Source organism: Anabrus simplex, chromosome 2 (assembly GCF_040414725.1).
Source record: "Anabrus simplex isolate iqAnaSimp1 chromosome 2, ASM4041472v1, whole genome shotgun sequence".
NCBI lineage: Eukaryota > Metazoa > Arthropoda > Insecta > Orthoptera > Tettigoniidae > Anabrus > Anabrus simplex.
In genome coordinates this window covers 195,132,125-195,204,213 of record NC_090266.1, presented here as the reverse complement: position 1 = coordinate 195,204,213, position 72,089 = coordinate 195,132,125, and positions in this window count along the sequence as shown.

The following is a 72,089-nucleotide window of genomic DNA, read 5'->3' as shown; positions in this document are numbered from 1 at the left end:
TCAAGGCACGTTAAATGCCCACCGCTACGTGCAGCATGTGCTGCGGCTGGTGGCACTCCCGTACCTTCAGGGGCTGCCCAATGCTCTGTTTCAGCAGGATAATGCCCGCCCACACACTGCTCGCATCTCCCAACAGGCTCTACGAGGTGTACAGATGCTTCCGTGGCCTGCGTACTCTCCGGATCTCTCACCAATCGAACACGTGTGGGATCTCATTGGACGCCGTTTGCAAACTCTGCCCCAGCCTCGTACGGACGACCAACTGTGGCAAATGGTTGACAGAGAATGGAGAACCATCCCTCAGGACACCATCCGCACTCTTATTGACTCTGTACCTCGACGTGTTTCTGTGTGCATCGCCGCTCGCGGTGGTCCTACGTCCTACTGAGTCGATGCCGTGCGCATTGTGTAACCTGCATATCGGTTTGAAATAAACATCAATTATTCGTCCGTGCCGTCTCTGTTTTTTCCCCAACTTTCATCCCTTTCGAACCACTCCTTCTTGGTGTTGCATTTGCTCTGTCTGTCAGTCAGTGTATTTAGGGTAAAAGATCCCAGCTCACATTTTTTCTCATGGTGATTGCTCTTAGAAGATATCCACTTTCATGTACGTAGGTTATAAAGCAGGCATTAAGAACGTAAATGCTGATGCACTCAGTAGGTATCCTTTAAGTAGTATTCAAACAAGTAACCGAGAAATTTCAGAAGAAAGGAAATTAAAACTCTAACAGGAAATGCATGAATGCCCGACAGGAGAACATCAGGACATATAAAAGGCCAGTATCCATTATTCGGGAGATAGTGAGTTCGAATCCCACTGTCGGCAGCCCTGAAGATACTTTTCCGTGGTTTCCCATTTTCACACCAGGCAAATGCTGGGACTGTATTTTAATTAAGGCCACGGATGCTCCCTTTCCACTCCTGGCCCTTTTCCTGTCACTTCGCCGCCATACGATCTTTCTGTGTCGGTGTGACGTAAAGCATCCAGTAAAAAAGCATATAAACGTTTGAAATTATATGTTTCGTGACATAATGTTTTCAGAGACACTGAATCATATATTCGAAAGTTCCCAGTTAGTAAATTAAATAAACTAACACTTCCGAAATTAATGGCGGAATTACAAATAAGATACACTCAGGATAGATCACAGATGAACATGTATTTAAGTATAGTAGGCCCATTCCGAGGGTCAGAGAAAGGAAATAAATATGTTTTCACATGTCAAGATTATTTAAGCAAATATACTGTTAGCATTCCAATTGAAAACAAGACTGAAACCATATCTTACGAATCCGTGTTTGAGATGGTTTGAAAATACGAAGTACCTAATCAACCCTTAACAGAATATGGAATAGAATTCACGAGCGAAGTGTTCATGAACAGTTGTAAATATTTAAAGATTAAGTATCTTAAGACTAGTGCATATCACCCAGAAACAGATAGCAGTCTGGAACGATTACATAAAGTTTAAGTGGAGAATCTGCAATATTTTGGCAATAAAAGCAGAACGTTTGGGGTCAGTAGATTTCATTTGCTTCCACAAACATTGTTAAAAATCCACCCGCTATGAATGATTTTTGGGTAAAAAGGCAGATATACCAGGACAGTTACAGCAGAATCCTAAACCCTTATGAAATTTTTGTGCAATACTTTAAATGAAAGATCCAAGCAACATGGAAATAGGAAAAAGAACTATTACATGTGTCTAGGATAAACCAATGTGATTAGGCATATGAAAACAGAACAGGAAAACAATGTAAAGTAGTAGACTTGGTGTTGGTTTTTAATGAGCTTTCATTTCTTTGAGAGAACTCTTTTCCATTTGCACATTATTTGTTCTGTATGATTGCGAGACAATTCATGGTTAGAGAGAACCTTCTAGAGTCCTTGCCACTCTGTATATACACTTCTCGTGAGAAAATCACGATTTGAGTTGAACAATTTGCAACAAAAGAAACATAGATCACATTTTCCTTCCTTACCTTCTTTTTTCTTTACCACTTCATCATTCGAAAGTCGGCGAAATCAGTGATATACAATAAAACAACGTCAAGTTTCTTTGTCTGTAGGAAATGTCACGTTCTAGAGCATATATCTATAGGGCCTTCCTTAACTAACGTAATTTTAAAAAATCTATAACTAATAGCCGATTTTTTGGATCGCTTGAATCAAACACACTTGAAGTCCTGTACTTCTGATAGTTTTTCTTCCTTTCCGCGGAGTTGAAAATTAGACTTAGTACCATTTTCGTTACACAGCAGTAAACACTAATTTGATTCTGTTAGTTTCAGAAACATTCGCTTTCATGTTCAATACTGGTAAACGGTCTTCCACAATAACCTGCGTTGAATTTCTCACACTATCCTTTAATTTTACACTTCTCTTGTTAAAACAATAACTGACAGATTTTTGATACACTCAGTTGTACGAATTTTTATTACTCTGCACTTCTTCACTGTGTTCTTAGGTTTCGTACCACATTGTTCATTCACAGGCACCACAGCTACATTAACATTTTTGTTCTCTTTACAAATTCGTTTAACGCGCCGTGATGTTTCTTTCTTTAGCTCCTCCTTACGCTTTCTCTTTTGAGAACCTGATAATTATTTTCTATCCATTTTTTTTTAAATTATGATAAACCGCAGGGGAAAAATATGGACTTACTCGACTAACACACAATCAACAAACATTCTATGGAGACAGGAAAAGGAACTACAGGCACCGGAAATTCGTGATCGATAAATATCGAAAATTGAACTCGAATTTCAGTGGCGTGAGACTGTGTTTCGAGATGTTAGTGATCGGAAACATCGAAAATTCAAGTGGAATATTGCGGGATTTTAAAGGAAGACAGTTTCAGTAGGAATTTTCTACCTGTTTTTAATTATAACGTTTGTACAAGAAGGTGACGACGGGGCCTCTTAAGGTCGTGGCCCCTTGCAGCTGCGGAGCCCTTAATCCGGCCCTGTAGGCAGCCGTATTCGCTCAGGGACAGTGGGGAAGGGAGTGGCACAGTGTCAAAATGGGAAACCACGGAAAACCATCTTCAGAGCTGCTGAAACTGGGATTCGAACCCACTATCTCCCGAATGCAAGTTGACAGCTACGTAAACCAAACCGTGTAGCCACATGCTCGGTCGCAGTCGTCCTGACTAACAAAGGCCCTTAAGGGTTTGTACCGGTATGTGTCACAGCTGTGTTTTTGTATAAATTATAAACATGGAATTTTTTTAAATATTTAATGTTTCATCATATTAGAGGTCATGACAATTAAGGTTGTTTAAATGCGGCAAATTAGCGTTTTCGGTTTCCGCCGCGTCAAAGAAGTAGTGCTGAGTGAACTTCCGATACCCCATAGTTTGTTAAGACAGTAAACAGATAGAATGGCATTAATATTATTGTTATTCTTATTAGAATTTTTATTATTATTATTAGTATTATTATTCCGCTTTTCCTACATCATGGTGGTATCGCTGGTGAGAACTATGAAGCACATTTGGAGTTGGACCTGTTTATGGCTGAATGCCCTTTCTGACGCCAACCTTCTGAGGAGGGATGTAGTACTTTTGAGTGTTTCTGTAGTTATTGTTATTGTGCTGTGTTGCGACCGTATGAGGAAGTTTTAGTTCAGGCAAACACGATCGCCCAGTCCCCAAGTTAGATAAATTAATCAGGCGCGGCTAAAATGCCAGAGGCCGCTCTGAATCGAACCCAAAATCCTCTGAACCAAAGGACGCAACGCTTACATTCAGACAAGGAACCTCAATATTACTGCCATTCATGCTTTCACGGACGTACTTATAGAAATGATATAGCCATTTCGGCTTATGCCGTGTCAAGAAAATAAGGTGAAATTCTTTATGTTTCGCAGAGAATTATGCTCTGCGTCATCAAAAGAAAATCTGGACTGTCGTCGAGAAAGGCTTCTCTGCGAAACATAAAGAATTTCACCTACTTTTCTTGACACGGCATAAGCCCAAAAGCCTATATCATGTATTATTATTATTATTATTATTATTATTATTATTATTATTATTATTATTATTATTATATAATTCGCTGGGCCCATCAAGGACCACGTTAAGTCTTGTTGCATTTGACACTGAACTTGGCCTTCTTTAGAGCCCAAATTTCCCTCATTCTTTGTGAGTGGGCCTGCTTACGCTCCTCGGTCCAAGGGGCACCGTGTCTTCTCTTCGGTTGCTCGTCTCGGTTTAGCCCGTTCGTCAATATTTTCTTGCGGAAGAGATCTCTGTTAAAGGCGTCTTCAGCTGAGATATGTAACATTTGCAGGTCATCTTTGGTATTTCTAAACCAGGGAATTGTGGTTTTGGGGTTTGAATCAAAAAAGTGAAAGATTTCTTTAGTTAACTTTCTTCTGTCCATTCTTTTCAGATGACCGTAAAATCGTGCCCGTCTTTTTCTGATCGTGTCGGTAATTTTCTCAATTTTGCTGTAGACTTCCTTGTTGGATCTCTTTTGATGGATTCCATTTCTGTACTTTGATCCCAAGATTCCTCTCACAATTTTGCGTTCTCTTTTCTCCAGTTCTTCAAGGAGTCCTTTGTTGGCATTTAGAGACAGGGTTTCGGCTGCATATAGAACTACTGGCTTCAGAACTGTTTCATAGGGACGTATCTTGGTGTTTTGTGAAAGGCATTTTTTGTTGTAGATTGTGCGGGATGTTTGGTAGGCTATTTCCAGTTTGCGTACTCGCTCCTGAAGTGCTTCTTTGTCCAGTCCATTTTTCATGATGATCTCACCCAGGTATTTGAATTTGTCTACTCGGGTGATGTCCCCGTATTTTGTATGGAGTTTTGGTGGAGCCTCTTTGATGTTAGTCATTACTTCTGTTTTCTCAAACGATATCTGCAAACTAGTTTGTTCGGCAATTTCCTTTAAAATTTCAACTTGAGCTCTAGCGGTTTCTATGTCGGTTGAGAGAACAGCAATATCATCGGCATGTGCTAAGCAGTCTGTTGCGATCCCCTTGGATTTGGTTCCTATTCTCAATGGACTGTAGTTGGTTTCCTGTAATCTCACCCGCCAGGTTCTGATGATCTTTTCAAGAACACAGTTGAAGAGTATCGGCGATAGCTCATCCCCTTGTCGGACTCCTGTTTTGATGTCAAAGGAATGCGAGAGACATCCTTGGAACTTCACCTTGGATTTTGTATCGGTCAGGGTGGCTCTGATTAAAGCCAGCAGTTTCAAATCAACTCCAAATTCATTTAAGATGTTTAGCAGGACTTCCCGGTCAATGGAGTCGTACGCTTTCTTAAAGTCCACAAAGACAGACACATACTGCTTGGACCTTAGTGTACAATATCTGATGATCGTTTTGAGATTTTGTATCTGTTCAGCTGTTGAGCGACCTTTTCTGAACCTTCCTTGGTATTAACCTATTTGATGTTCGACTTGTGCTTCCAAACGCTCCAGGATGGCAAGTGATAGAATTTTGTAAGTCACGGGTAGCAAAGATATTCCTCAGTAGTTGTTGATGTTCTTCATACTGCCTTTTTTGTGTAATGGATGGATCAAAGCTATTTTTCCAATCTTCGGGTAGGGTCTCCTTGTTCCAAATTTCTTCTATTTGCTTTTGCAAGATATCAAGTGATTCTTCGGGGGCATATTTCCATAGTTCTGCTACTACTGAGTCTTCCCCCGGCGCTTTGTTATTTTTGAGACGGGCAATGTGGCGCTTGATTTCATCTCTGTCGGGTGGTCTGGAATCTGGGTACCTGAGTAAGGGTTCTTTGGTCTCAATGGCGCTTTGCTGTTTAGAGCAATTAAGTAAATTCTTGAAGTAATCAGCCAGAATGCTGCAATTTTCTTCATTTGACGTCGCCAGTGTGCCGTCCGTTCGCTCAAAGCATAGAGATGGTGGTTTATAGGCAGTGAGTTTGCGTTTGAAGGCTCTGTAGTACTCTCTGCTTTCATTCTTCCTAAAGTTTTGTTCTATCTTTTCAATGAGAGATTTTTCGTATTTACGTTTCTCAGTTCTGAACACCCTAGCTGCTTGGGCACGTTGGGTTTTGTAGGTTTCCCAATCATTTTCTGATTTCGTAGAGTTGTACTGTTTCCACGCATTGAGTCTTTCTTGGAAGACTGATTCGCAGGTACTATTCCACCAGGCATGCTTTTTGCTTCTCTTGATTTCTGCAACGTCTTTGCCGGCCTCAACAAGGAGACTTTTGGCGTTGTTAAAGTCACAGTCATTTGGTCTAGCCTTCTCCTGGAACTCCTCGACCCTTTGTCGAAGTTTATCATTGTCGAAGCGTGTGATCTGTTTGGTTGCCTTCCTTGTGTCTGCGGGAATTGGTTTGAATTTTATAAGAGACATATAATGATCTGAGGCCACATTGATGCCTTTCTTTACCTTGAAATTCATAATCTCAGGGCTGTTTCTCCTGGAGATCGCCACATGATCAATTTGGAACTCTCCGAGAGCTTGAACGGGAGAACGCCAAGTCATTTGCTTTCTGGGCAGATGGCGAAAGTGGGTCGACATGACCTGCAGGTTGTGATTTTCGCAAATGGTCACCAGTCTTTTGCCGTTGGGATTGGTTCTTTTGTGAGCAGGGTAATTTCCTATAACTTTCTTGTACTTCTGCTCACGACCTAGTTGGGCATTGAAGTCACCCAAAAGAAGCTTGACATGGTGTTTGGGGATTTTGTTCAATTTTTCATCTTGTAGGTCCCAGAAATTATCAACTTCGTCTGGATCAGACTTGTTCTTATCGTTTGTAGGAGCATGTGCGTTAACTAGGGCGTAGGTTTTGTTCGCGTATTTAATTGTGAGTATAGACAATCTGTCATTCACAGGTTCGAAATTTGCAACCGATTTAAGGATCTTGGTTCTAACAGCAAACGCGGTTCCAAGCATCACAGCTCCATTGAGGATTCCTCTTTGCGCTTTGCTCTTGAAAAATCGGTAGCCTTCAGATTCAAAAATCTCTTAATCTGGGTACCTTGTTTCCTGTAGGGCCACTATGGATATCTGATTTTCGTGAAGAGCTTTGATGAGGGTTTTCAGCTTGCCAGTTTGTGTAAGTGAATTTATGTTGAAAGTTGCTAGAAAGGTTTTAGATTTTGGCCTGAATTTTTGACTCTTCGGGGTACACCGAGACGCTCCAACTCGTCTCTTGCATGATGTCGAGTCTCCCCCAGAATCCGAACGAGACTCGTGCACCGTGGCGTTCACGACGAGGGATTTATCCGAAGATTTACCCCCTGGGGTATGTTTCTTGAAATGTTGTGCCATCATGCTTTTTGACTTGACTTTGCTTTGGACGGGTACCCATCCTTTTACAACTAGGGTTGTTAGCCCTAGAGGTTGCCTCAAGATGTTTTCTGGCTTCTGGTCATTTACCAGTCTTCGCCGTAACCCTGGCAAGGGACCAGTTTTTTTTCACGGTGGTATTTTATTTCCCTACTACCCTCTGTCTCTGCTGGCGGCAGAGCCAGCGAGCTTCCCCAATTCCAATGGGACGCGCCCGATGGAGGTAACCGGTAAATCCCCACACGGGTTATTATTATTATTATTATTATTATTATTATTATTATTATTATTATTATTATTATTATTATTATTATGGGAAATGAAGTTGGTTTAATAATAAATAAGAAAATACGGCAGCGGGTAAGCAACTACGACCAGCATAGTGAAAGGATTATTGCTGTCTAGATAGACACCAAGCCATCATCATAAGTCCTGTAACTCATTGCTGAGCGTCGTGACCCCATTTGACTTCACACAATATACTAGATTAAGCGGCACCAACTTTGACGATGTTCAGCCTGCTGAAGAGTCAGACCGGTGGTACGCAGAACTTGATCAATCAACCTACTCGATGTCCTTCCTCGTGGTCTTCTGCCGAAAACTTTGCCTTCCATGATACATTTCTCCAGATTTTCGCTATCACGTCTTACAATATGTCCGAAGAATTGGATGATTCTCTTTATAACATGAGAAGAGAGACGTTCGGAGATATTCAGTTCTTGAATAATAGATGCATTAATTCTTCTTTCCGTCCAAGGTACGCGGAGCATCCTTCTCCAACACCACATCTGAAAGGCGTCGATACGGTACTTATCTCTTGCCTTGAGGGTCCAGGTCTCGGAAACATAAAGGAAGACAGAGAACACAAGAGAATCAACTAGTCTAACCTTTGTACTGTTTGTGATTGCTCTGCTCTGCCATATTTTTGTGAGTTTGCTCATGGCAACGCGCCCTAAGGTGATACGTCTTCTAATCTCTTTGTCAGAACTTCCAGTGTCACATATGGTCGACCCAAGGTATATAAAGTCATTTACCATTTCCAGTTCCCTTAATCGACCTGTCAGCTGGATCTGTGCCGCTCTGTCAATTATCATTAGTTTGGACTTGCTCAGGTTGATCTCTAGCCCGTATTCTAAACTTCCATCTTTTACCCTTGCTAGTAATTCTGCAAGTTCATCTTCACTGCTGACAAGGAGAGTGGTGTCATCAGCAAAGCGCAGGTTACTTATATTTCGTCCACCAATTAATATGCCTCCAGTTCAGTCATCGAGGGCTTTCCTCATCATATATTCAGCATAGATGTTATATAGAATAGAGACACCAAGCCAATACCCACCATAATAGTGCAGGCCTGTATGCCTACTAGTTCAGAGGACGATAAAGAAATCGAAAGAATAAATAAAGAGATAGACAGAAGATTTAGTACGATATGTAAAATTACAATTGGCTTTACGTCGCACTGACACAGATAGGTTTTATGTCGACGATGGAATAGGAGTTGGAAGGAAACGGCTGTGACCTTAATAAAGGCAAAGCCCCAGCATTTCCCTGGTGTGAAAATGGGAAACCACTGCAAACCATCTTCAGGGCCGCCGACAGTGGGGTTGCGAACCCAATATCTCCCGAATGCAAGCTCACAGCTGCGTGCCCCTAACCGCAGGGCCAACTCACTCGGTACAGTATGTAAATAGAGACGAAAATGTAATGTGTCAGGAAACTGGAATGCAGTGGTAGGTCAAGGAAGAAAAGACAATAGGTAATACAGTAGGGGAATTCACAATGGGTAAAGGGAATGAAAGAGGAAGTCGGCTGGTTGAATTCTTCATCCATCATCCTTTCTAATACTTGGTTCAAACACCACAGACGACGGCTGTATACGTGGACGATTCCTGGAGACAATCAAACAGATTAGGCGGATTCAGAAACCAAGTGATCTTTCCCAGAAGCAGGACTCCGACCACAACTTGTTGGTTATGATATGCCACCTGAAGTTGAAGAGATTGAAGAAAGAAAGGAACCTAATAAGGTGGAATCTAGATAAGTTGAAAGAAAAGAGTGTGAGGGATTGTTTCAAGGAACATGTTGCACATGAACTAAAGGACTGAAGGAGACACAATAGATGACAAGTGGACATTCGTGAAGAGTGAGATCAGTAGGGCTGCTGAAGAAAGGTTAGGAAGAAAGTTAAGATCAAGTAATAATCAGTGAATAACTCGGAGATCCTTGACCCGATTGACGAACGGCGAGGTTACAAGAAAAGGCATTCGATAATGTCGATTGAACCAAGCTATTCGAAATTCTGGAGGTAATCGGGATACCGAGAAAAAAGAATTATCCACAATCTTTACAAAAATCAGTCTGCAGTGATAGAAAATATTAAATATTGGTATTATTGTTATTGATTTTACGTCCCACTAAATACTTTGACTGTTTTCAGAGACGCCAAGGTGCCGGAATTTTGTCCCACATCACTTCTTTTACAAGCCAGTAAATCTACCGAGCAGTGATATGTACCGAAGGCTATGAAATAAGAAGCAGCAATCCAGAAAGGAGTTAGGCACGGTTGCATCCCGCCCTCTTCTTTTCGATGTCTACATAGAACAGGCAGTAAAGGAGTTCAAAGAGGTATTTGGAAAGGGAATCACAATACAAGGAGAGGAAATCAAACCTCTGAGATCTGCCGATGGTATTGTTATTTTATCTGAGTCTGCAGAAGACCTTGAGAAATAGCTCAATGGTATGGACACAATCTTGGAGAAGGAGAACAAGGTGAAAACAAACAAATCCAAAACACAAGCAATGGAGTGGAGGCGAAGTCAGATGATGTAGGAAATATTAGATTAGGAAATGAAGTCAAAGAAAGTAGATGAATATTGTTACTTGGTTAGTACAATAATTAAAGATGGCAGAATTAAGGACGGCTTAAAATGCAGACTAGTACAAGCAAGGAAGACCTTTCTTAGAGAAAAAACTTGCTCACTTCGAACATTGCCGTAGGAATCTATATAAATAAAATTGTAGGGGATCCGCTGTCTGTAATTTCTTTTGTTTTGCCAATTTTTCAGATATTTATCCTTTTTAGGTCAACTCAAGACCGAATCGGTGGTTTTTACGTTTCGTGTCTGTTTGTTTGTCTGTTTGTCTGTTTGTCTGTCTGTCTGTCTGTTTGTCTGTTCGACCATCACGTCGAAACGGCTGGATAGATCTCAACCAAACTTCATATTTAGGGTATACTCATCCCGGGGAAGGTTTCTATATGCATATCATTTTAAAATCTTTGAATACATGGGGTGTTTATAGGAAAACCAGAATGGTTTTTCCACCATCACATCGAAACGGCTGGATAGATCTCAACCAAACTTCATATTTAGAGTATACTCATCCCGCGGAAGGTTTCGATATGCATATCATTTTAAAATCTTTGAATAGACGGGGGATTTATAGGAAAACCATAATGGTTTTTCAACCATCACGTCGAAACGGCTGGATAGATCTCAGCCAAACTTCATATTTAGAGAATACTCATCCCGAGGAAGGTTTCGATATGCATATCATTTTAAAATCTTTGAATAGACGGGGGTTTATAGGAAAACCAGAATGATTTTTCCACCATCACGTCGAAACGGCTGGATAGATCTCAGCCAAACTTCATATTTAGAGTATACTCATCCCGGGAAGGTATCGATATGCATATCATTTTAAAATCATTGAATACACAGGGTGTTTATAGGAAAACCAGAATGGTTTTCCTCCATTTTCTCTTATACTATTGATTTTTTGTAAACTTCGTTTACCGTACGTGAAACGTCTCTGCATAATAAATAACTTTCGTAATGTTCATAATTTGCCTTACTCTTCACATGACGGAGAAATTTACAATTTTCTGCTGGTATCATGCTCTCCATTTAGTGACCGACAGACTGACAACAAACTTACAGGTTACCATGGCAACGTCTCTGACTGCATTCCAGTAGGGAAGTAACGTATTGCCATTTTCCTCATCATGCCTTTAAATTCCTGGTTGTTCCTTTGGTAGATGGCAAGAGAGGCGTCAATCGGCCCATCTACGGGATATTGGCGGAATATCGTTGGATGTTATAACCGCCCTCGAATAGGGTAAGTAATAACACCATTAGTCATCTTCTTATTATTTGTTTACCTAAGAATCACTGGACCTAAATTTGTCCTCTGTTACAGCTTTATTATATCCATAACTCGCACTAGCATAATTTATTGAGAGGCATTTGATATTCCAATATATTCACTTGGCATTTACATATTTGTCGTTATCCGGCTGTCCTCAGTTATAACCCATTTTCTATTACTTTCAACTTTCTTAACTGTATTATTTTCTTCCTTAATTACGCCGTATGTACGCGAGTGCTACAAACTACTGGATGTATTTCCACCAAGACTCATATTTAGAATACACCTGTCCTTGATAGGTTTAAGTCAAATATTGTTTCTAAATCCCTGAACTGACTAGGGGTTTATACGAAACCGAAACAGTGATTTTGCACTTCCACAAAATATACTCAACCAAACTTAATGGAAATCTACCTACCTTGGTAGAAATTAATTTCTAAACCTTTTTTCTCATGTGCATCATTTCGATACGAGGATTAATAAGGGAGATATCATTAACGGACAGTTTTTCTGTACAAGTCCCATCGGACTTGACTCACGAGCGGGTGCGTGTAAAGCGTATTCCTTACAACTTGAAAACTACTGAAGACATTCGAACCAAAATTTATATTTAGCATCCACCTGTCCAAAGGTAGGTTTTACACGTAAATAACATTTCATGTTCCGGAATCGACTGGCGGTTTATAGGGAACACAAATGGTGATTTTACTCTTCCACAGTATATACAGAACAAGACCAACCTGACTGGAAATCGAACAAACGTGATGGAATTCCACCTCTGAACCTTTCTTTTCATGTGCAATTTTTTCGTCAGGAGGATTAATAAGGGAGATATCATGAATGGTCAGTTTTGCAGGTTAAGTCCAGCGGACATAGCCCAAAAGGTGGTTTACATGGAGCAGATTCCTTAACTATATAAATGAAATCGTAACGACTGTGTGCCTCTACACTGACTATTTTGGCGTTATTTTCGTACAGCTTTCCGTTTAAGGGGTAATAATGACCATATCCATAATTTTTGGTTTAGTTTCCAGAAAGTCCTAATTTTTACCCGCCTCGCCCAAAATCCAGATTGCGGCATAATCTGCCAGAAGAAAAAGAAGATAATTGAAATTTGACAAAATTATAAGTTTTAGCCTGTAACGAACGGAAAACATCCAAGATCATTAAATTTTTCACTTTTTATCCCCGAAGAATATCGAAATATGCAGGCAATTTTAATGATGGTGCACACCTTCGGAAATTCCAATCACATAACGGATTGCACAATCTCCGTTCAATTTGGAATGATCTACAACCTTGGTCTTATTACTTTTTGCCGTATCTGTATCCCTTTTACGTTTGATTTTTCTCTATTAATCGATGTTAAGTCAATTTGGAATTTTCACATGCATAATTCATACCTTCAATTACTTATATGAAATACAGAATCATCATACTCTTCACGAAAATTGTCCCACCCAGTAGGAATATGTGAGCCAAATGCTATGTATGTAGCTGTCACATAATTATCCGAAAAGTAATGTAATGTGAGATAATCTTACAAAACCTTTACCCTGTTCCACGTTTCTAACTCAATCTGACCCAAGGATAGATGACATATCATAGGACCAGCCATTTAGGCCACTAAATCTGGCGTGTCTTATGGTATGATCTTTTGTCGATATGACGTACGTTTAGTAGCAGTTAATCTGTAAATGAAGGTCTTCAATATTGTAAACAGGCATATACTTTTGTATGTCGATCTATATATATTCAATGATGTCGATTTTTAGCGATCGAGAAAGGGTGGGTCTGATATTGTAATCAGTACTCCCCACACCGACTTTGACTGGCAGTAGGAAAGGGTTCCTTCTCCAACTCCTGTGTAACTGTCATTAGTAAGGAACGCCTACAATTGTAATGAATAGTTCCCTTCTCGATTTGACTTGAAGAAGGCAAGTGAGCATGCAGTTTTGTTTAAAACTCCCCTACCCGATTGTGTTTGGCAGTACGCAAGGGTGCCCGCAATTAGAAACAAATGTCCTCATCTAAAATGTGACTGGCATTAGGCATAGTGGCCTGCTATATTGATGGAAACTCACCAACTTGGTGTGACTGGCAGTAAGCTGGCTGGCAGTAGGAAAATGGGCCTGGCATTATAATGATAACTGCACAACTCAATTTCGAGTGATAGTAGGGTAATTGCTTACCATTATAATAGAAACTCCTCAACTGTAATCTGTCTGGAAGTAGGAAAGGGGGCGGCCATTTTAACGAAAACTCCCCAAATCGATTGTCCGCGTAGTAGGCAATGGAGCCTGCAATTATAATATAAACTTCTCAACTCGATTGTGAATGGCAGTAGGCAAGTGAGCCTGCCGTTATATCACAATTCCGTAACAAACACTTTACACTGGAAACAACGTACGGGGACCTCCCCATGCTCTTTCTCGGATAACGCTAAGAGACATGCAATTTTAAAACAGTCTTATTTACTGCATGTACACTATTTACTTCGATATTCGAATACAATGTAGAATACCGTAGCGAAGCACGGGTACATTCGCTAGTTAGTAATACGTTTTGATGACTTTCATCGGGATTGTGGCATTGTATGGAAGTGAAACGTGGACGATAACTAGCTCTGAAAGAAAGAGAATAGAAGTTTTTGAAATGTAGTGTTACAGAAACATGCTGAAGGTGAGATGGGTACATCAAATCACGAATGAAGAGATATCGAATCTAATTGGTGAGAGGAGAACGATGTGGCGAAATTTGACTAGTAGAAGAGATACAATGATAGGACGCATCTTATGACACCCAGGACTTGTTCAGTTAGTTTTTGAGGGAAGTATATTCGGTGAGAAGGGGCTGTCTGGACGTGCCCGGTGCTCCCGGAAGGACGTGGGTTCGAATCCCGGTCAGGAAGAAGTAAAATTTAGGAAACGAGATTTTTACTTCCGGAGGTGCAATGGTCCTGAGGTTCACCCAGCCTACACCAAAAATGACTACCAGGTTAATTCCTGGGGGCAAAGGCGGCCGGGCGTAGAGCTAACCACTCTACCCCATCACGTACCGAGGTTACGAGTGGTGGAAGCCACCCCTAGAAAGGCCTTAATGGCCTGTACAGAGATGACTTTTTTTAAAATATTCGGTGAGAACAATGGCGTTAGCCTAAGGTATGAACATGTCAAGTAGATAAGAATGATGCTTTTGAAGACTTTCTTCGGGAGCGTGGCACTGTATGGAAGCCAAAATAATAATAATAATAATAATAATAATAATAATAATAATAATAATAATAATAATAATAATAATAATAATAATAATAATTTGCACTATCCGGACAACAAAAATATGACATGACTTCAGTCTCTGTTTCAAAGTAAATCCCCTTGGTATGCACTATTTAATCTCGGGTCAAGTGTTGAGATGCCGAACCATTCGTTTTGCAATTTCTACTTCCGAACCGTCTTAATAATCGACCAAAATATATTTTATTACAGTTCGTTTTTCTTAAAATGTACGTTATCTTCATTACATCACAAGCTAGATCTCGACAACAGAAGCACTGTTGTTAGTGCTCCCATATCTCTGCTTACTCCGTTTTTCCTTTTATCTGTTACTTTATGGTGCATGGTTCATGTTAGAACTTATCTTAGAATTATGCCGCAATATCATCGTAATGATATAATAGCGTTATCACCTCCTAATAAACTAACATCTACATAAAAGGAATAAATAAGTTCCAATTTTTTCTTTGAATATTTATTAACCGAGTCTTGCGATTAGTGCGCCTATAATGTTCACCATATTATATTACCCTGTAAGATTTCACAAGTCCGCCTCTGTGGCGTAGTGGTTAGTATGATTAGTTGTCACCCCCGGAGGCCCGAGTTTGATTCCCGGCTCTGCTACGAAATTTGAAAAGTGGTACGTGGGCTGGAATGGGGTCCACTCAGCCTCGGGAGGTCAACTGAGTAGAGAGGGGTTCGATTCCCACCTCGGTCGTACACCAAGTGGATTTCCGTGGTTTCCCACTTCTCCTCCAGGCAAATGTCGAGATGGTACCTAACTTGAGGATACGGCCGCTTCCTTCCCTCTTCCTTCCCTACCCCTTCCAACTCTCCCCCCCCCCACACACAAAGTCCCTGATCATCAAAACACGTGAGGCTGTCTGGAGGGGGTACTGGTCCTCCCGCCTAGGTTTATCCTCCGACCCAAAGTCTCACGCTCCAGGACACTGCCTTACAGGCGATAGAGGTGGGATCACTTCCTCAGTTCGAGGGAAAAACCAACCCTGGAGGGTAAAGTGATTAAGAAAGAAAGAATGATTTCTTAACGTGAATGCTATCCTCGTCAACTGTTTCCTGCCATACTCAGTCAGATCAGAGTTTCTGTTGTTCCAGCCCTAGTCTGATAGTGATGGTGATGATTATACACTGACTGACAGAGCAAATGCAACACCAAGAAGGAGTGGTTCGAAAGGGATGAAAGTTGGGGAAAAAACAGAGACGGCACGGACGAATAATTGATGTTTATTTCAAACCGATATGCAGGTTACACAATGCGCACGGCATCGACTCAGTAGGATGTAGGACCACCGCGAGCGGCGATGCACGCAGAAACACGTCGAGGTACAGAGTCAATAAGAGTGCGGATGGTGTCCTGAGGGATGGTTCTCCATTCTCTGTCAACCATTTGCCGCAGTTGGTCGTCCGTACGAGGCTGGGGCAGAGTTTGCAAACGGCGTCCAATGAGATCCCACACGTGTTCGATTGGTGAGAGATCCGGAGAGTACGCTGGCCACGGAAGCATCTGTACACCTCGTAGAGCCTGTTGGGAGATGCGAGCAGTGTGTGGGCGGCATTATCCTGCTGAAACAGAGCATTGGGCAGCCCCTGAAGGTACGGGAGTGCCACCGGCCGCAGCACATGCTGCACGTAGCGGTGGGCATTTAACGTGCCTTGAATACGCACTAGAGGTGACGTGGAATCATACGCAATAGCGCCCCAAACCATGATGCCGCGTTGTCTAGCGGTAGGGCGCTCAACAGTTACTGCCGGATTTGACCTTTCTCCACGCCGACGCCACACTCGTCTGCGGTGAATATCACTGACAGAACAGAAGCGTGACTCATCGGAGAACACGACGTTCCGCCATTCCCTCATCCAAGTCGCTCTAGCTCGGCACCATGCCAGGCGTGCACGTCTATGCTGTGGAGTCAATGGTAGTCTTCTGAGCGGACGCCGGGAGTGCAGGCCTCCTTCAACCAATCGACGGGAAATTGTTCTGGTCGATATTGGAACAGCCAGGGTGTCTTGCACATGCTGAAGAATGGCGGTTGACGTGGCGTGCGGGGCTGCCACCGCTTGGCGGCGGATGCGCCGATCCTCGCGTGCTGACGTCACTCGGGCTGCGCCTGGACCCCTCGCACGTGCCACATGTCCCTGCGCCAACCATCTTCGCCACAGGCGCTGCACCGTGGACACATCCCTATGGGTATCGGCTGCGATTTGACGAAGAGACCAACCTGCCCTTCTCAGCCCGATAACCATACCCCTCGTAAAGTCGTCTGTCTGCTGGAAATGCCTCCGTTGACGGCGGCCTGGCATTCTTAGCTATACACGTGTCCTGTGGCACACGATAACACGTTCTACAATGACTGTCGGCTGAGAAATCACGGTACGAAGTGGGCCATTCGCCAACGCCGTGTCCCATTTATCGTTCGCTACGTGCGCAGCACAGCGGCGCATTTCACATCATGAGCATACCTCAGTGACGTCAGTCTACCCTGCAATTGGCATAAAGTTCTGACCACTCCTTCTTGGTGTTGCATTTGCTCTGTCAGTCAGTGTAGATTAATGAGACCTGTACAGTTCTTCCTCGCACGTGTTAAAATTGCCAGACTTATGTCCTCACTATTTGTTACCCCCGTCACTTAAGCGACAATAACTTAACTTGTACATTATTATATTTTTGTTGTCTCCTCATGTCGAGGCACGGAGATGAGCATGCTTCTCCCTGTCAGCGCTTTTCGTGACCTACTCGCTTCCTGGCTCTCTGTGTCCCTTTGCAGTTTCATCTTTTTTGCATTATTGCTGATCTTGCTTTGATTTTTTCCTTCCGTTGGGAAAACCATGTATCAGGTTGATATTCAAAAGGTACAGACAGATGTACAGCGCCAGCACGTTGGCTGTATGATCTCCATAGCAACTCTGCATACAGTTAGTTGTCTGCTCGTGGACTTTAAACTTTCACACGACTGCCACTGAAGTTTCCATCATTTCTCACTGTATCAAAAAAGGTAAAAAAATCAAAATGTTTTGTAGATTATATTCTAAATACATTCCGTCGTGAGTAATTTTCGTGTAAAACGAACCGTAAAAGAGATATATCGAGTTTTAAGTTTTAGGCTCATCTGAACACTTCTCCTGCTGATTTTTTGAACAATTTATAGCTAAGATAATGCACATCTTTATACTAAATTTAAGTAGCAATTTTCATGAAAATCTACGCACTTACTTTTGCTAGTATTTCGGAATTATACTCAGCCCTCGACACAAGTTTCAAGAAAATCCACGCATCCGTTTACCCGTAATGCTGTAATAGACAAGCGAACTGTTCTATCCGATTAAAAATTAACAAGGATCAGTTTAATATTCCTAAAAGCTTTTCAGTTTGTCGAACACACTAGTTCAAATAACATAACTAAAAAAGTACGCATTATTAAACAAAATATGGCATGTTTCGTTCTAAAAGAATATCCTCAGGTTCTATCAAATAACTGTAAATCATACGAATATCTATACAATTTGGTTTACGTTGGGTAAACTAGTCAAGGATTATGATTTGCTGATGTTATGAATAAATAATTAATGTATTAATACTCTACTGTAACTTTAGTAAATTATGGGCCTTTTTCTGACGGTATATTAACTGCTGTCGTCCGTTACCTACGTTTAGACTGAAGCCAGGTCTTTATCGTAGGTCTTGGTCTTCGTAGCTAAGTAACTACTAGTGTGCTCGACAAACTGAAACGCTTTCAAGTTACATTAACTAAGTCGACACTGGAAAGTATGGTTAACTTCTTAGCAAATGAACACCGGGCGAATTGGCTGTGCGGTTAGGGGCGCGCAGCTTTGAGCTTGCATCCGGGAGATAGTGGGTTCGAAGTTCGAACCCTACTGTCGGCAACCCTGAAGATGGTTTTCCGTGGTTTCCTTTTTTCACACCAGGCAAATGCTGGGCCACGCCCGCTTCCTTCCCACTCCTAGCCCTTTCCCATCCCATCGTCGCCATAAGACCTATCTGTGTCGGTGCCAAGTAAAGCAACTAGCAAAAAAATTAACAAATGAACAGGTTAATATCCAGAAAAAAACAGACAGAGAGACGATTATATATATATGTGTGTAAAATCTCTAGGCCACCCCATTTCCCTGAATGTACCTCCCTATAACCCTTCTAAACGAATTTCCTTACTTATATGTACCACTAAGGTTAATGTTAAGGCAATATGAGCGCAGATCCCTATCTCCTACCCACCCATTAGGATCTAGAAATCTCACTCCCAGTTTCCTGCATACCCATTCCATAGTCTCATTTAAATCCCCAATCACCTTCCAGTCAGTATCCCTCCTACTGATAACAACCTCCGCTACCTTAAACTTCACCCGTGCTGCATTTACCAGGTCCCACACATCCCCAACTATGTTGGGGCTTACACCTGCTTGTCTTACGTTGTTAGTACGAACGTAAAACACTACCACCTTCTCCTTTCCCTCCTCCTTCTCTTCTACTTTCCTCAACATCTGCCTTAACCGAATTTCTGGAGAACACTCTACCCTGGTACCCTTTCCTCCACACACTTTCCCGACATGTCTAACGATAGAATCCCCTATGACCAGAGCCTCAACCCTACCCACCTCATTTGATCCCCTCCCTTCCTGGCTAACCCTATCTTTCCCGACAGTTGCAGAAGCTACTTCCTCCTCCCTTTTCTCCGTGCCGTGACCCTGTTCCACCTGACTTTTCCTATCCACTACTCCACATTCCCCTTTCCTACCTCTTCCCTTTCTCCTACTTCCACACTTCTCAGCAGCAGTTTCCCGTTCCTCATCTTCCCTCGGTTGTTTTACCTGCAGTGACTCATACCAATTTCTCGCAGGCACCTCTCCTGATTCTGATCCTGAATAGAGCCCTTAGCCTGGAATCTTCTTCCCCTTAAAACATTAGACCACCTGTCTTCTACAATTCCCCCCTTTCCTTCCCATCCCTCTATTACACCTACTGTATCCTGTACATTTTTTAGGGAGGCCTACTTTCTTCCTGTCCTTTGAGAGAATCCTAATTATCTCCCTCAAACTCTCCAACTCCTCCCTCATACTCCTTAATACCTGGCCACACCCACAGTTCCACAGTTTGTGGAATAATGGAAAGGAGAAATAAAATAACTTATTCTGTGCAAGATAAAAATGAAAGGAGAGAAATATTGTCTAGGATATTTCACAAACATCACACGACAATCAGGTAAGTAATATAGGCTACTACTACACTACAATACTATTTAGTTGTACAATTTTTTCCTACAACACCGTAACAGAACAAAAATTGCTGTTAATTACTGAAAACGGAAAGTAATACACAATAATTACACAATTCGAAACTGCAGTTAAGTCTACCCTAATTACTACAACGGAATTCTAGTAGGAGAGTTACTACAGATACCACAGATACTACAGATCCTATACTACACAAATATTTCAGAATAATAGAATAAACACATTAATTTCTAATAAGATACTATAATACACTACAATAATTTTAAACTACATTCAGATACTACAACACACTAAAATGATTTTAAACTACGTTCAGACGTATCCTAATTATAATACAACAGGTTATTACTAAGCACAAGCAGAAATGGAAATTACAATTAAAGTTTGAAATTCGCAAGGCTACAAAAACTAATAGAATAAGCAATCTAATTTCTAATAAGTTACTAGCCAATTACAAATTTAGCAACACCGCCTTACAAACCCCATATGAATTCGCCCGAGAAGCGTTCTGGTTGGCTAACTTCAGCAGATGATAAAATGACAACGGTGCGAGACATCAATTGTTTTCAAATTATGTATCTCCATGATCAACTCTCTAAGACTATGTTCATATACCTGGTTCACGTTGTTTCCGATCACCCTCTATATATTTCAACCTCCTAGTTTGGAGCGGTAATTTAATAAAGGACTCACGGCTCTGTTCAGCAACACGTGACTGTACACACGAACACTAGCAATGAACAACGACGTATATATTAGCTTGTGCGTTGCCTCAAGCGATTAACCTCAGGCATGGGTGTGTGTCCCGCTATGAGTGAGTTTCTGATGTGTGACCTAGATTTACGTGAGTAGGCCCTTAGTCTACATTCTGTAGGGCTTAATATTACACAAAAATGGACTCCGCTTCCTCCCTAAGTGTTGAATTGGAAGCTGTTCCGTACTGTGTGATTGCGACCACCTTACCACGAATATGAAACATGTGAAAGATTCAAGTTGCCGAAACATGAACACCTCTCTCTGGGCCAGAGCTTCATATTTCTCAGGAATGAGAACTGCAAGAACAGCTCGACATTTTAGAGCAAATTTCACGTAAGACAGCATTGGACATTTTGTCCGACTCATTGGTTGAATGGTCAGCATACTGCCTTTCGTTTCAGAGGGTCATGGTTTCGATTCCCGGCCGGGCAGGGGCTTTTAAGGCTTCTGATTAATTCTTATGGCTCGGGGACTGGCTGTTTGTGTCTGTACCAACGCTCTCCTCTTCATATTCAGACATCGCAACACACCAATAACAACACAGAATCACGCAATCGTTTATACATCCCTCCATGTAGGGTTGGCGTCAGGAAGGGCATCCGGCCGTAAAACAGGGTCAAATTCATATGTGCAACGCAGTTAATACCAAACAGGTGTAGGAAAAATGGTAGAAGTAGAAGCTTTGCAAATTTTAAGTCCCCCATATTACAGAAAGAAATTCCTGCAACACAGAGATTGTTCCAGTTCTTATTTTCTGTGTAGCAAAGGGAAAGCTAATCCATTTCCGTATAGGATACGAAGGCCTTTGAAGGAGTGGAGATTAAAGCCTTCCAGAATTCGTAACCTCAGCAACCTCAGCGCTAAGTGATATAAAGGTAGTTAGCTCTATGACCAGACAACTTACCTCCAGATATTAACCTTTTATACATTTCGGACGAACGTTAAGTGAATTTATTTATTTATTTATTTATTTATTTATTTATTTATTTATTTATTTATTTATTTATTTATTTGCTACTAGTTTAAATCGCACTCATACATCGAAGGCTCTCGGCGACAGAGGAATACAAAATGGCTTGGATTGGGAAGGAAGCGGCCTGGCCTTAATTAAGGTACAGCCCCAGCATTTGCCTGGTGTGAAAATGGGAGACCACGGAAAACTATTTTCAGGGCTGGCGACGGTGAGATTCGAACGGTTAAGTGAATCTCAGGGTCATGTGCCTCTTCGGAATAGGAAATTTCCTTCCGAAATTGTCAGCTTCCTGATAGAAACGGAACCGACTTCCTTCAGGGTTATTCTAGCACACTTTTACCACCTTAGCTAGGCAGCTCCTACTTCATACGTAGCCTAAAGATAAATTTAGTCGTTATCCCCAAAGGTTTGTCAGAGTGACGTCTACCTCATAAGCCCAGAATTGAGAAAGCAGCTGAGACTTCTTTTTTCTTTGCTAGTGGCTTTACGTGGCACGGACACAGATAGGTCTGATTGCGACGATGGGATAGGAAAGGCCTAGGAGTTGGAAGGAAGCGGCCGTGCCCTTAAGTAAGGTGAAGCCCAGCATTTGCCTGGTGTGAAAATGGGAAACCACGGAAAACCATCTTCAGGGCTGCCGAGAGTGGGATTCGAACCCACTATCTCCCGGATGCAAGCTCACAGCCGCGCGCCCCTAACCGCACGGCCAGTTCACCCGGTGCACCTGAGACTAAGAAAATATTACCAGTCATACACTGTTTCTGAAATGAGTGTGGAAAGGGGCAGAAAATTCTGCCTCGCCTCCGCTTTGTCCAACAGAAATCTCATGTATAGCGACCAGGATTTGAACCACGGAACCCAGCTATGAGAGGCTGAATGCTGCCACCTGAGCCACGGAGGTCCAACAGTGGCAAAATAAGTCGCTGTATAACCTGATTAAAGATTATGGTAATAATAATAATAATAATAATAATAATAATAATAATAATAATAATAATAATAATAATGGACGGATCAATTTTCCTACATGGTGTGGATCATACAGCTGTAATCTCACATACAGGCATTTCATGTCAAGTCGGACAAAAACATATTAAGCCTCTAAATCAAGACTATATAAAAATTACTTTCCTGTATAATAGCGCTAGCAGAAAATTCGTTAAAATTATTGTATAATATTATTTTTCTAAAATTCCAAGGCACATATTTCACTTATTCTTTTCTTTTCTTTCTTTCTTTCTTTCTTTCTTAAACCGTTACCCTCCAGGGTTGGTTTCTACCTCGGACTCAGCGAGAGATCCCACCTCTACCGCCTAAAGGACTGTGTAGTGGAGTGTGAGACTTTGGATCGGGGGATATGCTTGCTTGTTGTTTTAAGGGGCCTAACATCGAAGGTCATCGGCCCGTCGGGGGCATATAGCTGGGGAGGATGAACAGTACCTCGCCCAGGCGGCCTCACCTGCTATGCTGAACAGGGGCCTTGTGGGGGGATGGGAAGATTGGAAATGATAGACAAGGAAGAGGGAAGGAAGAAGCCGTGGCATTAAGTTAGGTACCACCCTGGCATTTGCTTAGAGGAAAAGTGGGGAAACCACAGAAAACCACTTCGGGGATGGCTGAGGTGAGAATACTGTAGAACCTCTCTCTGTTCAGTCGACCTCCTGAGGCTGAATGGACCCCGTTCCAGACCTCGTATCAATTCTCAAACTTCGTAGCAGAGCCGGGAACCGAACTCAGGCCTCCGGAGGTGGCAGCTAATCACACAAACCACTAGAGATAAAAAATTGAATGAGGTTTTATACACATGCTATAGGCTTCTTTTTATGCAAATTATGTGGGTTGTTCACAACATTATTCACCGAGCTCGATAGCTGCAGTCGCTTAAGCGCGGCCAGTATCCAGTATTCGGGAGATAGTAGGTTCGAACCCCACTGTCGGCAGCCCTGAAAATGGTTTTCCGTGGTTTCCCATTTTCACACCAGGCAAATGCTGGGGCTGTACATTAATGAAGGCCACGGCCGCTTCCTTCCCACTCCTAGCCCTTCCCTGTCCCATCGTCGCCATAAGACCTATCTGTGTCGGTGCGACGTAAAGCAACTAGCAAAGAAAAAAAATATTCAGGTAATCACTAACATGGTAATTTTATTTGTATTCCAAAAATGAATTCAAATATGTGAATACGTCATTGCAATTAGTTTATGCAGCTGAATAAACCCCATGGTGCAACAGCCCCGAAGTGCCATGGCCTACCAAGCGATCGCTGGTCAGCTCAAAGGTCTGCAGATGACGAGGTGTCGTGTGGTCAGCTCGACGGATCCTCTCGGCCGTTATTCTTGGCCTTCGAGACCGGGGCCGCCATCTCACTGTCAGATAGCTCCTCAATTGTAATAACCTAGACTGTGTGGACCTCGGACCAGCCCTCAGATGCTGGTAAAAATCCTTGACCTGGCCGGGAGTCGAATCCGGTACCTCTGTGTAAGAGGAAAGCACGCTACCCCTACACCGCAGGGCCGGCTTATGAATGACAAAGGAGTAAAGTGTGTTAAAGAATGGAGATTGTGATAAATTCTATATTAACTGTGTTTACTCACTTGAAAAATGTTGGATTCTCTCAGAAGCAACAGTGTTTATTATACTGTACAGGGTGACAAAAACAGACATGTTCTGTTAAATAACCGCAGATCGGAAATCAACAGTTGAAGTACATTTTGAGGTGGTTAAAAATAAAACTATTACGAGGTCCATCCAGAAATTAAGATTCCCAATTCCTTTTCTTGTTAAGTAAACGTATTTAGCCGGGAAATATGAGCATGCGCGATAGATCTATGACGCAGCAATCACAAGTCCCGCCTGGTGTCAGTAGCGCGGCAGCAGTAGCTCGAAATGGTGGCTCGTATTCTTTCTCCCGCGCCTGGGAGTTTCGGCCTGTGATCAAGTATTTGCAGAAATTGCGATGGGCCATTCAGAAGAAGAGACGTGGAATGCTCAGTGCAGATGTTGGGCTGATCCATGGCAATGCTCGCCCACATGCGGCTCGGCGCTCAGCAACTGTTGTGAAAGAGTTCGGCTGGGAGGGGTTTGATCATCCACCGTACAGGCCTGATCTTGCTCCCAGTGATTTTCATCTTTTCGTGCACCTCAAGAAATTATTGTCCTCCTGTCAGCATTTTCGCACGGACGAAGAGCTGAAGACGAACGTCACACGCTGAATCCATACCCAGGCAGCAGTCTAATACGACACCGGCATTCAAATTTGATCCCGCTATATGACAAGTGTCTCAGTTCTGGTTGTGATTATATCCGAAAACAACTCCAGTATTTCTGTATCAGGTGCCAATAAAGTTTTTCGTGTAACTGCGTTTTTTTTTAAATAGGGAAACTTAAGTTCTGGATGGAACTCGTACAAGTCAATTTAATTGTAATATTTAAAAATCATTTCAAATGTGCGTCCTCCTGCTTCAATGCACGCTCTGCTATGACGTACCATTCCCTGTCGTGCACATTCAAACACCCCAGACGAGTGCCGTGGAGATTATGCAGCTGCGAGCACCCGAGAGACGAGCTCTTCCTCGGATTCGACAGGAGTCTCATATTCACTCTACCTTGCGAGTTGGCCGTGCGGTTAGGAGCGCGCAGTTGTGAGTTTGCTTCCGGGAGTTAGTGGGTTCGAACCCCACTGTCGGCAGCCCTGAAGATGGCTTTCCATGGTTTCCCACTTTCACACCACGCAAATGCTGGGGCTGTACCTTAATTAAGGCCACGGCCGTTTTCTTCCCATTCCTAGGCCTTTCCTATTCCATCGTCGCCATCAGAGCTGTCTGTGTCGGTGCGACGTAAAGCAAATAGCAAAAAAGAAATACCACTCACCGTCACTCTGCTCAAAAAAATGAAAACGTACTACGTGTTATCACAGCATAAACATTGCATTCTGACGCCATGGCACGTTTAACAGAATATGTCATATTGATGGTTTCCCTATTTCCACACCAGGCAAATAGTGGGGCTGTATAAGGTCACGGTCACAGTCCGTCCTTCCCAATCCTGGCCCTTTCCTAACCCATCATCACCATAACACATATCTGTATCGGCGCGACGTAAAGCGAATTGAAGTACTCCGGCGAACAACGCTGTATGGCACATTGTTGGTGAAGTTGAATTTGTAATGCAACATTGATGTATGATATGCCTTACACGTGGAAAAGTCACTGGAAGGTCTAATATCCATCACTAGGTGGCAGTAAAGGTCAGATTTCTGAAGCATTTCAGTGGAATAATGCTGTTTAGCAAACAAGACGGCGGACGCTGGAAGTATACATGTTTCGCCAAGCACTATAAAATGCCTTAATAGGTCAAGGAAATGAAAAATTGACGTGTCTCAGTGGAATGGACTCCAGAATGACATACAAAAGCCGAAGAGGCAAAAAAGACGAGTTGAACAACACTGTATGTGTTACATTACCTACTGCAGAACACACAATTTCCGGTCTCCAGATTGCCATTCATGATATATTCATGTTCCTGTGCATTAATGTATGTACTATTTTTCTTTTCTTTTGAAATGTTACGACTGATATTGAATGTAGGTACCATTGAAAAAGATGGATTATAATTTTATCACGTTAGCTGCATTTGACGACATTTAGACGGAGGAGGGTTTCTTCTTATTTCCTATTTTATTGTGCTTATTTACGAATAATTAGCGATAAACGAGGCAATAATGTTAATATTCAGGAGGTGAAGGCGGCGCGACGGTCAACAGATCTTGATTTCCACGGAACGGAACGTCTAGCGAAAACATCTCCATTTAAAATACGCAGGGGCGATCTTGACCAAGACCGGATCACGGCTACTCAGCAGCTCAGTATATCGTCGCTTCACCGGTAAAAGGTTGTAATCCACAAAGCTCTTCCTATCGATTATTCTCCTTAAGACTGGTCACGCCTCCCAGCCACATATGGATATGCAGCCCATCAGAACAATGTCCGTTGTGTTCGTTTTCCTATGCCGATGAGTAACCGAAAATGAACCTAACATGCATTATACAATCTTCTTCTTTCTTCTTCTTTTCCTACCGCTTTTCCCACACCTGTGGGGTCGCGGGTGCGAACTGTGTCGCACATGTGGATCTGGCCCTGTTTTACGGCCGGATGCCCTTCCTGACGCCAACCCTATATGGAGGGATGTGGTCACTATTGCGTGTTTCTGTGGTGGTTGGTAGTGTAGTGTGTTGTCTGAATATGAAGAGGAGAGTGTTGGGACGGACACAAACACCCAGTCCCCGAGCCAGAAGAATTAATCAGAAGCGATTAAAATCCCCGACTCGGCCGGGAATCGAACCCGGGACCCTCTGAACCGAAGGCCAGTACGCTGACCATTCAGCCAACGAGTCGGACAACATGCATTATACAATAGGAGTGCGTAAATACGTAATGCAAGCATACATTCGTATAGTACGGTACAGTAAGGTTAATTTTCCTTTACACATGGGCATAGGAAAATGAACACAACAAAATTTGTTCTGATGGACTGCATAACCATATGTGGTTGGGAGGCGTGACCAGTCTTAAGGAGAATAATCGATAGGAAGAGCTTTGTGGATTACAACCTTTTACCGGTGAAGCGACGATACGTAATATGAACTGGCCCTTGCCTGCCAATTGATTTACCAATTTGTGACATTGGAAGAAAAAGTGTGTACTCTTTGAAATATGTTAAAACTGTTATATTAATTTTGAAGTGATATGCTTGTAAAATTTGGTTTTGATTAAAGAGTGTGTGCATCATTGTTCGACTGACATTCGCTTTAAAACTACTTCTATGTTGAAACGTTCGGTTATAGACAGCTGATTAGGAGTTAATACATATTGTGATGATGTAACGTGCCTCTTTCCTTGATATAAGGACTAAATTATTATTTATTTATATTATTTTTACGGTTTTTTCCTCTACTGTATAAAACGGAAAATGTGCCATACAGCGTTGTTCGGCGGCGTACTTCAATTGTAAATATACAGGGTGGTCAAAAACAACGTGAACCGGGTATATGAGGGTTAGAGGGTTGGTGATACTGATAAATAATTGGAATAAATTGTCATTTTATCAGCTGATGAAGTTAGCCAATCAGCGACGTACAGATTTAGCAACACCCATTTCAATTCGCCCGCGAAGCTATCTGATTGGTTAATTTCAGCAGCTGATAAAATGACAACGGTGTGAGATATCGACGATATTTTTTCAAATCACTCATCAGTATAATCAACACTATATACCCGGTTCACGTAGTTTCCGACCTCCCTGTATATATTTGATGCTTTTTGAAGAATTAGAGTAATAATTTTTAACCTTACAGTGTGAGACAGGAAATCAAAGAGGAATTTGGGATTTGGGAGAGTAAACGCTATCCAAGGAAAGTAAATCAAAACTACGAGACTTGCTGATGATATTGCTGTTCTGTCTCAGTCTACACAAGATCTGGAGAAATTGCTCAGTAGTTTGGACACAGCCTTGGAGTAGAAATACAATATGAAAATAAATGAATTCCAAACAAGAGTAATGGAGTGCAGTCGAATGAAGTCAGGTGATGCAGGAAATATTAGATAAGAAAATTATGTCTTAAAGGAAGTAGATGAATATTGTTACTTGGGTAGTAAAATAACTAACGATGGCAGAAGTAAGGTGGACATAAAATGCAGACTACCACAAGCAAGGAAGATCTTTCTTAAGAAAAGAAATTTGCTCACTTTAGGAATCAGAAAGACTTTTTTGAGGATTTTCGTCTGGAGCGTGACACTGTATGGAAATGAAATATTGACGATAATTAGTTCAGAAAGAAAGAGAATAGAAGCTTTTGAAAAGTGGTGTTACAGAAGAATACTGAAGGTAATATGGGTAGATCGAATCACGAATGAAGAGATACTGAATCGAATTGGTGGGAGGAGATCTACAGTAGACTGATAGAAGACATGTTAAGATACCCAGGACTTGTTCACTTAGTTTTTGAGAGAAGTGTAGACGGTAAAAACGGTGGGGTGGACCAAAGTATGAATATGACAAACAGATTGGAGTAGATATAGGATGTATTAGTTACGAAGAAATGAAAATGTTTGCACAGGATCAGGGGGCGTGGAGGGCTGCATGAAAACAGTTTACGGACTGATGACCCAACACGCACCCTTACAGTAGAGTTTCTGATTGTGTCAGTCAATGACTCGTTTCAGACCCATGGCTATTTACCAGAAAGTATCTGCTGTCGTTTGCAGTTCATTCAGGGTTGCATAAATTTAAGGCACGGGTTTCGAAAACTGATCAAACTCACTTTCTTATAAGTACAGGAATATCCGCAAAGTTTTGTAAACGCAGTCCGTCTTATACTTAGACGTGGAAAGCGTAGTGTTTTTTTAAAATATTTTGCTGATGTGGAGAAAGTCGGTCAAATTTAATAAATACGTTTCATGCATCCTAAATTTTAATTTGCCAAGCTCCTTGACTGAAAGGTCAGTTTCATGGCCTTCGGTCTAGCGGGCTCGGGTTAGTATCCCGGTCGGACAGCGGTTTCTAGCCGTATCCCGGTCGGGCCGGGGTTTTAGCCGCGCCTGCTTTAGTCCTCTGGCTTGGGGATTGGGTATTCGTGCTCTTCGTATGCACGCACTATACTACTGACCATCACAGAAACACCCAATTTATTAACGCATAATGTTGGATTCAGGAAGGCCGTCTCGTCATAAACAAGGTCGAGTCCACATGTGCGACAGTCTTCACACCCGTGACCTAACCATGGTGGGAGGAAAATGGCAGAAAACCACTAAATTATTGACAGCTGCTAATAAAATGTTTTCATTCCCTCCCTGAAGTGGGAGACGGGCCTCTTAAACGGTGACGCCGTCTCGCAGGCCAGGAGATTTGTTACGGTGAGGGAGATGCTCGGAGATTTTGAGGGGGGTTGGCGGCCATAACTTCTGTTCGGACCTTTCTTATTTTTATAAGTTCCCTTACGTCGCACCGACACAGATAAGTCTTATGGTAACTATGGGACATGTAAGGGTTGGGAGTGATAAGGAAGCGACCGTGGCCCTAATTAAGGTACAGTCGCAGCATTTGCCTGGTACGAATATAGGAAACCACGGAAAATACTCTTCAGGGCTGCCGACAGTGGAGTTCGAACACACTATCGCCCAAATACTGGATGCTGGCTGGCCGCATTTAACAGACTGCAGCTATCGAGCTCGGTATATTAGGAACCATCCCGGCAATCGCCTTAGTGCAGGGGAATGAAAAACCACGGACGGTGGAGTCCAGTCCCTCTCCGTCTCCCGAATAGAGAGGCATAGAGCCACGGTAAAGCCGTGGGCACTCCTGCTCCGCTCGGTTGGTCCGTCGGAGTGCAGAACTGTCCGACCACGGACCAGCCGTGGCCGTAGGCCGAAATCTACTCTGCTTCCGCCCTAAGTTTGATTTCAAGAATTTTAGAGAATTAATACATGTTTAATGCAAATTCGGTAAGTGGTCAGTGTAGCGGTCTTCGGTTCAGAGCTTTTCGGTTTCAGTTCTCGACCGGACATTTTATTTGGTGGCTGTTTAATACCTCTAGCTCTGGATGGAGAGTTTATATTTGTCTTGGTACACACTTCTTCATTTATAAAGAAGACACCCACAGCAGAAACAGGTAATAGTAAAATGTATTCCTTAATACAGGGTTGGCGACAGGAAAAGAATCTGGTCTTAAAACTGGGCCAAGCACGCATGAATAACATCGCTCTCACGACACCACCAGGGTGAGCAAAGAAGCAGAGGAAGAAGATGAAGAAGATCTTGACAATTATCTGCAATTTGTTACGAAATGAACAACGGTCTGCAAAATTGCGACTTGAAAAGATGCAAAGCATGGCAAGAAATCAGGCTGTCATAAGTTTTCAATAACTTATTACAGCATTTTTATACAAGAGAGAAAAGATAAAGGAAAACACAAGATATCTCAATGAACGTTGCGGTGAATATATACACCAATCAGTCATGTGATAGACAAGTAAAACATGGTACACTGACCAATCAGCGATATATCATTCTTGGGTTTGTTCTATGAGCAAAATATCAAGAGTTCATGGGCTTGTTCGTCTCTCGTATGGGTCTTGTCAGGTATTAGGCGGTGATACAAAATTCCCCCTCTCAAACTTACATCGTGTTCCATTATAGAATGGAATTTTACAATTTGCTTTACGTCGCACCGACATAGATAGGTCTTCTGGCGGCGATGGGACAGGCAAGGGTTAGGAGTGGGAAGGAAGCGGCCGTAGGTACATCCCCAGCATTTGCTTGGAGTGAAAGCACGCAACACCACCTTCAGGGCTACCGACAGTGGGGTTCGAACCCACTATCTCCCGGATCCAAACTTACAGCTGTGCGCCCCTAACCGCACAGCCAACTCGCCCGGTCCCTTGTTTCCTAGCTAACTGTTCAAGGTATAAGTGGTCGCAATGGAGTGTCATGAAACTGTGTAAACCAAATCGTATTACATGTACGGTGTTGTGAGTACTACCAATATAATTGCTTTTAAAAAATATCATGTCCTTTGTGCTTATGATAGCTTAATTTGAATCTTGATGGTGTAAAGAGGTGACAACAAACAAAACACCGTACAAAATGATCGAAAAATCAACCAGAGGAGTACAATAAAATAGCGATGGTGAGATATTTATGAAAAAAGTGCCCTTACTTTGTTCTTAATATGGATTAGATATCATAAAAACTAGTATGCCAAGGTTGTTAAGATTGAAATACCCTTACATAATATTTATTACGAACATAACGAAGAAGGGAAAAAGAAAAAGTGAAAAATTAAAAATATGACATACGTACGTACATCTTCATTATAGACTGTTATGCATTTCAGTGTTCAGTGTGCAGGCCTATGTGAATTTACTAATCCCTCCCACAATCCTCAATTTTCATCTAGCTCTGAACCCGTTTAGTTCTATACCTCTTATCTTTAAATCATCAGAAACTGAGCCTAACCACCGTCACCATGATCTCTCTCTACCTCCCATAATTTCCATGACCGAGTCAATTATTCTCCTAAGTCGCCTAACTATTCCACTCGTCTCACATGTACCCAGAACCGAAGCCGATTTATCCATCGAGTTCATTCCAAACTTAGCTTTTACCTAATCATTCCAAGTACCACCTTGCCATTGTTCTAACCATTTTGTAGGCCTACCAGTGATCATTCTTGCTACTTTCATGTCTGTTACTTCTAGCTTACCCTGAGTCCACCCAGCGTTCACTCCCGTATAGCAAAATTGGTCCGAAAACAGAACGGTGTAAAGACAGTTTCGTCCGGGAACTGACTTACAATACTAACATTCTGGGAGAACACACGCCCTAAATACTTGAATTGGTCTACCTGTTCCAACTTTGTATTCCCAACCTAAATTTCAATTGTCTTAGGTTACTTCCCTTCTGCCGTCACATTAGTCTTGGAAAGGATAATTATCATATCATACTCATTGCACCTATTTTCAAATTCCGAGATATTAGATTGCAGGTTTTCAGCACAGTGTGCAATTAAGACGAACTCGTCGACAGAGGCAAAACTGCTTACTACATTCCCACTGAACTGAATCTACCCCTGCCAGTTTGTACATTTCGGTACATGATCCATGTAAATTATAAACAACAAAGGTGAATGATTACAGCCCTGTGTAACCCCTGTAAGTTCCTTGAACCAAGAACTCATTCTATCATCAATTCACACTGCAGCCCAATTGCCAGTATAAATACTTTTCTTTCACACGCTGCCTTCCGTCCCACCGACAGAGATAGGCCTTATGGCGCCGATGGGACAGGAAAGGGATAGGAGTGGGAAAGAAGAAGCCATGGCCTTAATTAAAGTACAGCCCCATTATTTGCCTGGTCTGAAAATGGGAAATCACAGAAAACCATCTTCAGGGCTGCCGGCAGTGGGTTTCGAACCCACTACCTCCCGACTACTGGATACTGACCGCATTTAAGCGACTGCAGCTATCGAACTCGCTATAAATACTTCCGTTTGCTTTTAATTAGATAATATTATTGTTTTTAGATCAAGTAACGACTTATTGACAATTTTCGGGGACTCCGAGGTGTCGGAATATTGTCACGTAGGAGTTCTATTACGTGCCAGTAAATCTACCGACACGAGACTGACGTATATGAGCACCTTCAAATACCACAGGACCGAGCCAAGATCGAACTTGCCAAGTTGGGGGTCAGAAGGCCAGCGCCTCAACCGCCTGAGCCACTCAGTCCGACGATTGCTTAATCCTATCCCCCATGTAACAACGAACATCTTTTACCTCGGTACTCTGTCATACATTATCTAGATCTACGAATCATAAAAGAACTGTCTATTCCACTCGTGGCGTTTTTCAGTTACCCGGGGCATACTGAAAATATTATCCTGAGAGCTCCTCTGTGGTCTGAAACCATACTGGTTTTCATCCAGCTTTCTCCCAATCACTGATCGCAGCCTATCTTCGAAGATGCCAGTGAGCACCTTGCCTGGTATACTGATCAATGAAATACCTCGATAGTTGTTGCATTCCTTCATGTTGCTTTTTTTATAGATACGTGCAATGACTGCTTTCGTTGAATCAGAAGGTAGCTTATTAACATTCCCTGCTAATCTTATTACTCTATGAAGCCATTTCGTCCTTTCAAGTCTAATGTCATCTATTCCTGCTGCTTTATGATAATAAAATTTATTTATTATCCTTTCCACTTCATCAAGCGTAATTTCACAAACAACAGTGTCCTCCTCGCCATGAATTCGGTTGTTCACGACGTCACCAGGAAGATTTCCTTTTAACTTGAGAAATTTTTCAAAATATTCCTTCCACCTCCCCAGGGATTCACTGGGATCTACTGTGAGCTCACCTGATTTCCCCCAAAATATTCATATCCTTTTCTTCCTTCCTATTACTCTTTATTACTGTCAAGAAAGATTTCCCTGTAGCCTGACCTAGGCTTTCCAGATTATTGCCGAAGTTTTCCCACGACTTCTTCTTGGATTCAACAACTATTTGTTTCGTTCTGTTTCTTTCATCTGCGTACAATTGCCCTCTCGGCGTCAGTCTTTATTTGGAGCCATTTTTGATACGCATCCTTTTTACGTTTACATGATGCTCTCACTTCGCTTTTTCCCATCTTTACACACAGTTGATTCTAGGCATTCTCTTGCTCTTTCTACTACAGAATTCCTGTATCCCATCCGAATATCATTAACTCCTAACACAACCAGATGCATCCTCTTTGAATCAGCCAGTTCTACTTTCTTTCTTCTGTACGTCCAATCAATGCTGATAGCTCACCATCGAATCCCATTTCTTTTGCCAAGTTGTTTCCAAGAAGTCCCTCACCGGTAAAAGGAAGTGGGAGTTAGTTTCTCCCATAGGTCCGAGACTTGAGTGTGCTCGGTGAAAATTCTGTGAAGCAGAATGCTATCCTTCTTACACATAGTCCCAGTGAGGATTTATCATCTAACGAGTTGGAGACCAACAATGGATTGTATAGTCCTAGCCACCTGAACACAAGGAAGACCATGACTCAGAATGTATCCGAGATGTCCATAGCAACTCCCTAACTCTCAGGACCACCTGCTATATTCCACTCAGTTGTTGCCCATGGTTCACGCACTAGGACGTGAATTCAGTAACCCACAACACGAACCATTTATTTATTTATTTATTTATTTATTTATTTATTTATTTATTTATTTTTTATTTATTTATTTATTTATTTATTTATTTATTTATTTATTTATTTATTTATTTATACAGTAAATAAAATAAATAAATCGCCTGGCGCTCGGCCCAGACGGCCTGTCGGCCTGTCAAGTGACCGCTATTTAGCCCCGAAGGCCTGCATTTTACGATTACATTTATACAGTAACCATAAGGATATTGTAAATAATATCGAGTTGTAAACTTGGCCTAGGAAGCAATTTTATAAGTATTTGTGGCCCCGTTCCTTTTTACATGGCCTTCCATATTTCTGTTGCCAGAAATGTGGTAATACTATCATTTATAGAAACCGACCATACATATTTTAATGCGGTAGTTACAATAATTTTGACACACATCGAATTACGATATGTTATTTGGCACGGTAACAGCTCTTACCAAATGTGAAAGGCAGCCCGAAGAGTAGCAGTAGACGTGACAAGCGTTAATCTTTTGGGCCGCCCCCGGCCTGCGTGCCACAATTTGTCTGTCTCACCAATTTGCTGGCCCTCGGCCACGCGTCGACTGCTCAGATTTATTGAAGCACTGTTGCTGGCAGACCATTGTGCTGTGCGGGCACCACTGGGCCACACGCAGCCGTCTACTGCCTTTGCACATAGCACCGCTATGAAACTTAATTTCCAACTACTCACAAATGCCTTCCTTTGCAAAGCTCCTGTGCCTTCATAACTTCAAAAATTGGATTATATCTTCAGTGTAGATTCTTATCCCAATTTTTAATTCATCGATTGAAGTGCGTGTTGTCAATGTATCATAAATCCATACAATAACAAGCTTTAGAAATCAGGTTACTTTCTCCATTTTTCAGATGAATACTGAAATCCCCCACCGTTAGTAGTAGACCCCCTAACAATGTCACATGGCCTGGTTTTGAGAGGAAGCACAACTGAAGGATGGTTCTTGCGGTTGTTGTTTGTGGAGTTGCTGTTTCGGTCACCAGTCTATAGACTGGTTTGATGCAGCTCTCCTTGCCACTCTATCCTATGCTAAACTTTTCATCTATACGTAACTACTACCTCCTAGAACTATTCTAATCTGTTCGTCAACTTTGTGTCTTAGTCTATCCCTACTGCTATTGTCAGTTACACTTCCCTAAATATCTAACTGAAAAAAATCCTGTGGGTCACAAAATGTATCCTACATATCTCTATGTTCTTCTGGTCAAATGTCGCCAGTTCTCCTCTCATCACCTCCATACAAAATCTTTTCATTTATAATCCTATCCAGCCATCTGAACTTCAGCATTCTTCTGTAATACCACATTTAAAAACCCTCTATTCTCATTCTTTATGCATTGTCCATGTTTCACGTCCATATAATGCCACGTTCCACATCAAAGTCTTCAAAAATATGTTTCTTACATGCATAGGGTCTACCTATGTTTCATATAAGTAAATTCCCTTTCATAAAAAAGGCCTTCTTTGCATTAATTAGCCTGCATTTGGTGTCCTTTTTATTTCTGCCGTCATTAGTTAGGTACTCTACTACCCAAGCAAGAATATTCATCTACCTCCTTTCAGACTTAACTTTCTAATCTAATATTTTCTAAACCACCAAACCTTATTCGACCCGTTTTCACATCAGGAAATTTCTGGGGCTGTACCTTAATTAAGGCCGGCACCGTGGTGTAGGGGTAGCGTGCCTGCCCCTTACCCGGAGGCCCCGGATTCGATTCCCGGCCAGGTCAGGGATTTTTACCTGGACCTGAGGGCTGGTTCGAGGTCCACTCATCCTACGTGATTAGAATTGAGGAGCTATCTGACGGTGAGATAGCAGCCCCGGTCTAGAAAGCAAAGAATAACGGCCGAGAGGATTCGTCGTGCTGACCAAAACGACACCTCGTAGTCTGCAGGCCTTCGGGCTGAGCAGCGGTCGCTTGGTAGGCCAAGGCCATTCTAGGGCTGTAGTGCAATGGGAGGTACCTTAATTAACGCTATGGACGATTCTGTCCCTGTCCTGGGCTTTCCCCTCTCAACACAGAAAAATCAGAATAATTGTTTTTATTTTACGTCCCACCAACTACTTTTTACGGTTTTCGGAGACGCGGAGGTGCCGGAATTTAGTCCCTCAGGAGTTCTTTTACGTGCCAGTAAATCTACCGACACCGGGCGAGTTGGCCGTGCGCGTAGAGGCGCGCGGCTGTGAGCTTGCATCCGGGAGATAGTAGGTTCGAATCCCACTATCGGCAGCCCTGAAGATGGTTTTCCGTGGTTTCCCATTTTCACACCAGGCAAATGCTGGGGCTGCACCTTAATTAAGGCCACGGCCGCTTCCTTCCAACTCCTAGGCCTTTCCTATCCCATCGTCGCCATAAGACCTATCTGTGTCGGTGCGACGTAAAGCCCCTAGCAAAAAAAAAAAAAAATCTACCGACACCAGGCTGACGTATTTGAGCACATTCAAATACCATCAGACTGAGTCAGGATCGAACCTGCTAAGCTGGGCTCAGAAGACCAGCGCTCTACCGTCTGTCCGAGCAGCCCAATCCGGCAAAAGCCTGTATGATTTAATGTGACGTTTAAACCACTTGCAGGGAAGAAAAAAGTTATCTGCATCCGTTGCACTTCTTTTTCTTTCTTTTTTTCCTTTTTTCTATTGGCTTTACGGACTGGGAAGGAAGCGGCCGTGACCTTAATTAAGGTACAGCCCCAGCATGTGCCTGGTGTGATAATGGGAAACCACGGAAAACCATCTTCAGGGCTGCTGACAGTGGGGTTCGAACCCACTATCTCCCGAATACTGGATACTGGCCGCACTTAAGCTACTGCAGCTATCGAGCTCGGTAAGTTGCACTTCTTGACAATACGTTCTACCAGAATGACATTACAGTAATGCCTGTTTTTTTTTAATAACTGGTCTTTTAACTTCTCGTTTACTGGATGTCCGCCTGTGCTTTCGGCGCTCACCATTGTTTGCACCTTTTTGACAGTACTCAGTACTCAGTTACCCCAGAAGTAGATCGTCAGACCACTTTATTACGTGTTTCCTCAATTAATTTCACACCTATTACATTGAAATCAATTTTGAATGTAATATGCTTCCTGGCGGAATGTTTCCACCCATAGGAAAACCAGTCATTCCCAATAACGTGTACAAGTTGAACTTTTTCAAATATATTTTGATAGTTTATTTGCCGGGCTGAGTAGCAGAGGGCTAGAAGTGGAAAGGAAGCACCCGCGACCTTTTTAACGTACAGCCCCAGCATTTGCATGGAGTGAATACGGGAATTGCGGAAAACAATCTTCAGGGCTGCTGACACGGGGGTTCGAACCCACTATCTAGCGAATGCTAGCTCATAGCTGTGCGCCCCTAACCGCACGGCCAACTCGCTCGGTGTTTCAGGTACTGAGTGTAATTCAATTGAAGGGCCGTGTGATGTGTTACGTGTTCAATGTACATTGTGACGAAGTGTAGAAACAGTACAAATACCCCCCAGTCTCCAAGCCATTGGAATTAACTGTCTGCCGGTAAAATTCCCCAGTCAAGTGGGGAATCTAACCCTGGATCTTTGGATCGAAGACTAGCCCGCTACCATTCAATCAACGAGGAGTACGCCTTTGATAATTATTCGAAGTACGATTTCTAACATTACAAATTAGCGAATACTGCATTGATTTTTCTAACTTTCCTGGTCTGACTCCCAATTACCTGGCCTCAGCTTCACGAGTAGGCCTGGTTCATTTTTGCGGTCGAACATCCTTCCCAAGACTAATATTTGGGGGGAACATGTTTATTAAATTACGTGTTCCTTTAATAGTTGTAATGTGTTCTATTGCAGCTCTGCATTGATTAATCTAAATTTAAAACATGAGATGCAACTTCTCAATAACATTAATAAAACTATATGGTCACATTTTGTCATTTTAGGCAATATTAAAGCATATTTCTTTCTTTCTTTCTTTCTTTCTTTCTTTCTTTCTTCCTTTCTTTCTTAATCCGTTTATCGTTCAGGGTTGGTTTTTCAATCGTACTTAGCGAGGGATTCCACCTCTACCGCCTCAAAGGGCAGTGTCCTGAAGCGTGAGACTTTGGGCGGGGATACAACTGGAGAGGAAAACCAGTACCTCACCGAGTTGGCCTCTCCTGCTATGCTGAACATGGGCCTGTGGGGGGAAGGAAAGACTGGTGGGGATAGATAAGGAAACGGCCGCGGCCTTAAGTTAGGTACCATCCCTGCATTTGCCTGGAGTAGGAGTGGGAAACCACGGAAACCACTTCGCGGATGACTGAGGTGGGAATCGAGACCCTTCTATTCAGTTGACCACCCGAGGCTGAGTGAACCCCTTTCCAGTCCGCGTACCACGTTTCAAATTTTGTGGCAGAGCTGAGAAACGAACCCGGGCCTCCGGGGCTGGCAGCTAATCACACAAACCACTACACCACAGATGAGGACTTACAGCATATTTAACGTCATAAATGCCTGCTTATTTCTCACATCCTCAGAGGTCTATAAAACCTCACCTCACTAATTATTCAGGTTTAGAAAAAATACGTATTGGTAATTTCGTATTCTGGACCCAGATTTCCTCTACTTTTCATAGAGAAATACACTTTTTTATTCCTGTAATTAATTTGAGCTGGGGAAGGGTAATGTGGCTGCAAAACGAGAAGTGTACGGTAGCACTTCCTCGATACGTGCGAGGAGCTCATGCTACTCGTGAGGTCTCACAGTGAACCTTCACGACATAATTCTTAAACCTGTTATTGAATTCTAACCGTGTCAGAATTATTTCGCGTTTCACTTACTAAATTCCGTTATTAATAATGTCGTAAGATCAAAGATCTCGCGCGTGCAGCAGATTACTAACTTACGAAAACTAGTGTTGGGATATGCCTTCATGCTAGGAGGTCATCACTCCAGGCTGGTTGAGAACAGCTTCTGCAAGACTGTAACATCCGTCAATAGGAAGACTAAGTGCTGCCCTGGCTGAGTGAAGCGAAGTTTCCTGTTTTAGCACTGCTGAATAAACATATTCGAATCTCACTTACACTCCTATCGTAATTTATACGTACCTTTGCCTCTGTACGGCTGTGTACTGCTAATGTTTCTTCTACAGTACTCATTCACAACTAGAGTATGGTTCCAGTGTATGTGATCCTCACCAGGATTTCTTGCTTCTAGAACTGCGAGAAATACAAAGAAAAGCAGCTCGATTTGTTCTGGGGGATTTCCGACAAAAGAGTAGCTTTACGGAAATGTTGCAAACTTTGGGATGGGAAGACTTGGGAGAAAGGAGACGAGCTGCTCAGCTAAGTGGTATGTTCCCAGCTGTTAGTTAGTGCGGATATGACGTGGAATGATATTAGAAGACGAATAAGTTTGAGTGATGTTTTTAAAAGTAGGAAAGATCACAATATGGAGATAAAGTTGATATTCAAGAGGACAAAGTGGCGCAAATATTTGTTAACATTATGGACTCCCTTCCTCGTCAAATCATGGTGTTTATCAAAGTCGAAGGCGGTCGTACACGGTGTTAGAACGATGTCACCAGGGAGACTACTTTTGTCCGGTTAGCTTATATTAAAAGTGATCAACTGATAACTGAATGGGATCACAACAATGGAGCTTCCTATATTGAACAATTATGTTCCCTTACCCCCCCCCCCCGCCAATATCTAAAAGATGTTCCTAAACGGGACTTGATGTTAACATTAATTTGAACTTTCAGCAATCTAATTCGACAAAACTTTAAGTCATCACTTTGAATGAATAAATGTTTTCGCATGCGAACTTATGCTACTTTGCTCGTGAACCCTAATTTGGCTCCCTCGGGGTATTTTGTTAATTTTCGATTTCACTTGGAAGAGAGAGTGTGAGAGAGAGGGACCTGTTGTGTTTCCAGTTCATCCTGGACAAGCACAGTGTTTTGAGCAGAGACCTTGTCGTCTAGCAACAGCCAGTTCATCCTGGACAAACACAGTGTGTTGAGCAGAGACCTTGTCGTCTAGCAACAGCCAGTTCATCCTGGACAAGCACAGTGTGTTGAGCAAAGACCTTGCCGTCTAGCAACAGCCAGTTCATCCTGGACAAGCACAGTGTGTTGAGCAGAGACCTTGTCGTCTAGCAACAGCCAGTTCATCCTGGACAAGCACAGTGTGTTGAGCAGAGACCTTGCCGTCTAGCAACAGCCAGTTCATCCTGGACAAGCACAGTGTGTTGAGCAAAGACCTTATCGTCTAGCAACAGCCAGTTCATCCTGAACAAGCACAGTGTGTTGAGCAAAGACCTTGTCGTCTAGCAACAGCCAGTTCATCCTGGACAAGCACAGTGTGTTGAGCAGAGACCTTGCCGTCTAGCAACAGCCAGTTCATCCTGGACAAGCACAGTGTGTTGAGCAGAGACCTTGTCGTCTAGCAACAGCCAGTTCATCCTGGACAAGCACAGTGTGTTGAGCAAAGACCTTGTCGTCTAGCAACAGCCAGTTCATCCTGGACAAGCACAGTGTGTTGAGCAGAGACCTTGTCGTCTAGCAACAGCCAGTTCATCCTGGACAAGCACAGTGTGTTGAGCAGAGACCTTGCCGTCTAGCAACAGCCAGTTCATCCTGGACAAGCACAGTGTGTTGAGCAAAGACCTTGTCGTCTAGCAACAGCCAGTTCATCCTGGACAAGCACAGTGTGTTGAGCAAAGACCTTGTCGTCTAGCAACAGCCAGTTCATCCTGGACAAGCACAGTGTGTTGAGCAAAGACCTTGTCGTCTAGCAACAGCCAGTTCATCCTGGACAAGCACAGTGTGTTGAGCAGAGACCTTGTCGTCTAGCAACAGCCAGTTCATCCTGGACAAGCACAGTGTGTTGAGCAGAGACCTTGTCGTCTAGCAACAGCCATTTCTGCCTGCACTACAGCTTAGGACGATTACGATGGATTTAACCACATAGACAGCGATGGATCTCCTTGAAACTGCTCCCGTTTACAGTTGTTCTTTGTGGGGTGAATTCCGTGAGCACAATTCCCAATGAGTCCAAAACAATAAAGCATTGTCTTTTTTTGAGATGTTTTTAGCAGTTATTTTCCGTCGTGACAATGCAGACGATTTTGGCTTCATCGCCTATAATGTTTCGCCAGCGGATTTGCCTAGTTTTTGACAGAACTTTTTATACGTGCCTTCAAACATACTTCTTGACTCCTAGCGCAGTTGCGAGATTAACCGGTGGCAATGCTTGCATAAAATAGCATAGTAACTAATTGAATGAAAATGGAAATGCCAAAACTACAACAATAACAACAAAAACACAACGAAACAAGTATATGGAAAAGAAATGTCAAAGGGAGAGAATAATGGCGAGAAAGATGTTTGTTATGCGGAGAAATGTTAAGGGAGATAGCCTACTAATAGAATGTAGAGAGACAGCTTCACTTAGAGTCAGTATCTTGGAAGTGAATCTGAAGTTAAAATACAAAGAGAGAAAAAGAATTTCGCACTCATTTTAAACTATTAAACAAAGAATGAATTGCGCCGGGAAATGCACAGAAATTGTTTGAGTAATGAGAAATATGTGAAAAAGGTGAAGGAAGGAACGGGAAAATAAGCACTATTTCACGTAAAGAATACATTTTTACCCAGGAAGATATAACACTGTTCAACACCTAGGATTAAATAATGACTATAAAGCAGTAAAATGGGTGAAAAATTCTGCAGATATCTAATTATAGATAGTAGTGTATTCATTTCTGGTACAATAAAATAATAGTCTCTCCTCAGTTTCTCGTGAACCGAAACCTGAGAAAGGAGTATTCCATTTTTCTATTCATCACATCTCCCTTTAAGTGTAAAGGTACACTACTTTAAATTTGTAAAATACAAATTGTTAAAGCTTAGCAACTACAGATTGCTTCTTAAAAATGTATACTTACCATACATTACTGCTCATAAAATAATGTCCACATTTTGATAAGCATGGTAATTATCTGTAATGTTTTAGTCAAATCTGCATGTTAATCTTTGCAGTGAAATGGGATTTGAATTTTAAATAGTAAAATTCATTGAATTTTATATTACTCCTTTGCTGAAATGATTCATATGCTTACAGTATAAGAAAACCCCCAAACCCCATGGCGCAAAATCCCCAAAGAATCAAGGCCTACCAAGTGACCGCTGCTCAGCCCGAAGGCCTACATATTACGAGGTGTCGTGTGGTCAGCACGACGGATCATCTCGGCCGTTATTCTTGGCTTTCTAGACCGGGAAAGTATAAGAAAAACATATCTAGAAATTACACCACCAATGCCCCCTCGTGTGTGCATCTACAATTGTAGGGGGCTAACCCTGGTTACCCTCTTCAACTGAAGATCCTCTTCGTGATGAGGGGGACTAGTAGCTCCTTTCTTGCGATGCCGAATGGAGCCCAATTGGGTAACCGTTCGGTATACAAGGAGAAGGAAGCTAAAGCACCGCCCAACCCTAAGGTGTAATGCGACCCGTGCCGATGGGGTGCATGGCACATGGGAGATGTGTCTTGAACGGAGCCTTCGAGATACTTGGCGCCCTCTCGAAGTAAGTAGCCTTACCCAGGTATGCGGGACTCTGCCTGGGCGGACATATATTTCCCTAGCTACTCGTGGGACTTGAATGAATACGGTAGCCATCCATAAACCGGAGAGCTCTTCTGGGGCCTCCGAGAGAAACACTACAACAACAACCTAAGGGGACTCTTCGGAGATACCCTCGGATAGTTCATCTTCGACAGTTAGAGGGCTCACTCAAGAGGTGGGCAATCTACAGGTCCAGAAGAAGAAGAAGAAGAAGAAACAGCGCTCTGGCGCTGAGAAGAGGAGATATAAGAAGGCCTTAAAGGTCCGGGAGCAGGCCAAAGAGGGCTTAACTCCGGGAGCTGAGGGGCCTTCTAATACCACGACAGTAACAACTGTGGGGGGGATCCAATGGGCACAAGAGGCGGGACCCTGAAAAGGGCTCTGCTTCTAGGGCACAGAGGACCCCACCCACAAAGATGCCAGCGGGGAAACGACTTCTGTCGGGGGCAACCCCAGAAGAAGATCTGCAGACCCGCAAAAAACCCAAGGTGGAATATGCCAGGATAGCTAAAGCTGGGATCAGGATGGCCATAGTACCTGTAGGATATCCTGACCAGCAGCTAACCGAGAAACAGGTGGAAGCTGTGGAAGAGGCTGTCACCAATCTGATAGACGAGCTTCCGGAGCAGGGGCCCATTAAGCCTCAGTTCCTGGATTGCTATCTGTCGAGAGGTGCGGCCGTCATCATAGCCGAGAACGACGAGACTGTAGCATGGCTTTCCAGTCTTGTTACAGGTATACAACCGTGGGAAGGAGCCAGGCTCACAATTGTGGGCATGGATAAACTTCTTTCCTACAAGAGAGTCATGGTCTGGATACCAGGACAACCAAAGGACAATAATGTCCTTCTGGGAAGAATGGCACGCCAGAACCATGGCTTAAATCCCACCAGCTGGAGGGTCTACGACCGCAAGGAGGAGAAGAGAGGTGTCCGACTTGTGGTTAGCATGGACTCCAGAGACGTGGAGAAAGTGGTGGGGAAGAAGATCTTCTGCGGGGTGCATGTGGCTACCTTCACCTTGGTGGAGGGCAAGCGTGACAAGCAGAGGACCAACCCCACCACAGAAAATACCGAGACTAACAGGGGCGAAGAGCAGGAGCCTGGACAGGAACCTGGGCCAGCCAAGCCTCAAGACTCATCGCGGGAGACGGAGCAGCACGTTCCGGAGACCGCATAAGGTAAAATATTGCATGAAGGTAAGAATGATTACTTTCATACAAGCAAATATACAACATTGTATAGCGGCCTCTAGGGTACTTATTAGAAGTATCCAGAAGGGCAGGTTTTCGGTCGCCCTGATACAAGAACCCTGGCTTAGACAGGGGCATATCATGGGACTAAAATGTGCAGGGTTCACTCTATTCAGTGGAATAGCAGAGGAGAAGCCTAGAGCATGTATACTAGTTAAAGATCACAACGCCTGGGCTATACCAGGCTTCGTTACTAGAGACCTGGTAGCAGTCCTAGTGAGATATGAAGAGGGCGGACAGCCAAAAGACTTGGTTGTCTGTTCTGCATATTTCCCAGGAGACTCTGAATCTCCACCCCCGCCGGAGGAGTTCAAGAGACTGGTGATATACTGTAGGAAACAAGGATTAAATCTCATAGTAGGATGTGACGCCAATGCTCATCACAGCATTTTGGGAAGCAAATATACAAACCGAAGGGGAGAGCACCTCATAGAATTTCTATGTACAACTGATCTTGAGATCATGAATATTGGTGATACCCCTACCTTCATTAATAATAGGAGTGAGGGGATCATAGATCTTACCCAGGGTTCCATGGGAATCGTACAGGAATTTAAAGACTGGAAGGTTTCTTTGGAGCCTTCCTTGTCGGACCATAGACACATTGTGTTTTATATAGAGGGCTCCCTTGAGATCCCGTCTTACAGAAACCCTAGACGAACCGATTGGACGTCTTTTAGGGAGGACGTGAGGAGGGGACTGGAGGGAGGACCCTCATATATAATTAAAAACAAAGAGGAGCTGGAGCTCAGTGTGAGTTTTCTCACACGGACACTGGTTATCTCTTCTGAATTAAACTGCCCTATTGTTAAGGCAAAAAGAGTAACAGGAAGCTTCAAGTGGAATAGTTATCTTGAACACCTGAGGAGAAATACACGAAGGCTCTGGAATAAATACAGGGAACTTCAGGATCAAGAAAGCCTAGAATCTTATAAAGAATCACAAAGAAGGTACAAGTCAGAAGTCAAAAAGGCTTCTAGGAAATCTTGGAGACAGTTTTGTGAATCCATTGAAAGTCAACATGAAGCGGCAAGGCTTCATAAAGTTTTAACCTTGGAGAGAAGGGCAAGGCTGGGTTCACTGGAGTCGCCTTCGAGTGGACACACATCCACAGAGGGGGAGACCCTGAACTTACTGCTTGATGCCCACTTTCCAGGTTCGGTAGTCACGAATAGTGAGGTAGAATCGAGCGGATCCTTCAGACCCGATAAAAGTGGCTGGAAGGAAGCCGCAGAGATTGTTACCCCAAGAAGGGTTAAGTGGGCATTAGAATCCTTTGCCCATTACAAAAGCCCAGGGGTGAATGGGATCTTCCCGGCACTTATTCAGGAAGCGGGGGGGGGGTCCTTATACCATACCTGGTCAGAATCTTTAGAGACTGTCTCACGATGGGGTACGTGTACTCCTTGTGGCGTCAGGCGAAGGTGGTGTATATACCTAAACCCGGAAGGTCTTCATATACTAGACCTAAGGATTATAGACCCATTAGTCTAACGTCTTTTCTACTTAAGACCTTGGATAGACATATCAGGCAGAAAGTATTAAGGGACTTTCCCCTGCATTCTCATCAACATGCATATCAACCAGGGAAGTCGGTTGAGACGGCACTACACCAGCTAGTTTCTAGGCTGGAGAGTGCCTTGGATCAGCAACAACTTGCTATGGTTGTATTCCTAGATATAGAAGGGGCCTTTAACTATACATCTTTGGGCTCCATAGAACGTAGTCTAGAGAGAAGAGGAGTGAGCAGTATGCTCATAAAATGGAGTATGGCCTCACTGCAGGGCCGTCAAGTTCTGTTTACCCTCAACGCTGTAATGTTGAGAGCTAATACAGATAGGGAGTGTCCACAGGGAGGAGTATTATCACCAACATTATGGTGTCTGGTAGTGGATGAACTACTTACCAGGTTAAATGTTGGAGGAATATACGCCCAAGGCTATGCAGATGACATAAGCCTGATGGCGGTAGGAAATTTCCCCAGCACGGTTTCCGAGCTCGTACAGAGCTCTTTACGTAGGGTGGAAAGATGGTGCCACGAGACAGACTTGTCAGTTAATCCCGATAAGACGGAGCTCGTGGTATTTACCAGGAGGAGGAGGCTAGACGGACTGTCAGAGCCTTTCCTATTCGGGAAAAAATTAGCTAAGACAACCTCAGTTAAGTACCTAGGGGTAATCCTTGAGGCAAGACTGAGTTGGAAGAAACATATAGATCATAAGGTGGATAAGGCCCGCAAGATTATGTGGGACTGTCGCAGGGCCATCGGTAAGACTTGGAACCTAAGACCTAAGGTGGTCCAGTGGCTCTATATCTCTATTGTACGGCCCACGATCACCTATGCATCTTTAGTCTGGTGGCCAGGCTCGGAGAGTAAAACTGTGACCACCAGGTTAAACAGTGTCCAAAGACTTGCGTGTCTAGGAATAACAGGGGCACTGGTTACTACACCATTATGTGCAATGGAGGCCATCCTAGGTTTCCCCCCTTACATTTATATGTTAAGGTAATAGCGGAAATGAGTGCCTATCGCCTCTGGTCACTCGGAGGATGGTCCTTCAAAAACCCGAATACAGGTCATGCCTCTATTCTTACAAGGCTCCACCAGACTTGCCCTATGACAATGATGATCGGGGATCTGATGAAGCCTAGCTTTAATTTGAATTATAAATTTACAGTGGTGATACCCACAAGGGAGGAGTGGGCCGCGGATGCTGGGGCCCATCTTAAGTCTGCGGGCTGTACATGGTACACAGATGGCTCACGGACGGAGACGGGCACAGGCGCTGGGATCTGGGGGCCTAAGACAAGGCTCTCCCTTCCTATGGGTAAATATGCTACTGTTTTCCAGGCTGAAGTATACGCAATACTAGCCTGTGCTGTAAATATATGGAATATGCCTGGACACAGAAGATGCATCACTATCTGCAGTGATAGCCAGGCAGCATTAAAAGCACTATGTGCAGTTAAAACAACATGAAAATTGGTGTGGAAATGCCAAAGGATGTTAGATCAGCTGTGTGAATTTAGCTCAGTTACCCTATTATGGGTCCCTGGGCACACAGGTATCAGTGGAAATGAAGATGCTGAGAAACTAGCGAAACAAGGCTCAAAAGGTTCTTTCACAGGACCAGAGCCCTTCCTGGGAGTTTCACTCCGAAGTGTGAGACTGGTAATATCCCAGAGGACAAACCAGTCTCACTTAGATGTTTGGAAGAGGTTAACTATAGCAAGGCAGGCACGTGAACTTATCAAAGGGCCTAGCCAAAGTTATAAAAAGGTCCTAATGAATTTGAATAGGACCAGAATGAGAATGGTAGTTGGACTGTTAACAGGCCACAATACCTTACAGAGACACCTACACATCATGAAAATCACCCAGGATCCGATGTGTAGAAGATGCGGTAAGGAGGAGGAGACCTCCGCGCATGTGTTATGTCAGTGCGAGGCTCTTGCAAGCACCAGACATCGATACCTTGGCTCACATTTTGTGAGCCTGGAAGACATCAGGAATGCCAATATCCGGACACTAGTATCCTTTATAGGAGCACTAGGGCTGGACTAGGCAAACCTGTTTAAGGGGCACAAAGGGTCTTCATAGACCTACGTGTGGAGCTCTGCGAAGACAGGGCTCACCCATTTCTTATCTATCTATCTATCTATCTACACCACCAATTAAAATTTTCATGCGCATGTGAATAATGCTAAAAACGATGTGAAAATATGACATTTACGAAAAATTATCAATACACATATGATAAAGTGGGATGTAACAGGTAGCATACTCGCACTTGGAAATTTGAAGTAGTGGAGATTATTTTTTAAACAGCTTAAAGACGAAAATATACTGAAACTCGTAAATTTAAACTGGGAGGAGATGGATGGAGTATGCTTCCGTTACGCTATTTCAAGGATTCGTCAGGCATTACTTTGAAATACACACATTTATTAGACAACAGTAAACTGGTTGTGTTCCTCGCCTGAACGAAAGGAAATTTTCTTCACATTCCATTCTCGAAAATGTTATGATATTTTAAGGTGAAATACAAACTTAAATAAAATGTATTCCTTAAAATTCCATTGATGTAAATGTATACATAATATGAATGTGTATTCTGGTTCATGAATGCCCAGTATAACGTACCAGACCTCTGTAGATACAAGAGAGTGAGCCGCTTAGACTCAAGCTCACACATCTCCTCCTCCCTTTTACTGCCGCCTGATTACAAGTTTGCCCTTTGTCACAGCACAAAAAGATGACACATTTTGCCATAAAAAAGACAGAAAGTAAACATGAGTGGGGAAAATGGAGAATGAGTTTGACACAAAAGAGGGAGGAGATGGAAGAGCGGTGATGGCAATTAATTGTTCTTTTGTACTGCTGACGGCAGAACGGGGATAAGGAGTACGCTAAACAAAATTGCTATTTTAAGCAGGGAAAGATCATTTCACATCCTCTTTCTTTATCACTTATTAGCACGTATTCCCCTGTTACAGTCATGATCCTTCGACACCCCACATCACACAGCCATATACCATGTTCTAAGGCACAGGTAATGAATTCCTCTTTAGAAAAATAATTCCCAAGTAAAAGGCTGAACAATTCTGTATTCATATGAGAGAACGTTTTATCCTCACTTAAATAATGTACTGTACAGTTATGCAGTAGCATATACCTATGCAAATTCAGCACCGGAAACCATGATGAGAAGTTAAACATATTTTATAACGCTCTCCCATGTCATTTCACATCGCACAAATTATACTTTTCAATATTTGTCAAGTAATATTTGTATGCCCAAGTTTCATGTGTGACTAGTTAGAGAATAACTTCAAAAATATCCTGCTTACTGTGTCTCTGAATATTAAGAAGACTAAAGAAGCCACAGCTTGGATCAAACTCTTTGACATTGCAGCTTTCTTGGAACTTTAATTGAGGACCAATTTAATGTCTGAGGAAAGGAAGTCATAGGATTGCGTAAACGATCCCGTCTTTGCTGAAATTAACATTTAATTTACTTTATTTTTGATGGATTTCAAATATCTTTGTTAATTGAAGAGCTTATTTCCAAAGTGTCCTGTCCATTAAATAAGCAAACTGCAGAAAACACGTTCTTATTCAATGTTCCGATACATAATTTCAAACAAAGGTTTCATTACAAGTTTCTTATTATGATTTATAACTTATTGCCAATATTGACACAGACTTCCCAAAATCCTCCACCATTATAAGTTGTGGTAACAAGCAGTCAATCACCACTGATCTGCACTGAGGGCAGACGCCCAGGTGGCAGATACGCTATCTGTTGTTTACCTATATTTTTCTTAAATCATTGCAAAGGTTTTGGAAATTTATTGAACATCACCCTTGGTAAATTATTCCAATCTCTAACTCCCCAATATATTCTCTTGAATTCCACCATTATCTTCATATTGTAATCTCTCCTACTTTTCAAAACACTCAAACGTATTCGTCTACTAATGTCATCCCTGGCCATCTCTCCACTGACAGCTTGGAACATCCCACTTATTCAATCAGCTTGTCTCCTTCCTCCTACGTCTTCCCAGCCCAAACCTGGCAACATTTCCCTAACATTATTCATTTTTCGGAAGTCACACTGAACAAATCGAGCTACTTTCCTTTGGATTTTCTCCAGTTCTCGAGTCACGCAATCCTGGTGAGGGTCCAATACACTGGCACCTTATTCCAGTTGGGTTCTTAAAAGAGACGTATATGCCCTCTTTTTTTACATCCTTACTACAACCCCTAAATACCCTCATAACCATGTGCAAGGATCTGCAACATTTATTTACAAACCTGTTGATGTGATTACTCCAATGAAGATCTTTCCTTATATGAATAGCTACATATTTACAGTGATCCCCATAAGGACTTGGAGTTAATATGTTTTGGAAATAAAATCCCCATTTAAGGATAGTTTTCGTAAGAGAAAACGAATTCTGATACCTAAGATAGTATATCATTAATAGTTTTCATATCATAGTAATACAGTCTTTGTATCATTCTATCAACATCATCATCATCAGAAGAAGAAGAATATGGGTCATGTACATTGGTTTCACTTTCTGACATTACTTCCTCCCAAAATGAAATTGCAGAATGTTGTTTAGTAATGCCTAGCTTATTTAATAGTAACTTAATATCTTTCAAATTCTCCTCCTTTACTGGATGATTTAATGTTTGCATTTGTGCTTTCAGAGTGGACAATTGTTTATCCCTCTTTGATAATGTGTGAGAGCACATGGTTACCTGCAAACCACTTTGCTGCGTGTTATCTGAATGCATTTTGCATCAGTTATATACAAATCTAGTTTTTGACTTGATGTGCACCCTGGCACAAAGTTTCCATTCTTAAGAAAATTAGTCCATGTCAAGAATGTGTACATGTCACGAATAAACTGCGGAGAAACTGCACAAGCTTACAATCACCAACTGTTATCCGTCATATAATAAGAAGCATCATGGGAACAGCCTAGATCTGTACGATTCAGTGGATTGGCCAAATGGATAGAAGACATACTGGAACTAAAACAAACTGGAATGTAAGACATTTAGTAAAAAACACGATACTGACAACCGTTTAAACACGGGATATAAGAGAACACGACACTTAGTTACATGATAGATTAAGGTATTTACACAAGGAAGAAAAACAACTATACATACAAATTACTATAAATAAAAATAATAAAAGGAAATAATAATAAATAACACATATTAATGGAGTGACACAAAACAAAATAATTTTAAAGCCTAACGTCCAGTCTGGCTATCCAATCAAGGCTCGATGGTGTAGCACTGAAAAAGTCTCACGCCCGTAGGTTTAACCTTAAAGTACTGTACACGTGACACTTGGGTGTTGTTAAGCGAACAACAGTGAGCAGGCAGCCAGGTTTATCTTCTTAGTTAGTTCTCCTGGCTATAATATCACTAGGCCAATGGCCGCCTGAAGTCTTGCCTCCACTCCCTCACCCAGATACCTATGTCGCTGATTTCAACAGCCTCCACCTAAGGTGGAAATATAACATCAGCTATCATAATGGTAATGGACTTGCAGAATGGGCAGAGGAGAGCCTGATGTTTGATGCAAAACAAAAATGTATAATATGTCTTGTTATATAAAAATATTGAAAATAAAGAGTTTTGGATTTAACACACTTAAGAAATAAGCTCTTAAATTTAAATGTTAATTTTCGTAATATCGAATCAAATGAAATTTATTAATATAGAGGCAGCCGATTATAGGCCTATGCCATTTGCTCAACGAACACAATACACGACTTGCATTTCGATCAATCAACTGTTCGTGGAAAGAAAGCGTTCTCTTCTTAGTGGCGAGAAACCTTTCTCTTCCCATTCCATCTCGCATATAACAGCTTAGGACAGGGCCTCTCGAACGCTCAAAATCTCACGCGTGCAAATCGAGGCGCAGAGACTCTGTGCACTATGCATCGTTCCGACTCGCCTCAACTCGGCTTGACTCGGATGGTGTAGTGCGCTGAGAGCGACGAAGCATTCGGTGATAGACGGTTTGTTTATCAGCGAAATAGATCAGCGCAAGACAACAACAACATAAATAGAGCAACCTCTTTCGAAGAAAGCAAGGACTTCCGAAAGTCCATTTCAATCGAACTGGGAACTTTCGTATTTCTTTGTCAGTCGTGACGATAAAGCCAAATGTTTAATCCGTGGGACAATAATTATGTGATAAGTTAATCAAAAACATCTATTTTCCAATATAAAGGCTTTGCTCAAATTCTACGAGAATTTGTCGAAGGAAGATTTTCCTAAGCTGCATCGAGAAGCAGGTAAGGTTATTTCTATGTTTGGTTCCACATGCATATGTGAAAATATTTTTTTTCCTGCTTTGACTTGTACGAAAACTAGATTGAGTGCGAGTAGGCCTATCTCTGATTGTAATTTAAAGAAGGCTCTCAAATTGCTGTCAGCTGGTCCCTTGTTCCAGGCATAACTGGTATCATTGCAAAGATAAAGGAAAAGAAGAACTAGAGAAGATATATTGTCTGCTCAAACCAAATTGAAAGAAGAGTGTTTTAACACAACAGTCCCATACAACAGTGTCACCGCTCACCGCACATAAACATTTCGCAATGAGGAGAGGATCAGCGGGGAAGGTGGAGAAGGCGAAGACAGGCCGAACGGGCGAGACAGGTGTAGGGGAAGTGGAGTGGGATTTGCACTCTGGTCAACCTAGTGAAGTCGTCTCCAGCAACTTGCGCCCATGCACTGCACGGCGCATGCACCCTGAGAGGCTCTAGCTTAGGAGAATAAAAGCCCTATACTTTCCCCTGTCATAGAGTTCATATCGCACAAATCCAACTTTTTAATATTTGACCAGCAGCATTTGTATGTCCTAAGTCCCTCGGCTGACTATTGGACTCGTTCACTATAAATACTTCGTTGAAAAAACACTCATGACCAGAAATTAAGAATAATAGTGGAGTAGAATGCAGTGGAGGACTACGTCTGTACAGAACGTCGTATCATGCTTATGCTCCCGAAATGGGAGTGCCTCGTGTTATTTTCAGAGTCTAGCAGAGGTTCATCCAATGCCTGTCGATCCTTCTGCAATGGACATCCATGGAGAACAACCATCAGAGAACTGTCATTTGTCCCTAATTGTCAGACGACAATATCAGAGTAAAACAGACAATTTCGCTAGGAACCTGAAAGTAACCACAAGGAGAAGTACTTCCTCGTTTACTATATTATCGATATGACGCCTGAGGTCTGAGAAATCCATCACATTGATCGCTGCTCACAATACTGCCCCATTGGCGTGAAATAGAGAGTTTGGATCAGGGAGCAGAACAATAATGTGGTATTCACAGACGAGTCCACGTTCAGTCTTCGCGGTGATTTCCGGTGGAATTACGTACGGCAACAACAGGAGAGAAGGTCCTTTCCAGTCATAATAGATGAAAAGAATCATTGTGGAGATGGTAGCTTATAAACCCGAAGCAATATCATATCGATATCATATACACTTTTTGTACAAAAAACTCGCAATGAGATATCATTGTCCAAAAGTACGTCAGTGTTTCCAGCGGTTCAATGGGTATACAGGTCTCATCTATGACTGAAAATACCGGTTACTCCTAGCTGAATATTTAGTTGGCTACGTATAGAATGACGATTACTGAACCTTTGTATTGTCCTGCCTGTTTCGCAGATCTAAATCTTGTTGAGGTTTCTTGGGATATTGTAACTGTTCCCTCTCGTCAAAACACTTGGGGAGATGAAAGTTATTATCTTGGGACACATGAATATTAAATAAACTATTTGTGGCTTGCCCGCAAATTGCCACGCAAATAGAAACAATTAACATTCCATGGTTCCCCATTTCTCTATGTAATGTTTGGGCGCCATGGTTACAGTTTTAAATAAAACTGTAAACCAAAATTTATATTTACTAGCATAGAGACTTACACATAAATCACAGGGGTAGGATTTTAAATAATTAACCATTAAGTATCGCTTAAGAAAGAAAATTAACGCAATATAAAATACAAATGAATTTATTATACAAAAAATGAGATGAATCGGAAAAGTTTCCTTAAAGCGTGGAGGAATTTATAATTTACTGAATTTACTATTGCTTGCTTTACCTAACTGAAGCTCACCAATTGCAGCTTTCGTTGACGTCATCTGGTTTCCGTGGTTACTCGTTCTCTTCTTCTCGATGTAGACTCTGCTGCATGGACATCCTTCCTTCCTTCTCTGATATGGTACGGGCTATCTGGACTAACACTCCCTACATGAATAGTCTTTAAATTATACATTGGCCCTATACTTGTAAAAACTGATCAGCTTTGATCGTAAGAGGAGAAAATTCAGAGATATGAATTTTTCCATATTAGTAGAAATCTCAATCCAACTGAGCTATACTATTTATACGGTACAGACTTGTACCAAATTCCGTAGACTTGAACTAAACATAGTTCTTCGTCCACAATATTTACTGAATATCACACAAGACATAAGCTTGTTTCGTTTCTCGTAGATCCGATAACATTACCGCAGCGACAACACATTGTACAAAAGTAACTATGTCGCGGAGCGACCACACACTGTTTCAAATATCAAATCACGTCGTTCAAAGTAGATGTTCACAGTAGAAGTAGTAGTGATGGAGTTCACGTAGTTAGGTTGTAAGGTTGTACGGTTGTAAGGTCCTAAGGCCGTCAGGTTCTAAGGTAAGGTCCCGTTCTCGTGTAGAGAAACAGTATATATCCGGGCTCACCCCCACTCTTGGTAACAGTTCAATCTCAAAACTCATATACAACGAAGTATCTGATTCGATAGATCGAAGCATCAACTCCCCTTCCCTCCTTCCTCGACAAGTCCAGAAGGCGTGGCGAAGATATAGCTGACCAGCTTTGCAAGCCTCGCGCACGGGTCGCTGTTTACTAGCCTTGGTCATAAAATAAACCCATGACGAACGCAAAATCCCAAGCTTCAAGAATAACCCTCCGTATACACAAACATGAGATGAAATGAAAACAACTATGTCTCAACATATTGACCGTATTTACAACATAATGAATTCTTATCCTACATAATATAATAATTTAAATAATAAAACGATGTTATTATATATACAATATGATTCCAAAAAGCCTTGATTACAATTGATTGACGTTGAATAAATATGTTATTAAAATAATTGCCGATGGCGGATAAACTTCATATCAAATGATATCGCGTCAAATGATATTATATTAAATTAGTAGGGCTGGAGAAGCCTGGACGGTTACAATATCTTCCGACGTAGTATACCGGAGAGTCGATCCTCCTGCAGCCGACGTCCATGGAGTACAACCATATTAGATGAAAAGCATCATTATAGAGATGGTGGCATAATAATACAACTTGGCAGGTTCGATCCTGGCTCAGTCCGGTGGTATTTGAAGGTGCTCAAATAATTCAGCCTCGTGTCGGTAGATTTATGCCTACTGGCACATAAAAGGACTCTTGCGGGACAAAATTCCGGCATGCTAACATCTCAGAAAACCATAAAAATTTGGTCTGTGGGGCGTAAACCTATTATTATTATTATTATTATTATTATTATTATTATTATTATTATTATTATTATTATTATTATTATTATTATTATACATTCATCCATGTACTGTAGATACATGCATACAGACGGTACATATGCACATATACCTTCCGTATATACTGTTATGAATTTCAGCATCCAGTCTGCAAACTACCGTGAATTAACTATACGCCTTTACAATCCTCCATTTCTGATGACCTCTGTGGCCTCGTAAATTCCACACCTCTTATCCTTAAATCATTAAAGACTTAGACTAACAATCGTCGTCTTGGTCTCCCTTTGCTTCCCTGGCCCTTCATGATCCAAAGCAGTTTGTTTAGAAGGGTTGTTGGGAGGTGAATTCACGGAAACGGGGTAGAGTATAGGGAGATGAAAGTCAAGTAAGGATGAAATAAAGTTGTTAGCGTTAAAAGTGTAGAAATATTGTAAAGAAAGGAATAGAATTAACTAATGTAACAGGTACAGTACCAGATAGTGTAATGGGAACTGAATCGTGGCTGACAAGTGATATTATTGAGGCGGAAATTTTCTCACGGAAGTGGAGTATTTATCGCAGAGAAAGGATAGTATTAGGAACTGTAGGATGAGAAGTATTCGTAATGGCGAAAGAAGAATTTGAAAGCTACGAAACGTTATGGGTGAAAAAACTGAAATTCTAGGTAAGGCTCATCGCTAAAGATATTAAGGCAATTGATATTTTTGGAGTCTACAGACCTGAAAAGGATGACCCTGACACTGATGCGGAATTACTTGATAAGACAATCAGCTTTGTAAGGTACGTCATTGCAACTAAAGGAAAAAGTATTCAAGACGTGGTGCTGATAAAGCCAGATGAGCTCTGTAGTGAAACTGAAGAAATAGATGGTTTAAGTGATCATGAAGCTGTTTTTGCTATAGTTAAAAACAAATTTGATTGAAAGGAAGGTTGTTAATTGGCAGCTTTTGAGAAGAAATTATTATCAATGGAAACTGGCAAATAAAAATTGTAAACAGCCTATGGGATGGGTTTAAAGCAGTTGTTGGGGAGTGTGAAAACAGGTACGTACTTTTAAAGGCGGTAGGAAATGGTAAATACCACCATAGTATAACGGAGAAATAAACAGGTTAAGAAGGAGGTGCAGATTAAAAAGAAATAGAGAGAGGAAAGGTTGTGGAAGTAAGGAGAGATTGAAGGAATTTATAAGAAATGAATTTAGCAGAAATGACAGCTAAAGATAATATAACGGCAAACATAACTGGCCGTGAAGTGAATTTTAGGGGAAAATGGGAGGGAATGTATAGGTATTTTAGGCAGAAAGAGGATCTAGGAAGGATATTCTAGCAATCGTTAATGGACAAGGGGCGGAAATATGTGAGGACTTAAACAAGGCAGAAGTATTCAGACAGTGGTTTGGGAAGATAGTTGAATATAAAGATAATGTACAGGCAGAGTAGGAGACTAATAGTGGTGAAGTACTAAGTATCTATCTAAAAACTAGCAAGACACCCGTGCTTCGCTACGGTTTTAAAGTGAATGTTATTATTCAAAGATTTACTTTTTGGAGAGTCCACTGTCGCTAAGCTTGTAAAATACGCCCTCAGTTCACACGTCAATCGGTTTTGGGAGAAAGATTACTTATTTTCTGATCTAACACTCATTTGAATCCCATACGGAAGAATTTGAATGTTTTAAACCCTATCTTATTCAAAATATAGGATGTAAAAGCGACCAGCCCGTGAAAATTTGATCTTGTACGTCGAACAGTAATGGAGGAATGAATACGTTTTTGAGGGGTGAACGTTTTTAAATATTTACTAAAATCTATGATATAGAAGACCACCCTTCATTTAAAAAAATCGTGACTGAAACTGTTTCGGAAGAACGGATATTGTGTTTTTGAAAGTCAACCAGCATCTAAACCACTCATGGAATAAATATTTTGATGTATACGATATTTTACGCCTAGGACATAAATGACGACCCTTCTCGTAAAATTACAAGGGATGAACAATTTCGTTTACGGAGCCAACCACATTTTACACTTTAGGGGTGGAACGTTAAAAAATATTTCCTATTTCACACCTAGGATTTAAAATATATACCGAAATTTGGAATTTTGTCTTCATACGTTAAACCGTTACGGAGGAATGAGTGAATATATTTGTTTTCGAATCTTAACCCACATGTAACTCTCCGAGCGTTTAAATTTGTTTCAAACCTTCTGTTATTTCGCACCTAGGATATCATTTGTTATTTTACCTTCATAATCCAAACGGTTTCATATAAATGCATATTTTTTTCATAATTCATCACCCCCCCCCCTAGTGAAAACCCCCTTAGCGATGTATTGTTTAAAGTCCACTTCTTATCTGTATCCTCATAAAAATCATTCATCTCCGTTTACACCCCACTTAAGTTGATTCACCCCCCCCCCCACCTTCCCGCCACAAAATACGTATGCCTTTATTTTTAAAGGAGATTCCAAATACAAATTTTCTCGTTCGTAACATGCTCCGTTTTCGAAATATAAGTATCCTCAAGCAAAGAATTAAACTCATTTTTCAATTAATTTCCCCCACCCCTTAATTGGATCTTCTGAAAACAAAAGTACGTGTTTCTTTATTTTGAAACGAGATTCCAAATACAAATTTTCATATGTGTATCATATTCAGATTTTGAGAATAAGTATCCTCATAAAAATAATTGTCACTCTGTAATATCTTTAGTTTTGGAGATACCAGTATCTTAATAAAAATAAGTCAAAAATTTCCTCGGTCATTTTACCCCCTTACATGTTTTTTTTTTTCGAAAACAAAAAATACGTGTTTCCTCATTTTTAAAAGATTAAAAATAACAAATTTCACGTCTGTAATATGTTCAGGTTTTATACTCTAGCTATGCTCATTTTAAAAACTCATCTCCTTTAACACTTCCCCTTAAGTGGATTTTCTGAAAACAACTTATGCGTGTTGGACAGAAGATTCCAAATACCAATTTTCAGGTCTGTAGCATGTTACGTTTTTAAGATATATTGTAGATATATTCATTTTAAAAATTCACCCCCTTTGTCAAACCTGTGTAAGCTCTCTTAGGTAGATTTTCCAAAAACAATAAAATGCGTGTCCTTTACTTTTAAAGGAGATTCCTAATACTAATTTTCATGACTGTAACATCTTCAGTTTTTGAGATATAAGTATCCTCGTAAAAGGTATTCAACCACTTTTCACCTTTTTTCACCTCCCTTAAGAGGATTTTCCGAAAACAAAAATATACATATTTCTTTATTTTTTTAAAATGATTCCGAATGACGGTACCAATTTTTCACGTCTTTAATCTGTTAAGTTTTTGAGATATAGATACACTCATTTTAAAAAGTCACCCACTTTTCACCCCCTTAGCGACGGATTATACAAAAATCCTCCCTTAGTGAGCACTTATATTGTCCGACTCGTTGGCTGAATGGTCAGCGTACTGGCCTTCGGTTCAGTGGGTCACGGGTTCGATTCCCGGCCGGGTCGGGGATTTTAATCGCTTTTGATTAATTCTTCTGGCTCAGGGACTGGGTGTTTGTATCTATCCCTACACTCTCCTCTTCATGTTCACACAACACACTACACTACCAACCACCACAGAAACACGCAATAGTGATTACATCCCTCCATATAGGGTTGGCGGCAGGAAGGGCATCCGGCCGTAAAACAGGGCCTAATCCACATGTGCTACTCACACGTGTGGGAAACGCGGTAGAAAAAGAAGAGTGAGCACCTATATTGAAATATAAATGTATCCTCAAAATTTCATTTATTTATGTCCAGTAGTCCATTCAGTCAGTCAGTCAGTCAGGACATGTTATTTTATATATAGGAAACGCATTTAAGAAAAGATAGAAAAGTTAAAACTCTAAAAGCAGCTGGCATTGATAAGATTTCTGGGGATATACAGAAGGCAATTTGTTAGAATATAGAATATAGTGCCGTATCTGAAATGTGTGTATGGTTAGCCCCAGCGTACAAAGGAAAGGGTGATAAACTTAAAGCAATTAACTACAGACCAGTCACCTTGACATGTGTTGCATATAAGTTCTAAGACAGCATTCTTTCTGATTATTAGACGCGTTTGCGAAATTACTACCTTGTTAGATAGAGAGCAGTTAGGGTTTCGTAAAAGTTATTCCAGTGATGCTCAACTTTTAGGATTCCAGCAAGATGATTTAGATTCATGAGGTAAAATGGACTGTACCACTATTGGCTTATCCAAAGCTTTCGATAGAGTCGATCATGGAAGACTGCTGACGAAAATAGGGCTACTGGACTAGACAAAAGAGTGGTTGAACGGGTAGCTAAATTTCTAGAAAATAGAACTCATAGAATTAGAGTAGGTGAAGAGTTATCTGATCCCGTAACGATTAAGTGGGGGTGCCGCAAGGCAGTATTATTGGACTTCTGTATTTCCTTATGTATACAAATGATATTAGTAAAGGACTGGAAACACAGGTAACGTTTTCTGCAGATTATTGTATGCTTTATAAAGTAATTAATAAGATAGAGGATTGTCGGCGACTGCATAAAGACCATGAGAATATTGTGAGATAGACATCAGAAAATGGATGATAGTAGACGGAATGAAAAGTCATGTTAGACGTTTCAGAAGGAAGGAAAGCCCTTTCAGTTTTAATTACTATGTTTATCACTGTAATTACTGTACCTAGGTGTTAATATGAGGAAATACCTTGATTGTGGTAATCACCTTAACGAGGTTGTAAATAACGGTTACAGATCCTTCATAATGTTAGGGTCTTTTGAGGATATTCAGCGGTTTTGGTAAGGATGTAAAGGAGAGGGCATATAAGACTACGATAAGACCCCGATCATGGAATAATTCCAGTGTATGAGACGAACACCAGGAATACATGTTATGAGAACTGGAATAGATCGAAAGAAAAGAAACACGACTTGTTCTGGGTGACATCCGAAAAGTAGAGTTACGAAAATGTTGCAAACTTTTGGCTGGACAGACTTGGGTATGTTCCGAGCTGTCAGTGGAGAGGTGGTGTGGAATTACATTAGTAGACTAGAAAGCTTGTGTGAAGCTTTGCAGGTAGGAAAGATCACAATATGAAAAAACAATGTTTGAATTCAAGGGGACAAATTGTGCAAATATTCATTTATAAGAAAAGGAATTAAAGATTCGAATAAATGATCAAATTTTATACATTTTAAAAAATGTTTAAAATTGTTTAAGGGAATGTTACGGCAGAAAATGTTGAAAACTACAAATTTTTAAATTTTTCTTTTATGGAAGATTAACGGTTTGAGAACATATTCCCAATTTTTTCAACGCTGGAATAAAATTATAAATGGGTTAACTAACAAACAAGTGGAGGTGCTGCGGTAGCCACGCCCCCGGACCATTCTAACTGATTTCCTATATTCTGTTTTCAGAATGAGTTTTACAAGCGAAGAAGTATATAACATACAGTAGATGGCTTCTCTGAAAAATTATTCTACATGCGCGCTTCGATTCATGTGGTAGAAGACAGTGGCTATCGTTACCTTATGATATTTAGGTTGTTTCGTAAGATTGTTAATAATTTCTGGTTAATTTACAGTAAATGCAGTTTTTATTTCGTGGTGAGTGAACCATCGATTTAGTATTTCTATGATGGCTAGGCATGGTAAGGTGTTCAGAAAGAAAGGAAGACGCATGTAAGCAATATTTGGAAATACAAAATCAATGTTTAGGAACGTTACCGTAGGAACTCTTACCAGTACTTCAAGAAAATATTTTTCAGTATGCAGTGAAGAGTTTTACAGTCCTGCGGATCAAATCACAGAATTTAGGATCATAAATTTATCATTGTTGAGCGAAGCGAAAAGATCAGCTTGCTAAGGGAAAGTGTGTGGAGATGAATATATTTTAATAATAATATTATTGGCTTTACGTCCCACTTACTGTTATTACGGTCTTCGGAGGGATGAGAATTTGTATATAGTTGATGACTGTAAAAGTAAGGGCCTGGCGTACAATTAACATTATAGTATGTGACAAAGGTTAGTCTGAAACATCCTTCAGGACCTCCAAGTGCAGTAGCAGAACTTATGAGGCAGGCATTAGATTTGTATATGAGCTCAGATTTGCTGGTTTCAGAATCGAGGGTGCGATTCTCCTATATGGCATTATGAACATGCCCCAACCAACCCCGCGCTTTATCTCTATGAACCATGCACTTCTTCAGGAAGTAGAAAACGTTGGTGAAGGTAGCACGTGAGCAACAGCAACAGCTACAGAGACTGTTACATCTGACGATCCAGAATGAGGTGAAGAATTTCTGTCCACGGATATTAGTGTATCCTTTGACAAGGTCTGGATGAAATTTGGACACACGCCACTTTATGCAGTATTGACTGTAAAATGAAATGAAATGGCGTATGGCTTTTTGTGTCGGGAGTGTCCGAGGACAAGTTCGGTTCGCCAGATGCAGGTCTTTCGATTTAACGTCCGTAGGTGACCCGCACATCGTGATAAGTATTAAATGATGATGAAGACGACAGCTACACCCAGCCACCGTGCCAGCGGAATGAACCAATTATGGTTAAAATTCCGGACCAAAGGCCATCATGCTAACCATTTAGCCATGGACCCGGATGAATTGAATGTCATCAGCTTCGAGAATGGAAATGTATTGGACCTACAAGTGCCGTCGAAGTATTGCAGAGAGAGAGAGAGTGCAGTGTATAAACAGAATAGAGATCCTGAGAAGGAGTAGCAGGGAAGCACAAAGACTACTTTAAAATCCGGACGCTCAACGCATACCCAAGCGGTATCTTCTCATCTCAAAACTTGGTTCACCCTGGTAATAATGAGGGTTGTCAGTCTGCCCGCCCTAGTGATAATGAGGGTTGACAGTCGGCTCCTTTCTTCTAGACACAAGAGACGTGTGTTGTTTAAAAGGCAAGTGAGCTCTGTCAAAAGCAAGTTGTCATATTTTGCGTCGATTATTTAAACATGTTAACATTTAATTTATTCTAAAGTCAAAATATAAATATAAAAACTTGATAATGACCCACAGCAAAAAAAAATCGCAGAATAATCAGAAAAATTTGTTTCGTGTTTAACCCGTGCGGTGGTCGCAGATGTTGAAAGAAAGAAAGAAAGAAAGAAAGAAAGAAAGAAAGAAAGAAAGAAAGAAAACAGGAAGAAGGCATTGGCAAATAAACTCGACAATGACTAAACATAAATTGATACCAAAGTAGGCCCATTAAAATATTAATTTTATGCTGCTAATATCAGTGTCTCGCTTTCAGTAAAGAAATGAAAAGTGCAACAATTTTTTTACAATTTGTTTTATGTCGCACCGACACAGATAGATTTTACGGCGACTATGGGCTAGGAAAGGTCTAGGAGTGGGAAGTGCCCGTGGCCTTAATTAAGGTACTTCGCCAGCATTTTCCTGGTGTGAAAATTGGAAACCACAGTGAACCATCTTCAGAGCTGCCGACAGTGGAGCTTGAACCCATTATCTCCCCGATGCAAGCTCACAGCTACGCACCCCTAACCGCACGGCCAACTCGCCTTTCAAAGGAAAAGTAAAATCACAAACTAGGGACTGCGATAATAATAATAATAATAATAATAACAATAATAATAATAATAATAATAATAATAATAATAATAGTAATAATATTAATTGTCCGCCTCTGTGGTGTAGTGGTTAGTGTGATTAGCTGCCACCCCCGATGGCCCGGGTTCGATTCGCGGCTCTGCCACGAAATTTGAAAAGTGGTACGAGGGCTGAAACGGGGTCCACTCAGCCTCGGGAGGTCAACTGAGTAGAGGTGGGTTCGATTCCCACTTCAGCCATCCTGGAAGTGGTTTTCCGTCTTTTCCCTCTTCTCCTCCAGGCAAATGCCGGGATGGTACCTAACTTAAGGCCACGGCCACTTCCTTCCCTCTTCCTTGCCTATCCTTTCCAATCTTCCCATCCCCCACCAAGGCCCCTGACCAGCATAGCAGGTGAGACCGCCTGGGCGAGGTACAGGTCATTCTCCACGTTAGTATCCACCGACCAAATGTCTCACGCTCCAGGACATTGCCCTTGAGGCGGTAGAAGTAGGATCCCTCTGAGTCAGAAGGAAAAACCAACCTTGGAGGGTAAGCAGATTAATAATAATAATAATAATAATAATAATAATAATAATAATAATAATAATAATAATAATAAAAAAATATCGGAGTATGTAGTTCGGACAAAAAATAGCCAGCAAACTTAGCAACTTTTAAAACAAATGCAGTACTTACCTTACCTCTATTCGTCGTCCTCGTCCTTGTTTGCTAGGTGAATTACAAATCTATCTTGGTTGCTATCCGTGTCGTGTTTCATGTACTTCTCTTCTGTCTTAATGGTGCTTCGAACACAAGCCCACCACCTATCAGGACCGATCGTTCCAGCTCCTTCACGAAGAAGTTGACACACACTAGCACTCAAAGTTGGCGTAACATTATTTTTCCCGACATACGTCTTCAGCTGAAACCAGATCACTTCTATGGGGTTTAAAATACAGTGATATGGAGGGAGTCGCAAAACTTCGTGTCCACGTGAGGCTGCGATCGCCTCTACAGCGTACCTTTTACTGATATTGGCTGATTAGATTTCCTGCAACATAACCGCCTTGATGGGTACAGGTTTTGGCACGGGAATGTTATTGTACACCATAAACTTAATAATGTCCTTAATATTAGTGTTCATGGAAGGAAACCTAATCAGCTGCCGCGAATGATAGCTTGCGTTGTCCATCACGATTACACATTTTCGGTCACGTGGTAGGTTCTCTAGAAGATGAGACCTAAACCAGTTTTCGAAAACTTGAGCTGTCATTTCGTCATGGCTATCAGCTTTGCAGTCTCCAATGTTTTTAGCCGATAAATAAAGGCAATTCTCAACCCAGCCCTCACTGCCTCCAGCATGCAATACCATAATACGCTTGCCTCGCGATGTTGGTGCTTTCAGTATGCAATTACAAGTTCCATCATCCCATCCATTCTTCACAATGTCATGAGTATCGTACCAAGTTTTATCTAGATAGACAACTCTGCATCCCTCGGAACGCAACTTCCGGAGACGGTCTATGAATTTATATCTCCAAACTACTATTCTAGCAGATTCCATTACAATCTGTTTTTTCTTCAGAATACGGAAACAAAACCCAAGTTTTTTCAACAGCTGTCGTAGAGTAGTTTTTTCATAAGGAAAGCCACACACATTTTTCAAATGTTTTAACAGTTCCTGTACGGTTGGTGATTTACCTTTAGTAAAGAATGCATATACCTCGCGTCTCACCAAGTCACAGAAAAATCATCAATTTTATTAAAGATAACCCTATTATTAGCACACTTTTTCGGAGTTGTAGGTCCCCTCTTTACTATTTTACTTACAGTTTTCCTGTTAAGTTTCAACATTTTAGCTGTCTCAGAAATATAACCCTTGCGAACGTTGTTCTTCATAACGTATCCGTATGCGTTACATACCAGCCGTTGACTTTGCTTACTTAAAGTTTTAGTCGCCTTTATTTTCTCCGCGGAACGACTACTACCTGGCTGAGTATCACTCGCGGGCGCGGAACCACTGCTGCTCGGCTGAATATCAATCGTGGGCGCGGAACCACTGCTACCCGGCTGAGTATCACTCGCGGACACAGAACCACTGCTGCTCGGCTGAATGTCACTCGCGGGCGCGGAACCACTGCTACCCGGCTGAGTATCACTCGCGGACACGGAACCAGTACTACTCGGTCGAATATCACTGTTACCGGTGATCGGTTGAGGATCCTTTGCGTGCACTGGCAGATTTAATTCAGGATTTTCTGATGCGATAATTTCCAGGTGTTATTCCCACGGCCTCCACATTACTGCGTGAAGCGAAGTGAAAAACAACACACTTCACAAATATTAATTAACGAAGCAAAGAAATAATCAAAAAACTTTCAAACAGCGAACAAAGCAAGTGTGAATTGTCTGAGCTGAAAAGAGAGACTGGCGTCTATGTAACAAGAGGTGCACTGGCAACAGAGCTGTGAGGATTTCTGAAGGGGAATGCGAACTTCCGTTTTAAAGCCCTCTGCCGTCATAAATCACCCCCTACTAGGCAAGTGAGTGGCCAGGGAGGTCAAACGTTTGCCGAACTCTTTGAATGCCGCTGGGTACGCGTAGCCCGTCTCAGCTGTACCTGCTGCTTCCATTCCTCCACTCGACCGAGAGTAATTTCTTGTATAGCTGAGACGGGCTACGCGTACCCAGCGGCATTCAAAGAGTTCGGCAAACGTTTGATCTTCCTGGCCACTCACTTGCCTAGTAGGGGGTGATTTATGACGGTAGTGGGCTTTAAAACGGAAGTTCGCATTCCCCTTCAGAAATCCTCACAGCTCTGTTACCAATGCACCTCTTGTTACATAGACGCCAGTCTCTCTTTTCAGCTCAGACAATTCACACTTGCTTTGTTCGCTGTTTGAAAGTTTTGGATTATTTCTTTGCTTCGTTAATTAATATTTGTGAAGTGTGTTGTTTTTCACTTCGCTTCACTCAGTAATGTGGAGGCCATGGGAATCACACCTGGAAATTACCGCATCAGAAAATCCTGAATTAAATCTGCCAGTGCAGGCAAAGAACCCTCAACCGAGCACCGGTAACAGTGATATTTGACCGAGTAGTACTGGTTCCGTGTCCGCGAGTGATACACAACCGAGCAGCAGTGGTTCCGCGCCCGCGAGTAATATTCAGCCGAGCAGCAGTGGTTCCGCGCCCGCGAGTGATATTCAGCCGAGCAGCAGTGGTTCCGTGTCCGCGAGTGATACTCAGCCGGGTAGTAGTGGTTCCGTGCCCACGATTGATATTCAGCCGAGCAGCAGTGGTTCCGCGCCCGCGAGTGATACTCAGCCGGGTAGCAGTGGTTCCGCGGAGAAAAGAAAGGCGACTAAAACTTTAAGTAAGCAAAGTCAACGGCTGGTATGTAACGCATACGAATACGTTATGAAGAACAACGTTGGCGTGGGTTATATTTCTGAGACAGCTAAAATGTTGAAACTTAACAGGAAAACTGTAAGTAAAATAGTAAAGAGGGAACCTACAACTCCGAAAAAGTGTGCTAATAATAGGGTTATCTTTAATAAAATTGATGATTTTTGCTGTGACTTGGTGAGACGCGAGGTATATGCATTCTTTACTAAAGGTAAATCACCAACCGTACAGGAACTGTTAAAACATTTGAAAAATGTGTGTGGCTTTCCTTATGAAAAAACTACTCTACGACAGCTGTTGAAAAAACTTGGGTTTTGTTTCCGTATTCTGAAGAAAAAACAGATTGTAATGGAATCTGCTAGAATAGTAGCTTGGAGATATAAATTCATAGACCGTCTCCGGAAGTTGCGTTCCGAGGGATGCAGAGTTGTCTATCTAGATAAAACTTGGTACGATACTCATGACATTGTGAAGAAAGGGTGGGATGATGGAACTTGTAATTGCATACTGAAAGCACCAACATCGCGAGGCAAGCGTATTATGGTATTGCATGCTGGAGGCAGTGAGGGCTGGGTTGAGAATTGCCTTTATTTATCGGCTAAAAACATTGTGGACTGCAAAGCTGATAGCTATGACGAAATGACAGCTCAAGTTTTCGAAAACTGGTTTAGGTCTCATCTTCTAGAGAACCTACCAAGTGACCGAAAATGTGTAATCGTGATGGACAAAGCAAGCTATCATTCGCGGCAGCTGATTAGGTTTCCTCCCTTGAACACTAATATTAAGGACATTATTAAGTTTATGGAGTATAATAACATTCCCGTGCCAAAACCTGTACCCATCAAGGCAGTTATGTTGCAGGAAATCAAATCAGCCAATATCAGTAAAAGGTACGCTGTAGAGGCGATCGCCGCCTCGCGTGGACACGAAGTTTTGCGTCTTCCTCCATATCACTGTATTTTAAACCCCATAGAAATGATCTGGTTTCAGCTGAAGACGTATGTTAGGAAAAATAATATTACGCCAACTTTGAGTGCTAGTGTGTGTCAACTTCTTCGTGAAGGAGCTGGAACGATCGGTCCTGAGAGGTGGTGTGCTTGTGTTCGAAGCACCATTAAGACAGAAGAGAAGTACATGAAACACGACACGGATAGCAACCAAGATAGATTTGTAATTCACCTAGCAGACAATGACGAGGACGACGAATAGAGGTAAGGTAAGTACTGCATTTGTTTTAAAAGTAGCTAAGTTTGCTGGCTATTTTTGTCCGAACTACATACTCCGATATTTATTATTATTATTATTATTATTATTATTATTATTATTATTATTATTATTATTATTATTATTATTATTATGATTAATCTGCTTACCCTCCAAGGTTGGTTTTTCCCTCTGACTCAGAGGGATCCTACCTCTACCGCCTCAAAGGCAGTGTCCTGGAGCGTAAGACATTTGGTCGGGGGATACTACCGGGGAGAATGACCAGTAACTCGCCCAGGCGGTCTCACCTGCTATGCTGGACAGGGGCCTTGGTGGGGGATGGGAAGATTGGAAAGGATAGGCAAGGAAGAGGGAAGGAAGTGGCCGTGGCCTTAAGTTAGGTACCATCCCGGCATTTGCCTGGAGGAGAAGAGGGAAAAGACGGAAAACCACTTCCAGGATGGCTGAAGTGGGAATCGAACCCACCTCTACTCAGTTGACCTCCCGAGGCTGAGTGGACCCCGTTTCAGCCCTCGTACCACTTTTCAAATTTCGTGGCAGAGCCGCGAATCGAACCCGGGCCATCGGGGGTGGCAGCTAAACACACTAAACAGTGCACCACAGAGGCGGACAATTATTATTATTATTATTATTATTATTATTATTATTATTATTATTATTATTATTATTATTATTATTATTATTATTATTATTATTATTATTATTATTATTATCGCAGTCCCTAGTTCGTGATTTTACTTTTCCTTTGCCAGGCGAGTTGGCCGTGCGGTTAGAGGCGCGTAGCTGTGAGATTGCATCGGGGAGATAATGTGTTCAAGCTCCACGGTCGGCAGCTCTGAAGATGGTTCACTGTGGTTTCCCATTTTCACACCAGGCAAATGGTGGGGAAGTACCTTAATTAAGGCCACGGGCAATTCCTTCCCACTCCTGGACCTTTCCTAGCCCATAGTCGCCATTTCACCTATCTGTGTCGGTGCGACATAAAACAAATTGTAAAAAATTGTAGCACTTTTCATTTCTTTACTGAAAGCGAGACACTGATATTAGCAGCATAAAATTAATATTTTAATGGGCCTACTTTGGTATCAATTTAAGTTTAGTCTTTGTCGAGTTTATTTGCCAATGCCTTCTTCCTGTTTTTCTTTCTTTCTTTCTTTCTTTCTTTCTTTCAACATGTGCGACCACCGCACGTGTTAAGCATGAAACAAATTATTCTACGATATTGGTTTGTGCTGTGGTTTATTATCAAGTTTTTATACTTATATTTTGACTTTAGAATAAATTAAATGTTAACATGCTTAAATAATCGACGCAAAATATGACAACCTTGCTTTTGACAGAGCTCACTTGCCTTTTAAACGACACGCACCTCTGGTGTCCAGAGGAAAGGAGCCGACTGTCAACCCTCATTATCACTAGGGTGGGCAGACTGACAACCCTCATTATTACCAGGGCGGGCCAAGTTTTGAGATCAGAAGATACCGCTTGGGTATGCGTTGAGCGTCAGGACTATATGAAACAATTTGTCTTAGCTTTCATCACAGATATGGACTGCGATACACGTGATACCTAAAGGATGGTGATTCCAGTGCGTTCAAAGCTGTAAGCGAAAGTAAGCCTTATGGGAATATGTGTAGTGTTGAAAAATGAGAGTGTATTGGCAACATTCAGAAGAGGATGGGTGGACAACTCAGAGTGTTTGTTGAACAGCTTAAGGGAACCGTTCTGAATGACGGCAAATCAATTGGGGGCAACAATAGACTTACAAAGGAAATGGTAAATCAGCTTTAGAAATACCATAGGATGCAATAAGAAGAAATCAGGTGGACTTGGGAGTTCACCTCAACATTGGCTCTGTTCAGGTGTATGTATGTTTAGTCCTCAGCCCGAAGGCTGGTTGGATCCTCAACAGCTCCGCCATCAGCTGTCATAAATGGCCTAGGCATCACTGAAGAGGTGTACTAGGGAAATGAGGAGTGAGGTAGTTTCCCGTTGCTTTCCTCACTGAGCCAGAAGTTGCTATTACATATCAGTCTGCCAAGCCCACTGAAATGCATGCACCAACTGACCCTACGTGCGATAGTTTCACACCATTCATAGCAGGGACTGGCTGCATAAGGAATGGCATTACTAGCATCACTCATACCTCAGTCACTTTCATCTTGTCAAAGCCAAGGATAAAGCTGAGACAGATCAATGAAAGTAACAATATTGCTCTAGCCCATTCCAGAAGACATAGTGCACTGTAAACACTATGTCCTGCCAGCAAAGGCATCTGTTCAGGTACTCAGTGTAAATACAAGCAAGCACAGATGGTGAGCAGTTTAGTGATAAGAGCAGCCTTCTTGAAGCTGTTCTTATAGCCATTAAGCCAGTGTACTGACCCGTCACCCCACCTGAGTCCTTCAAGGGATGTTCTAAGTAAGGCCTTAATGAGAGTTTACATTTCCTTATTTGGAAATGATGTCCAAATACAACATTCGATCCCAGCCATTTGGTGAACCGGCTTGTTTTAACAAGGACAAATCGATAGCCTTCATGTCATGAAAGCAGATGCTGCTATCGTAAATACAGCTAAGTGGATTAAATAGAAAATAGAAGGCAACAAGAGAGGTGTATAGGAGCAGGAAGGAGAGGCAGAATACAGTTATGGTGGCTTATACGCAATCTGACACGAAGGAAAGTGACTTACAATTACATTTTCTTGTTTTTCTAAGTTTTGTAATTTCCATAGTATAGGTACATAAAGCCAAATGGATTAAATAGAAAAATGAGGGCAACAAGAGCGGTGTATAGGATCTGGAAGGAGAGGAATAATACAGTTATAGAGGTTTATAGTCAATCTGAGACTAGAGAAAGTAACTTACAATAACATTTTCTTGTTGTTCAAAGTTTTGTAATATCCATAGTATAGGTATATTATTCTCCAAAACTATTTACAGGATTGAAATGAAACGTAACAAATACTCTCTACACTATGTGATGTAAAAATGACTGGAACCAGTTTTTGATGTGTTTATTATTTTCAAAACTGGGATCTTACAATATTATTTTTGTGTAAAAAAAGTAAATACTAATTTTAGAAACCTCTCAAAAAATCAATAATGAAAACATTAAGAAACTGTGCCATCAAATGAAGCTCCTGATGCTCTAAATTGTGCATATCAATTTTAAAGTGATATCTCCATGGGATTTAGAAAAAATATACCTGAGTGGTGTAATAAAATATATTTGGGTAAATTGTATAACAAACGAAAATGAATGAATCGTTATAAACAAGGCTGAAAATTTATATTGATCTATCTTAAATATTACAAAAGTTATGCCAATTTACAAACTTCACCGTTCTTTAGCCACCATCTCGCCTTTGAGAGGAGACTAGGTAACTATCAACAAATGAACTGCCACTTGGGCGACAGCCCTAAATGCATATCATTGATTGATTGATTGATTGATTGATTGATTGATTGATTGATTGATTGATTGATTGATTGATTGATTGATTGATTGATTGATTGATTGATTGATTGATTGATTGATTGATTGATTGATTGTCCATTATTCTCCCAGGTAACCTATCCTCCCTCATTCGCCTCACATTACCCCACCACGAAAGCCATTTTATTAGTATACTCGTTGCTTCATCCATTGAGTTTATTCCTAACTCAGCCTTTATCTGTTTATCCTGTCTACCCTCCTGCCACTGTTCCTACCTGTTTTGCAAAGTCTTCCCTAAAATCTACTTACCCCCGTGGACTTGGTTGCTCTAAGCCACCCAGCTCGGCACTGGAGATGTGAAATTTTATACCATGCATGGCCAGCGTAGCTGACTTCGTTAGTCATTCGTCTCCCTTTTCAAATTGTAGGAATGACACGCTGAGGAGTTCTGGGGCCTGAGGAATCTGCAACCACGTGCTACACGTCGTAGGGCTGGGATGCGGTTCGCTCAGCCTCTTGGGACCGACTGAGGAGCTGGCTGATACGAGAGGCAGCGGACTCGGTAGCGGAAGCCAAGCAATACGACTGAGAATGCCATCAGACGCACCACGGCCTAATGTCGTTCTGTTGCAGGTATGCAAGGGAACCTGCTTCATTTCTGCGACGCCGACGCTCGATTGAATATTTAGTTCTTCAGATTCGAAGCTTTTGGGATCGCTGATTAAAGGAACCTCCACGAAGATTGCAATTATGGCAAAATGAGATTTAAATAGCAATCGGGTGTACCCTGGGCAACGTCAGACATTATTACGAAATGTGCTGACGGCTGATCCTTTCACACCAGAAACATCATCTTCACGGTCCTTTCAGGACCACAGTTAACAATTATTTCTATTAACATTGAAGGTATATCTTCAACAAAAGAGGAACTGTTACAAAATCTATGCAGTCAACACAGTTGCCACATACTGTGCATACAGGAGACACACAGAAGTAGTGAAATGCGTAGACCAAAAATTAATGGAATGCGTGTAGCTGTTGAACGGCCACATCAAAAGTACGGAAGTGC